The sequence below is a fragment of the Ursus americanus genome, chromosome 28 (assembly GCF_024610735.1).
Source record: "Ursus americanus isolate L20-20 chromosome 28, mUrsAme1.1.p, whole genome shotgun sequence".
Classification (NCBI taxonomy): Eukaryota; Metazoa; Chordata; class Mammalia; order Carnivora; family Ursidae; genus Ursus; species Ursus americanus.
The window spans coordinates 21,663,370-21,735,458 of record NC_142154.1 but is presented as its reverse complement, the minus strand read 5'-3'; the positions used below and the strand labels follow the sequence as shown (position 1 = coordinate 21,735,458).

The window sequence follows — 72,089 nt, the reverse complement described above, 5'->3', positions numbered from 1 at the left end:
ATGAATCCTCAACAGGACCTGAAGGCGCTGACCCAGAAGGAGGAAAAGTAAAACCTGTTCCCCCTCCTCCTCCTCTCATAGAAGTGGACGGCTTTCCACCACCACCTTTGCTTACAAAGAGGGATATTGGTTTCCTCACAAAAACAGGCAACGGCTCCATCATATAAGGAGAAATATCAGTCATCACTTTTGGCGGTTCAAAAAGGCTTGCTCTTGGCCAAACAGCAAGGGGATTTAGATGCTTTACAATTTGTGTTCCCAGTAACTTTAAGGGAACATGTTCCTCCCAGGGTAGATCCTAACTACCTGGAAGGAATATATGAAGTCACGCACAAACCATTTCCTTTTAAAGTTCTCAAAGAATTAAAACAGGCAGTTCAAAACTATGGTACTAATTTGCCCTTTATTGTGGGCCTTATTCAGGGAGTGGTGGAAGGCAACCGATTAATTCCCACAGACTGGTCTTTGTTAGAGAAGACTGTCCTGTCCCCTGGGGAATTCTTACAATTCCGTACCTGGTGGCAAGAGCATGAGGAAACTGCTGCAAATTATGATCGAGCTCATAACATCCCTATCTCTCTAAAACAATTGATGGGGATGGGACCTTGGAGTCAAGTGCAGGAACAAGTGCAGATGACCAATCAGGCTATAGAACAGCTTTGCCGATGTTGCCTGTGTGCTTGGGAAAAAAATTGAGTCTAAATCTACTGCTAATGCCTCTTTTCAAGAGATTATTCAAGGTGCTAGGGAGCCTTATACTGAATTCGTAGGAAGATTACAGGAAGCTATTAAAAGACAGATCAATAATGTAGAAGCTGCTGATACTTTATTACAATTATTGGCCTATGAAAATGCAAACACGGATTGTAAGAAAGTTATCGCTCCTTTTAAAGGAAAAGGCACTCTCACTGATTACATCAAATTGTGCCAAGGTGTAGGCACTGAGACCTACAAAGCTGACTTGCTAGCTCAGGCCATGGCAGACTTAACAAAAATACTTTCAAGGGATAATGATTCAATTGTGGAAGAAACAGGGATACTTGCACCCAAAGCTGTTTTAAGAATAGAAATATGATGGGAGGAGTTAAGATGGCGGAGGAGTAGGGGACCCCTTTTCCAGCCGGTGCTCTGAGTTGAGTTAACACCTTACACCAGTTAGGATGACAAAAATTGACAAGGCAACATACAACAATTGCTGGGGAGGATGTGGAGAAAGGGGATCCCTCCTACATTGTTGGTGAGAATGCAGGTTGGTGCAGCCACTCTGGAAAACAGTGTGGAGGTCCCTTAAAAAGTTAAAAATTGAGCTACCCTATGACCCAGCCTTTGCACTACTGGGTATTTACCCCAAAGATACAGATGTAGTGAAGAGAAGGGCCATATGCACCCCAATGTTCATAGCAGCATTGTCCACAATAGCTAAATCGTGGCAGAAACCGAGATGCCCTTCAACAGATGACTGGATTAAGAAGCTGTGGTCCATATATACAATGGAATATTACTCAGCTATCAGAAAGAACAATTTCTCGACATTTGCTGCAATATGGACGGCACTGGAGGAGATAATGCTAAGTGAAATAAGTCAAGCAGAGAAAGACAATTATCATATGATTTCTCTCATCTATGGAACATAAGAACTAGGAAGATCAGTAGGGGAAGAAAGGGATAAAGAAAGGGGGGGGTAATCAGAAGGGGGAATGAAGCCTGAGAGACTATGGACTCTGAGAAACAAACTGAGGGCTTCGGAGGGGAGGGGGGTGGAGGAATGGGATAGGCTGGTGATGGGTAGTAAGGAGGGCACGTATTGCATGGTGCACTGGGTGCTATAAGCAACTAATGAATCATCGAACTTTGCATCAAAAACCAGGGATGTACTGTATGGTGACTAACTTAATATAATAAAAAAACATTAAAAAAAGAATAGAAATATGATGGGAAAAAACAATCAAAATAATTTCCCAAGTCTTTGTCCCTGATGCAAAAAGGGGAATCATTGGGCAAGTTAGTGCCACTCTAAAGTTCACAAAGATGGTACTGCTCTACAGGGAAACAGGTTACGGGGCATGCCCTTAGCCCCAAACCAAAAGGGGGCACCCCCCAACCTCAATTTGGACAATTTTAGATTTGTTACATGCAACACCAGGGAGCACTGGATTTGCTCTCCCGTGTAGAGAAAAGTTTTTATTGCTCCCAAATGAGACTCCTCAGAAGGTTCCTACAGGCTGTTTTGGCCCTTTGCCAATTGATACCATTGTTTAGGATGATCTAGTTTGACTAAAGAAGGTGTTTTAGTTCTTACAGGAGTCATTGACTCAGATTATACTGGAGAAATCATGGTCTTAACGTCTTCAAATACCCCATATAAATTTTTAAAGGGAGACTGAATAGCGCGGTTACTATTGCTGCCATATATTAAGGGAAAATTTAAAAATCAAACACGTGGTGATGCAGGCTTTGGAAGTACCGGTCAGTTGGGAGGGTATTTGAATGAAAAAGTTTTCAAAGAAAAAGGGGAAAGTCCTTTCAGGGACTTATTGATACTGGAGCAGATGTGTCCATTATTGGAACTGATAATTGGCCTAAGAAATGGTCTCAGGCAGCATTGTCCACAATAGCTAAATCGTGGAAGGAGTCGAGATGCCCTTTTGGCGCCGTCGTTAAGGATCTGCCTTCAGCTCAGGGCATGATCCTGGTGTTCTGGGATCTAGTCCCACATCAGGCTTCTCACCTAGGAGCCTGCTTCTTCCTCTCCCATGCCCCCTGCTTGCGTTCCTTCTCTCACTGGCTGTCTCTCTCTGTCAAATAAATAAAATCTTAAAAAAAATGCAAAAAAAAAAAAAAGAAGATGTGGTCCATATATACAATGGAATATTACTCAGGCATCAAAAAGAACGATTTCTCAACATTTGCTGCAACATGGACGGGACTGGAGGAGATAATGCTAAGCGAAATAAGTCAAGCAGAGAAAGACAATTATCATATGGTTTCACTCATTTATGGAACATAAGAAGTAGGAAGATTGATAGGAGAAGAAATGGAAGAAGAAAGGGGGCATTAAACAGAGGGGGGAATGAACCATGAGAGACTATGGACTCTGGGAAAGAAACTGAGGGCTTCAGAGGGGAGGGGGGTGGGGGAATGGGATAGGCTGGTGATGGGTATTAAGGAGGGCACGTATTGCATGATGCACTGGGTGTTATATGCAAGTAATGAATCATGGAACTTTACATAAAAAAACTAGGGATGTACTGTATGGTGACTATCATAATATAATAAAAATATTATTTAAAAAATAAAATAAATAAATAAAAATAAATAAATAAAATTTAAAAAATAAATAAAATAAAGCAATGAAAAAAAAAAAGAAATGGCCTCAGGCAATAACTGTTTCAGGTTTAGGACAAGCAGAACATGGAAACCAAAGTCTTCATATTCTCCCATGCGAGGATCCTGAGGGACAAAAAGGATATATTCAGCCATATATAACAGACATTCCCATCAATCTAAGGGGTCGAGATTTACTACAGCAGTGGGAAATATATATAATGATACCACCTCCTACAAAAGAGACGGACGCCAATCCACCTTTTTCGTAGGGGCCACTGCTCGACCTCAGATGGGGCCTCCAGAGCCAATCCCACTGATGTGGAAGGACGAACGCCCCATTTGGATCGAGCAGTGGCCATTAAACAAAGAATAATTAGAGGCTCTGCAACGTTTGGTTCAAGAGCAGCTTCAAAAAGGACATACAGAGGAATTCTTTAATCCTTGAAATTCGCCAGTTTTCATAATCAAAAAGAAATCTGGAAAATGGTGTTTACTTACTGATTTAAGAGCAGTTACTGCAGCAATTCAACCTACGGGTCCGCTCCAACCAGGACTCCCTTCCCCCAGTATGGTACCTCTTAATTGGCCTCTTACTATTATTTATTTACAGGACTGCTTCTGTATAATTCCACTTGCACAACAAGATTGTCCCCACTTTGCTTTCACGATCCCTAGTGTTAATTTCTCAGAACGTTCCAGGCGCTTTCAGTGGAAGGTGCTCCCACAGGGAATGCTTAGTAGTCCTACCATATGTCAAAGTTATGTGGTCTGAATTCTTTTTTTTTTTAAGATTTTATTTATTTATTTGATAGAGATAGAGACAGTCAGCGAGAGAGGGAACACAAGCAGGGGGAGTGGGAGAGGAAGAAGCAGGCTCATAGCGGAGGAGCCTGATGTGGGGCTTGATCCCATAACGCTGGGATCATGCCCTGAGCCGAAGGCAGACGATTAACCACTGTGCTACCCAGGCGCCCCTGTGGCCCAAATTCTTGAACCAATCCGGGTCCAATATCTGCAAGCTTATTCAATCCATTATATGGATGACATTTTACGTGCAGCAAAAACGGAAGAAGAATTAGCTACTGTTTTCAGTACTCTCAAATATTAGTTTGATCCTCGCAAACTTGTTGTTGCTCCTGAAAAAATCCAGACCTCAACCCTTTGTTCTTACTTAGGTTATACAATGGATCGTACCACAATACATACCCAAAAGGTACAAATTTGGCAAGATGCCATTAAAACTTTAAATGATATGCAAAAATTATTAGGAGACATTAACTGGATTAGACCCAAGATAGGAGTTACTACCTATGTGTTACAAAATCTCTTTGTTTTTTTTATAATATTTTTATTATATTATGTTAGTCACCATACAGTATCTCTTTGAATTATTAAAAGGTGATCCGGACTTAAACAGTCCCCAGACCCAAACAGTTCCCAGACCCTCAATGAAGCAGCCATTTCAGAGTTGCAATTATAGAAGAACAAATTCATAAGAAGCAAACTCAAAGAGTTGTACCAAATATGCCTTTAACATTACTTACTTTTCATACACCCCATTCACCTACTGGTCTCTTAATTCAACATGAAGCCCTTGTGGAATGGCTATTTTTACCAAACCATACCACAAGAACACTAATGGTTTACTTGGATCTTTTTGGAACTCTCTTGCAGGTGGGATGGAAACACGCTCAACAATTAACTGGCTTGGATCCTTCGACAATCGTTCTTCCTCTCATTAAGGCACAGATCGAAACTGCTCTGCAAAATAATCTGTCTTGGCAAATTGCGCTTAGTCAATTTGTGGGAAATTTATCCTCCCACTACCCCTCTATGCCTTTATTGTCTTTTCTAAAGGGAACTTCCTTTATATTACCCAAAGTCGCAGCTTCTTCACCTATACCTAATGCTTTGACCTTTTTCACAGATGGATCCGCAAGAGGAAAAGCCTGTTACTATGGGCCTCGAACTAAAATAATTGAGACCCCTCATCTATCTGCTCAGAGGTCTGAATTAATGGCTGTCATTACTCTTTTTCAGGATGTCTCCAATCCCTTTAATTTACTTTCTGATTCCTTATACAGAGTCTACGTCGTTAGGCACATCGAGACAGCCTCCATTTCAACATCGGATACCCAGCTTATGACCTTTTCTCAACAGTTGCAGCCTTATACGTTTTGCCATTTTATATTACTCACATTCACAGTCATAATAATCTTCCAGGTCCCCTCTCTGAAGGAAATGCCACTGCTGATGCTCTTTTATATCTGGCATTTCAAGACGCCTCCCACTTCCATGCACTGACTCATTAATACTCGAGGGTTATGACATCGTTTCCCACTTATGTGGGAACAAGCTAAAACCGTTATAGGATCTTGTCCAGCCTGTGCCACATTGAATGCACAATCTCAAAAAACTGGGGTTAATCCCCCATGGTTTACAAGCCAACGAAATCTGGCAGATGGATGTCACCCATTATTCCCCATTTGGAAAATCATCTTTCATTCATATGATCATCGATACATTCTCCCGATTTATTTGGGTTACTGCTCAAACTGGAGAATCAGCCTCTCATGTCATACAACATTTATTTTTTTTTTATATAATGATTTTTTATTATATTATGTTAGTCACCATACAGTCCATCCCCGGTTTCTGATGTAAGGCTCGATGATTCATTAGTTGTGTATAACACCCAGTGCACCATGCAATACGTGCCCTCCTTGCTACCCATCACCAGCCTATTCCATTCCCCCACCCCCCTCCCCTCTGTGGCCCTCAGTTTCATGTCATACAACATTTAACCAGTGCTTTTGCTGTTATGGGACTTCCTAAAAGTATCAAAACAGATGATGCTCCTGCTTATACCTCTGCCAAACTACAACACCTTTTTGATGCCTGGAATATATCACACTCCACGGGTATCCCGTATAATCCCCAAGGACAAGGTATTGTGGAAAGAGCCAACCAACTCCTTAAATTACAATTACAAAAACAAAAAGGGGGAGTACATGTAACCCCCACGGAAACATTGGCAAAAACCTTATTTACTTAAAATTTTTGAATCGAGATGAGAATGACTCTACTGCTGTTGACAGACATTCTCATAACTCTCACCTGGAAACACGTTCTCAGTCCCCTCCTGTCTGGTGGAAGGAAGTACAATCTAATCAATGGTTTCCTGGCACTTTAATTACTTGGGGAAAAGGTTATGCTTGTGTGATGCTGGACATGCATGCCTTGCTAACACTCCTACAGAAGTGGGTCTGACACTCAAAAAGGTTTATAGGACTCCTTATTATGACTATTCTTGGCATTATTGCCATTGCTGCCACAGCTGCGGTGGCAGGAACAGTATTGCACCAAACAGTACAAATGACAAGATTTGTGCAAGATTGGCATTACAATGCCAGCGGAGCTTGGAGTCAACAAACTATTATTGATCAAAAAATAAGTGAATGGCTCTCAGATCTAGAATATGCTATGACATATCTGAGAGATGAAATACAAAATATTAAATTACACACGTGTCTTCTTTGTGACTGGAATGTCACAACGTTTTGTGTTACTCCTTTTCCTTATAATGCAACCAAGATTCCTTGGGAGAAAGTTTGAAGACATCTATCTAATTATAATGGTAACAATTTAACTCTTGATATTAAACAGCTACAAGCTACCATTCAAGGCATCACTCATGCCGACTTATAAAATGTACCAGGCTTAAGCTTGGTGGAAAATATTGATGGGACATTGTCCCCCTTAAATATTTTCCAGTGGTTTAACAATAATGGTACTAGTCTTCTAGGAGCTCTACTATTACTTTCTATCTTTCTGTTTGTAATATGCTTAGTCCCCAGATGCAAAAGTAAAGCCTTCCGACAAGAGATGGAATGCAAAGTGGCCAAGTCCGCCTTCCTGCTTCTGCAAAAAGAAAAAGGGGGGAATGCAGCAGCCCCTGGCTGAAAGCTTATGCTAAGGATATAATAGGAAAACATGTTTGTGACCTTGCAGGCTTTAGCATAAACGTCAGAGCACAGGGCCGGGAATGCCCAGCTTACACAGCAGTTGGGAGTGCCCAGCTCGCTCAGGGTGGAACACTGCCCTCAGATTCTAATGAGCCACCAGGAACGCCTGGTCTGCTAAAGAGCAGAACGCTGCCCCAATCAAAACTTGATTGCTCTTGACAATAACTCACGGAGTCCATAGAAACATGTTTAAGAATAGGACTCACTTGCTGAACATTACATCATCTAATCCTGTGACCTTACCCGTGATGTACTACTATTCACTAGGATGTATTAAAGATCATCCCCTTGATTGTCTTTGATTGTATATTGCCAATAAATATGCGAGGTTGCAGCTGTTTGGAGCGATCGCACTCTTGGCGGTGGCATGCCTTGCAGTCGTCCCCTGCACCCATGCTCTCTTTCGCAAGCTAACCTGTCTGCGCCTGATCCTTCTCCTGAATCATGCCGCGGCTCCGCAGGCAGTGTTGCAGCAGTTTACTATGTTGGGATTGAAATAAAAAATGTAATAAAAATAAATGATGATTTAACAATCAAAAGCTTAATGACAAGAATTTATATTATAATTTTAAAAAACCCTAACTGTCAGGCACTTACGCTACAATCCATCCTGGGACGCCAGAACATCACCAGGACATAAACAGCCTGGGTAGTACATATGTTAAAAGTCAGGGGTAGGACCACAGTGTACCTAAGAGAGTACATATGTAATTAGGGTTGCCGTAACAAATCCTGTAATATATAGGCAATAGCCTGCAATCCAGTCTGTAGCCATTGTCCAAACTTGAGGAGTCCAGCCATGAAAATAAGTCAGTGTTCTCAGGGGCTCTGGGAATATGTTTAAATATTTGGGCAATACTGTGGAATATTTTAACATCTTAGGCCATTTGATACAAGTAGATTTGAACCTGCTCTGAGTTGTTGATGTATATACAGCAAGTGGTCCCGGAGAAGGCACAAACCTCTCCTTCCTTACCCAGGAGATAATCTATGGTGAGGTGATTGTATAAGCAAGAGACTCATGGGACTGTTGCACAAGTGATAGGGTTTTATGGTGTCATTATACATGTTGGGTTAGAGTGGCTAATAGTTGTTGGTTAGCTTCAGTTACTCCATTTTTGGTAGGCCATTGTACCCAGTCCAGTCAGTCTGAGTAGAACCGAAATGTCCAGGATTGAGTGAATGAAAATGGATCTTTTCTAGCCAGAGTAGGAAATTCAGGGGTTTGCTACCCTCAACATAAACTTCCAGTGGAGGCCGTATAGTATGTGGTTCAGTGTAGTATGTGGCCCTGAAGAAGCCAGACAGATGGCTGATGGAGAGAATTCACTTGGTGTGAGACTTCTGTTGTGACCCTGTAATCAATTCCAAAGGCAGAAAATCCTGGTATAAAGTATTCATTGGATCCTCTGATAAGAAACCGGGGGATTCATACCTGTTCATTGACTCTATCTCCTCTAAGAGTCCCAGCGGTATGGTTAAAGGGACCTGCAGGCCAAGAGCTTTTTGTGCCTGGGCACTGAATCACCATTGTGGCCTTGAATGCTACTCCAACAGGACTCCCTGAGGAGCAATTGAGACAGAAAATGGACGAGGCATTTAATTGAAGGGAAACTCAGGGCTACAATATGGTTGTTAATTGGAGTTGACTGAAATTGAATATAGCCGAGTGAGAATTTAAGGGAGGTTCAGGCAACTGGGGCCAAATGACAAGTCCAGCAATTTTTGACTTCCAATGTGTGGGTAGCCTTCCTAGCCCATTGTATAAAATTTTCATTGTTGTTTGTGAAGAGTCTTGCTGACATTGTGGAAGGTATATGAGAAATGATATGTTAGATATAATCATGACAGTGTTGGGGATAATCTTGGTGAGGACTTGCGGTAGCCTGGTTGAGAACTTCCAGTTAGGCAAAAGGAAGCAAAATGTCAAGGGGAGCAAGTAAGAGCAAACCGTCTTAATGGGTAGTATTTGTAGGCTGGGAAGCTGTTTGGTTCTGAATGCACATTTTGACCTGCCACATGGGGAAATTAGATACAATACTGCCCTGGGTCAGCATAAAACCTACTAATAGTCTGATGGTCTGATGATCTGACTATATCCTTTCATTATAGGATAGGGTCAGCAGACAAGCGCCAGAAAAATCTGGCAAAAATAATATTCCACTGGGACATTCCCTGATTCCAATAGAGCAGTTCGTTCAGTCCATTGTTTCAGGAAAGACTTAGTTCCCATCGTGCCATTTCTGTGAGTTCACTGTAAACTAAGTGGGGCCATCTGGGCAAGTGATAAGGTCTCCAATGTGGTGAAGTGTCCCTGAGGTGTCACTCTACTATAGGAGGCATGTGAATTCTAACAGTTAACTCTTTATCAGGAGCCCCATCATTTGAGATGGTATCCTCCCAGTGACAAGACCATCTCACTCAGGGGTAAGGTCTTCTGTAGTGGTAGCTACCCAGGAGGTGAGTGATCCATGTGTCTATCCAGTGGTGTACTGGTCATGGCCTCACGGTGGAGTGGCATGATATAACTTGGAGGCTTCCCTGAAGAATGAGCTACATCTCTAGTGCTTGCTGCTATTGGAAAAAATTGTTAAGAGCTCCCTGGGGTCATCAAGGGCATGTTTAGCAACAGAATCAGTGGATTCCCCTTCATTTCCCAAGGAGCTCATCCAGGGCATATAAAGATTCTGGGACATATTTATATCCCAGACTAAGAGAAATCTATGGATGCTATTTAGGAATTCCTGAATCAACCAGTGAGGGTGATGGACAAATCATGATAACATGGTCCCTATAACTGGATGGGTTTTTGTATGGAAAATCTAGAACCAGTTAGCTTGTAGCAATATTTGATGCATAGAAAGCAGGGACAAGTGTCATTTACACATTCCTGCCAGAAGGGCCATTGCCTGGAAAGGAATTCAAACCATCTGCCCCCATACTCAGTGGCACGCTGACCTGAGCCTTTCCAACAGGGCTCCCCAATATTCCCTACTTTACTACTCAGTGGTACAATTGTGAGCTGGAGTCATATTGTTCCAGCATTATATCTGTGTGATGACTAGGCCTGAGGGGTTTACCAGCAACCCTATCACCCAGGCCATACAAAGCAGTAAGAATAGTCATAGTCACAAAGAGCATTGGCATTAGATGAGTTTGGGCTGGGTTCATTCTGACCGAGCTATTTGTATTTGATTAAAGGTGACTGGTTGCTCTCAGGGAGAAAGAAATTGGTTACTTCATCCAGTGTGGGGTAAGGCCAGGACTGTAGCTTTCTTGCACTCTCATCTCCAAATATGGCTCATGTCCATCAAGTGGAGAGTTTCTTTCCCTCTTTAGACACCCAAACTGCCACTAGTTTTTCCCAGGGTGGTGGTTTTCTCTTACTGTAAACTTGTAGGGGAATTTAGTTTCATTACCCAGCACTTGCAGCCACTATATTTAAGGAGAGTTGACAGTCTGAAGGAGGCTCTTTCTGGAGAGTCCTCATCATTTTCAATGTTTCCAAAGAAATCTTGGTGGGCTTTTGGACTGGGGCCATCCAATAATGAGAAGAGCATATTGGACCATCCACTCTTATTAGGTTACCAGCATGAAGCAGAAGGTGAGATGCTTGGAACATCAGAGCAGAAAAGGAAAGTGGAGTCAGAGAATAACATAAAAAAGTATCATCTTGGAGGATAAAAGCTTGAGGCTTGCCAGAGATGACCAAAAATGGAATTTGGGGGGATGCACAATAGTTCTTATGTGAGGTTGAAGGCCCTGGGGGTGAGAGCTTAGCAAGATGAGGTCCGGACAGAATTTGATCCATTTCGGCGACCACATACCCAAAAGTAATTTAAAGATAGTCTCTTTAAGGATGTCATTATGACAATAAGGTCAGCTGCTTGGGGGCAGCAGCCTAGATGAAAATTCTAAAGAATGGGTGTTATACGCAAACAATGAATCATGGAACACTACATCAAAAACTAATGATGTACCGTATGGTGACTAATATAACATAATAAGCATTTTTTTTAAAAAAAGAATATTAAGTTGGAGAGCTCACTATTGGTCTCCTGAGAGGCAGAGTGGGTGTACCTGCTCAGAGCTGCTAATGTCTAGCAACCCAAAGGGAACAAGAATAAATTTAGTATGGAAAGAGATTACCTGTTTTGAATAGGAATCTTGGGTGGAGGTCACTAAAAGGAGTCCATTTTAAGTATCAATGATTGTGTCTACATATCTGGAAGCCCCAGAAGAAGAGTGTAGTAGGCCAGTGAATTCAATCTCCCAGCTGGAGTGTGGTTGGTCTCCCAGGGGCATATGTCCCCATCTGGATAGCTTCCATTGTTTGGGAACAATTTTGGCTGCTGCCAAGGAGTTGGGGAGTCTCTTCACCTTAGCCTAAGTATTCAGGCATGCATTCCTTGATGATCTGAAATTGCATGAACCCATTTTATGAGCTGGAGGGAAGGACTGGTACTCTGAGGGGTCCATACTGGGCAGAATGTAGAAGGCTCAGTGCGGGAGTCTGCAATACTGTTGAAAATGGCTTTCAGCATAGGGTTGTTAGTATGGATGGAAATGTGAGAAACCATGATAGGATCTGGGGACCCTGCTAATTCCTGCCATATCTGGGAACCTCAGATGGTCCTACCTTGTATGAGTGATTGCCCCTTAGCTATTAGCCAGACCAAACCACAAGGCCATTAGCAATAGCTCAGGAGTCTGTGAAAATGTGAATCTGCAAAAGACTCCTTTTTATAGCTTCCTTAAAGGCTAGATGAACAGCTACAAGTTCTGTCAATTGGGCTAAGCTGGGAATGCCTTCCTTGACTAGAGGTCCCTGAATCTGGGTGGAATGTCATGGCCCTCCAGCAGGCTGCATTGCATTCAATGATGGCACTGCCTTGGTAAAGAACATGGATTCCCATTTCATTTCAGACAGTCCTAAGGGGTTCTTCAAGTAGCCAAAAAAAGAGATAGGTGCACCACTATCATTTCCTCAGGTCTCTTTGTCAAAGGGCTAATCATGGGGCAAGCCACATCCTTCTGTAATTTGGAAAGGCTTTGACATCAAGTTTGCCCTGTCCTGAAGCCACCATTTCCGTTTTACTAAGGTATGAGTAGCTCTGCTGAGCTTCACTGGGAGGCATCTCTAACCCAAAGCATTATAGAAACTTGGGTACAGTGTAGTACAGGTGCAGCCAGTTAGGACCTCAGTTTCTAAAAGAGCCCAGTAGGATGACAAATGTTGAGATTGCACTGCTCCCAGGGGTAGGTGGTTAGTTTAAAAACCCACAGGAAGGCAGATAGACTCATGTTTGGTACAGAGACTCCAGGAGGCACAGTCAGATATGGTGAAGGACTTGATTCGGAATGTGAAGCCAGGTGGGACTAAAGGTAAGGCTTAGTGGACTGCCTGCTGGGCAGCTTCTAAACCACACTGTTGGGCTTCACCCCAGTGGAAGGTGATATACTTGCATGGGCTTATGTATATAGAGCAACGAATTAATGAGAGGTGAGAAATGAGAAATATGTTGCCTCCAAAGCATGAGGATACTAATTATATGTTTCCCCTATCCAAGTGTTGTAGATCCTGGAGTATGAGCAGCACGTTCATCGTAGATCATCAAACACTCAAAAATTCTTCATTTAAACTATCTAGATTTCATTCAACTCCCATCATCTGGATTTTATATAATCAACCCTGAAAATGAGGTGTTATTCCCATTTTCTCTCAGATGAGTAAACTGAGCTGTAGGACACTTAAGTAACTTGGCCAAGCTAGTAAGACAAATAGATGGTTTTAGCTTCCAATCTTTCATGTATCTGGTCCCCAAATGACTTTACTTCCTCTAAGCACAGTTTAGTGTCTTCTGCCTCTTACTGTGACAGTCTGGGTAAATGGTACCAATATATGTATAATATATATGGTGCCAGTATATATACTACGTATATACACATACATGTATATTATATGTAATATATGTATGTATACATATATGTTACATATATGTAAAATAAAATATGGCATCTGCAGTTATGAGGAATGTAGCATAGGAGAAAACCTGCAAACTGTCAAGGTCCAGCCTAAATGCCTCTTCTTTAGATCTGCCCTAACTGTCTTAGCCTACCACACTGCCCTTATTTTTTGGAATTCCTGGTTTTATTATTACAGAGTCTCAGAGAACATGATATTGGCCTCATTCTACAGTTGCTCAGCTAATCAAAGCCTTAAAAGGTAAACTCTATTAAGAATCTGAGTGTATTAAAGGCTGGGTCATGATTAAGATCTCATTATATGCTTGTCACCATGAATCACAGCACAGGTGAACACTTAAGCCTTCTGGATCATTTGACCAGTCATGAGAATGCAATTGAACCTCCAACTATAATGAGTTTAATTGACCAAGGGCCCTAACTACTGTTCTTTGAAATCCATTGTTGCATTTATATCAAAGTCATTCTTCACATGGGTTGGTCCCAGCTAATGACTGAATGTGGGTACATCTATTTCTGAAAGATATGGGACTCCAGTGATGATGAACTGTGGCTTAAGGACTTATGGATGTCTTTTTGAGCCTCTGATATACTTCATAGCAGTCTAGAATGCTTCCATCCTACCTTCCTTCTCTCTGTCCTTCATTTGTAATCAGACTTTGAAGTGTCTCCCAGTCTTCCTAGACCTCTCCCCATTTTTTTTTCTGATAGAAGTTTACCAAAGTAAAATCTTTGCATATTTAACTTGCCCTTGGTTTGTGCTTCCCAGATGACCCAAACTACCACTTTTTGTTAACCATTTGGGTAATACCATTTTGGAAGACACAATGTTGGAAGAAATAAGAAAAGCCACAGTTAAGGAAGCTGAGCCATTGCCCCAGAAAGCAAAGAAGCATGATGAGAAGAGTGCTGTTGTACAAATCTAATCAACTAGGCCGAATCCAGGCAGTGGAACAATTGGCCCCTTGTCCAGAGACAGAGAAGATGAAAAGATAACATCCAGAGTATCCCGCAGTCTTTTAGGGCCAACAGTTTAGAGAAGCTCAGTCCTTAACTTTGTGGCTGGCCCATCTACAATGAAGATATACATTTTTTCCATGTAGGTTTTTGTTTGTTTGTTTGTTTGTTTGTTTGTTTGTTTGTTTGTTTTTAAGACACCCATTCCTGTCCCACACATACAATTACTCCAGATCAAAAGGGTTGGAAGAACGGGAGGAGGCAGTCAACTCGAGAGTTCTGGAATCAGACAATCTGGGTTCAAATCCTGGCTCCACAAATTTCTGGATGTGGGTTTGTCTATGGGCAAAGTGCTTAACTTCTCCCTGCCTCATTATCTAATCTGAATAGTACACTACTGTGAGTATTGTAAGAATGAGACCATCCTTATAGACTTATTTGTACATTGTCTACCACATGGTTATCTTATTTGAAGGTATCTATTTTTATCAGAAAAACAAAGGCCTATGGGTTAGGGCTTCTGGCCCAGACAAATTCCTTTTTTATCTGTAAAATGAACAGTGAATTTTTTCCATTTGATGAGTGAAGATTCTAAATATGACAATTAATTCCATAATGTTCACTGTGTTACTCAAGTAGTGTTATTCAAATTGTCCATTCTTCCATTTTAATAAGTTACTGCACATGGTATTAAAAATATCTACTGCCAGGGCACCTGGGTGGCATAGTCGGTTAAGCACCAACTCTTGGTTTCTGCTCAGATCATAATCTCAGGGGTGTGAGGTTGAGCCCTCTTCTGCTCTGCGCTTAGCATGGAGTCTGGTTGGGTTTCTCTCTCCCTTTCCCTCTGCCGCCCCCTAAAATAAATAAATAAATCTTTAAAAAGAAATGTCTACTACCTGTGGATTCCCGGATTTCCCCTATTAGTTCTATCATTTTGTCTTTGTATTTTCTGAAGCTATATAATCACATGACCAGAAATTTAAAATGCGCTTAACTTCCTGGTGCATTGCAATTTTCTCTGCTAACATCTTTGCCTTAAAATTAACTTTGTCTGATATAAATACATTTAGAAAATCTTCCTTTTGGACCACTTGCATTTAATTTCCACTATTACTGGTTACTTTCTATTTTTCTTATTTGTGCTATGTCCACTTTTCTCTTCTTTCTTACATTCTTACAAATTATTTTTTATTCTCCTTTTACCACTTTTTAGTTCTACTATTCCAATAATTTTTCAAAAAAAAATCCTGCTTAGAGAGGATCAGGAGAATATAGAATATTCACTATAGAGATCTATGTATCTGAGTTACAGATTGAATTATTACATATCAATAGCAGACAGTACCAAGCCTTATCAGTAAACCTATGTCTACATCTGTGGGAGTGTTGAGAGTCAGCTCTGTTGCCCTGGTGATTACCAGCAATGAGTCATTGCTGGGTCCCTACAATGAGAATGTGCTGTGTTTGGCTGAAACCATTTGAAAATTTTTTCTCACTGGATTCTAATTAATCATATCTTCACATCTTTTCTTCACACAACCCACACTCATAAAGGAACTAAACATACTCACCCTTAATATTTAATTTTCAGGCCTGCCTTTATTTTATTTTACACACATATGTACATATATAAGTACATAGTTTCCCCCACTATCCAAAAGTGGAGTGTTCCTATGAAAATATCTTAACCAAAATGGCGTAAAAAAAGCAATTGCCATTCCTTTATATGGAAATATTTTTTAATATCCCCAGATCCAAAAAGTAACCTCTCTTAGGCTTTCTGATATTGCAGGACACATCTTGCTAATGGATGCACAAAATAAATACAGATCAAGTGCAGATGCTCACAGACACAGTTCAAAGCTATGGTGCCTTGAGGCTGACATGCTGAATGTAATTCCCTTAAAAGGAGCTTGGCGGGGCCACTCTTTCTGCTGTGGGAGTGCCCTGCCTCTGTAATGGCTCCCTGCAAAACAAAGGCTGAACACTGTTTTTGATTTTCACCATTTTTTGTTCTCTTTGGATTCTTTCAGTTAGTGAAAACAGGAATTAATGTAGATTTTTTGTGAAAGCAAGTGCTGTAACACAAACTTTCACAAAGCAGGTTATACCTGCACATTGTCTCCTGTGTGTATATTTACTTAATTACTTATATTCTTTACACACAAATATGTATAGGCATGTGTATGTATAGTTAACCCTTGAACAACATGGGTTTGAACTGCATGGGCCCAAGTATATGCAGATTTTTGTTAATAAATATACTGGAAATTTTTTTGGCAATTTCTGACAATTTAAAAAAGCTTACAGATGAATCAGGTAGCTTAGAAATATTGAAAAAATAAGAAAAGCTAGATATTATTATAAGAATACAGTATATAATGCACATAACATATGATATATGAGTTAATTGACTGTGTATGTTACAGTAAGGCTTCTAGGCAACAGTAGGCTATAAGGAGTTAAGTTTTTAGAGTATCAGAAGTTATACATGGATTTTTCTGCTGTGTGTGGGTTGGTGTCCTTAACCTCAGCACTGTTTAACTGTCAACTGTATACCTGTATAAATACATACGTTTGTATGTGCATACTTTAAAATATACATTATTTCACATACAAATGCTTTATCAGGAGACTTTTATTCACACATAAGCAAAACTGGAAAACATATATATATATATATATATATATAGCAAAGACAGTATGTGTATTATTACTGACTTTATAGGCAAGTGACATAATTTTATGAACTTCTGCACATTTAATTCCTATTTACCACTATGTTTCCAGGTTAGCCCATGCAGATTTCCTCATGCCTTTTTGTTTGCTTGTTTACTTTTTAAATGTAACTTCATAATATGCCTCTGTATGTCTACGCCATTTTTTAACCAGTTACTGTCGGATTTTTTTTTACTCATTTCCAATCTTTTACTGTATAACAAAAGCTGTAATTAACATCATCGTACTTGAATGATTTCATACATGTAGAATATACCTGTAAATCACATTTATTTATTTTTTTAAAGATTTTTATTTATTTGTCAGAGAGAGAGAGCACAAGTGGCGGGGGGGACAGGCAGAGCAAGCAGAGGGAGAAGGAGGCTCTTTGCAGAGCAAGGAGCCCGTTGCAGAACTCAATCCCAGAAGCTGGGGATCATGACCTAAACTGAAGGCAGTTGCTTAACCGACTGAGCCACCCATGCATCCCCTGTAAATCACATTTAAATAAATAAAATGATCAAGAAGTATGTATATGTGAATTTATGATTTGATTCATATCATCAAGTTTTCCTTTATGGAAATTGTACCAATTATGCTCCTACAAGCAGTAAATGAGAGTACCTACTTCCCAAACTCTCACTACAATGTGCTTTCCAATATTTGCGTCTTTGACAAACTGAAAGAAGGTTAAACTCCATGCAGTTTAAATATGCATTATGATTAGTGATGTTTAACAACTTTTCTTGTCTTTGAATCTATTCACATTTTGTTTCCTGTTCAAGGTCTACTCAATATGTTTTGTAATTTTTTATTAAGTTGTTGGTCTCTTACTTTTGCTTTACTGGATCACTTTATAAATTATGGAAATAAGGTCTTGTATTGTTTTATTAATTCCATTTGTTTTTTGTACTTTGATACTTGGTTCTGCTCTTGCTCATGTCAAACCTGTTAGGGTCACTTTGGTTGGTCACATTCAAAGGCAGTGCAGTGACTGAGAGAATGGGCCCTGGAGTCATATCTCACCAACCTCGTAACCATGGGCACATCTTTTAACCTCCCTGAGCTTCAGTTCTCTCAGCTGTTACAAGGGGTAAAAACAGTACTTACCTCTTAGGATGGTTGGAGGAATTATATGAGATAACATATCCTAGAATGGAACCTGGAGCATAGTAAGTTCTATGCAATTGCTACAGTTATTGTCAAAATTTCTTTAAGACTTCTGTCAATCATGTCATAGACAGACATTTTTGACTACAAGATTTGAAAAGAAAAAAAAACTTGTTTCTGTAGCTTTTGGTTTCACAATTATATTTATACTTTGACCTAGGTGGAATTTATACTGGTGTAAAGTATGATTTATGAATCCCATATATTAGTATTCAAGATTACTCCTAAGTTACTTAACAGTTTTTATTAAATAATCCAAATTATTGTTGTTATAATCTTTATCATAAACTCAATTCCCATGTGTAGCTGTGTCCATTTCTGAGACTTTTTAAAAGATTTTATTTAGTTATTTATTTTAGAAAGGGAGAGAGCAAGTGGGAGAGGGGCAGAGGGAGAGAGAGAGAATCTCAAGCAGACTCCACACTGACCGCAAAGCCTCACATAGGGCTTGGTCTCATGACCCATGAGATCATGACCTGAGCCAAAATCAAGAATCAGGTGCTTGGGGTGTCTGGGTGGCTCAGCTGGTTAAGCATATGCCTTCAGCTCAGGTCATGATCCCAGCGTCCTGGGATCAAATCCTCCAGAAACAGGAGCCTGTTTCTCCCTCTGCCTGCCACTCCCCCTGCTCATGCTCTCTCTCTCTCTCTCGCTCTCTCTCTTTCTCTCTCTGACAAATAAACTCCAAGTGGTTGAAACACCTTGATGTGAGACAGGAATCCATCAAATTCCTAGAGGAGAGCATAGGCAGCACCCTCTATGACATCAGCCAAAGCAACTTTTTTCATGACACATCTCCAAAGGCAAGAGAAACAAAAGGTAAAATGAACTTGTGGGACTTCATCAAGATAAAAAGCTTCTGCACAGCCGAGGAAAGAGTCAAAAAAACTAAGAGGCAGTCCACGGAATGGGAGAATATATTTGCAAATGACACTACAGATAAAAGACTGGTATCCAAGATCTACAAAGAACTTCTCAAACTCAATACACAAGAAACAAATAAACAAATCATAAAATGGGCAGAAGATATGAATAGACACTTTTCCAATGAAGACATACAAATGGCTAACAGACACATGAAAAAATGTTCAAAATCATTAGCCATCAGGGAAATTCGTATCAAAACCACACTGAGATACCACCTTACGCCAGTTAGAATGGCAAAAATTGACAAGGCAAGAAACAACAATTGCTGGAGAGGATGTGGAGAAAGGGGATCCCTCCTACATTGTTGGTGGGAATGCAAGTTGGTACAGCCACTCTGGAAAACAGTGTGGAGGTCCTTTAAAAAGTTAAAAATTGAGCTACACTATGATCCAGCCATTGCACTACTCGGGATTTAACGCAAAGATACAGATGTGAAGAGAAGGGCCATCGCACCCCAATGTTCATAGCAGCATTGTCCACAATAGCTAAATCGTGGAAGGAGCCGAGATGCCCTTCAACAGATGACTGGATTAAGAAGATGTGGTCCATATATACAATGGAATATTACTCAGCTATCAAAAAGAACAAGTTCTCATTTGCTGCAACATGGACAGCACTGGAGGAGGTAATGCTAAGTGAAATCAGTCAAGCAGAGAAAGACAATTATCATATGGTTTCTCTCATCTATGGAAGATAAGAAGTAGGAAGATCGGTAGGAGAAGAAAGGGATAAAGAAAGGGGGGTTATCAGAAGGGGAATGAAGCACGAGAGACTATGGACTCTGAGAAACAAACTGAGGGCTTCAGAGGGAAGGAGGTGGGGGAATGTGATAGGCTGGTGATGGGTAGTAAGGAGGGCACATATTGCATGGGGCACTGGGTGTTATACACAACTAATGAATCATGGAACTTTACATCAAAAACCAGGGATGTACTGTATGGTGACTAACATAATATAATAAAAAATATTATTATAAAAAATAAAATAAAATAAATAAAAAATACTTTTTAAAATTACATAAGTAAAAAAAAATAAAGAAAATCTTAAAAAAAAAAAAACAACGAATCAGGTGTTTATCCAACTGAGCCATCCAGGTGTCCCTGGACCTTTTTTATATACATTTTTGATCTCTCAATTTAAGTGCTAATACCTCACTCTTCATACTGCTGGCATAGGATACTGTTTAAAGATGTAGTAGGGTTCAAGACTGGTTGTTTTTCACTTCTAAAATGTTCAAGTTCTATTGGCATTTTTTTCATATAAGCTTTCACATTTTTCATATAAGCTTTTAATAAAAGCTTTTTTATGTATGTATTTATTTACTTCAGCTATACATGAACTATTTTTACTTGTTTTACTCTGGGATACTGTAACAGATTATCACAGATTGGGTGGGTTAAACAAAACAAACAAACAAACAAACAAACAAACAAAAAACCATTTGTTTTTAACTGTTTTGGAGGCTGGACATCTGAGACTGGCCATGCCAGCATGGTAGGGTTCTTTGTGAGGGCCCTCTTTCTGGTTTGCAGAGGGCCACCTTCTACCTGTGTTCTTATATTCTCACTTCCAAATTACCTCCCAGTGGTACCATGTGCAAACACCATCACAATGGGGATTAGGTTTTCAATATATGAATTTTGGGGGAATACAAACTTTCAGTATAGACCATTCTGCCTCCAGCCAAAATTCTCACACGCAAACTAAATTCATTCTACCCAAAGCCCCCAAAATATTAACTCATCCATCATCAACTCTAAGGTCTAAAGTCCAAAATTGCATCTTAATACCATCTAAATATGATATGGATGAAACTCAAGGTACTATTTATTCTGAGGCAAAATTACTCTCCAACTGTGAACTTATAAAATGAAGCAAGTTCTGGGCTTCCAAAATACAATGGTGGGGCAGTATAGGATAAACATTTCTATTTCAAAATGAAGAAATGGGAAAGAAGGAGAGGGTGACAGATCCCAAGCAGTCCAAAACCTAACAAGGCAAATTCTATTTTAGGGCTTGAGAATAATCCTCTTTGGCTCTACAGTCTGTTTATGTTATCAGTAAGGCTTCTGGTCAACAGTAGGCTTTTAGTAATAAAGTTTTTTGCGAGTCAAAAGTTACATGTTGATTTATCACATCACAGAGAGGGGGTCTGGCACCCCTAACCCTGTGTTCTTCAAGGATCAACTATAATGTTAACTGGCAGTGAAGAGAGGCAATCTATTTGTTTTTGCCTGATTAATGGACATGATTATATGACTACTTTCCTTTGTCTTATTAAAAGGATAAAAAATGCTGAAATATTTTATTCTGGTTTTTACTAATATTTATTTTTTGCACTTTTCATTTTTCATAATCTTGATCACTAGCGTGTGTGTGTGTGGGTGTACTACCTTGGTTATACTTTGGTATAAATTACATATCATACAATGGAATATTATTCTGGCATAAAACAGAAGTAAATCCTGCCATTTGAAACAATGTGGATGATCCCTGAGGCATTATGATAATTATGATATGTGAAATAAATTAGACAGAGAAAGACAAGCACTATATGATCTCATTCATACATGGAATCTAAAAAAAGAAGAAAAAAAAAGGAAAAAGAAAAGAAAGCAAAGAAAAGAAAAACAACCCAGCATGGTGACTATAGTTAATGATAGTGTATTGTATACTTGAAAGTTGTTAAGGGTAGATTTTAAAAGTTCTCACCACAGGAGAGAGGAGAAATGTTAACTTGTTGCAATCATTTTGCATTATATACTTACATCAAATAATTACATTTTACACCTTACACTTACACAATGTTATATGTCAATTATATCTCAGGAAAGCTGGAAAAGAAGAATAAAACAGAAAATAAAACTGTGTAAGGGGCCCTTTTCCTTTTGGTAATTTTTGAATTGTGTAAAATAGTTATTCTTTGAAGGTTTCATGAAATTCCTATTTTTTAGGTTGAACTGCAAACTATGAAATATTTTATGGATTATATGCTAAATGGCAGGTTACATTTTAATGTATTTTAAAGCCAATGCTTATTTATATATGCCTAGAAAATTATCAATTTCTCTCAGGTTTTGCAATTAATTGGCATCTGATTGAGTCATGTTTTTTTTTCTTGTATATCTTTATAAGAATCTCAAATTGTGGTAAATTCTTCCTACTGGATAAGTGTGTGTGTGTGTGTGTGTGTGTGTGTGTGTGTGTGTGTGTGTGATTGTGTATGTGTGTGACTGTGTATGTTTTTTGCTCCTATTTTTCCTCGTTTTCTTAATTCAGATAATGGTTTATTTTATAAATCATTTTCAAAAACTCAAATCAGCCTTAATATTTAATATTTTATTTTGTCTCTATTATTTAACTTCTTCATTCATCCCCTTTATTTACTTTCTTAGTTATGTGTTTTTATGACTGTGTGCATAAGAATAGACGTATACTACCCAAGGCCATCTATAGATGTAAGCAATCCCTATCAAAACACCAATAGCATTTTTCACAGAGCTAGAACAAACAATCCTAAAATTTGTATGGAACCACAAAAGACCCCAAAAAGCCAAAGAAATCTTGAAAAAAGAAAACCTAAGCTAGAGGCATCACAGTCCCAGACTTCAGGTCTGGGGCTTGAAGACTTCAAGATCAAAACTGTATGGTACAAAAACAGACACATAGATCAGTAGAACAGAATAGAAAACCCAGAAATGAACCCACAACTATATGGTCAATTAATCTTTGACAATTTAGGAAAGAATATCCAGTGGAAAAAAAGACAGTTTCTTCAACTGATGTTAGGAAAACTGTATAGCAGAAGAATGCAGAAGAATGAAACTGGATCACTTTCTCACACCATACAAAAAACAAATTCAAAATGGATTAAAGACCTAAATATGAGACCTGAAATCATAAAAATCCTAGAAAAGAACACAGGCAGTAACCTCTTTGACATCACCTGTAGCAACTTCTCTCTAGATGTGCCTCCTGAGGCAAGGGAAACAAAGGCAAAAATTAATGATTGGGACTTCATCAAAATAAAAGCTTCTGTACAGCAAAGAAAACAATTAAGAAAACTAAAAGGCAACCTACAGAATGGGAGATATTTGCAAATTACATATCTGATAAAGGATGAGTATCCAAAATATTTAAAGAACTTATAAAACTCAACACCTAAAAAATGAATAATTCAATTAAAAATGTACAGAAGATATGAACAGACATTTTTCCAAAGAAGACATACAGATGGTTAACAGACATATGAAAAGATACTCAACATCACTCATCATCAGGGAAATACAAAATTACAATGAGGTATCACCTCACTCCTGTCAGAATGGCTAAAATCAACAACACAAGAAACAATAGGTATTGATGAGGATGTGGAGAAATGGAACCCTCTTGTACCATTGGTGGGAATGCAAACCAGTGCAACCATTCTGGAAAACAGTATGGAGTTTCCTCAAAAAGTTAAAAATAGAACTACCCTAGGACCCAGCAATTACACTACTAGGTATTTACCCAAAGACTATAAAAATACTCATTCAAAAGGGTATGGGCATGCCTAGGTTTATAGCAGCATTATCTACAATAGCCAAATTATATAAACAGCCCAAGTGTCCATGGAGTGATGAATGGATAATGAAGATGTGGCATATGTAAAGAATGGAGTATTATTCAGCCATAAAAAAGAAAGAAATCTTGTCATTTGCAATGACTTGGACGGAGCTAAAGAGTAATGTGTTAAGTGAAATAAGTCAGAGAAAGACATACTATATGACTTCACTCATATGTGGAATTTAAGAAACAAAATAAGTGAGCAAAGGGAAAAAAGAGAGAGAGAGGAAAACCAAGAAACAGACTCTTAACTATAGAGAACAAACTGATGGTTACCAGAGGGGAGGGAGGAAGGGGGATGGGTGAAATAGGTGATGGGGATTAAGGAGTGCACTTGTGATGAGTACCAAGTGATGTATGGAAGTGCTGAATCGCTATATTGTGCACCTGAAACTCCTGTAACACTGTATGCTAACTGGAATTTGAATAAAAACTTAAAAAAAAACTTTATACTATATATGTATACATACACATATATAATATTTATACTTCATACAACTGTATTATGTTTTAAATAATCCTAATGATCATGAGTTTAGTTTCCTTTTCTTGGTTACATGAAGATGTTCATATGATTATTATTCTGATATATTAGGATAAATATAGTCTCATATCCTTCCATTCTTTTTCCTGGAATATAACCTACCCCTTTCTGATTTTTTATTCTTCTACTGTGCTGTTTTTTGTTTGTTAATATTTCATTTGAAATATTTTGGCATCAATATTCACAAATGATACTGAATTCTAATTATTGTATTGTGTTGGTAACATTTTGACACCGATGATATGTGTCATGCGTAAGTTATGTTCTGTCCCCTTTCTTCAGTTTTCTGGAATGGTTTATATAGCATTACAATATATTTAAAGGTTTTGGTAAATTTCTGGGGCAAATGTATTTTCCTAGTCTTCTCTCCTTTGGGGAGACAGGGCTAAGTACATTCCTGACAACCTTAACTTCTCCTTAGTAATTGGGTTTGTCTTCTAAATTAACATCTGAAAAATTATATTCATGTAGATTTTAAATTTCTTTCCCATTATCAAATGTGTTTGCCTCAGTATCAACAAGAATTTATCTCCCATTTCCTTATTGTCTTTTTATCTTTGATTTCTTCCTATTTATTGTTTCCTATTTTAATAACACTTTGTCCTTTTTAAGTTAATGGTTTATCTGTGTTTTTTTTCCCAAAGAAACAGCTTTTATATATTTATTTTTTAGAGAGAAAGAGAGCACATGCATGAGTAGGGGTAAAGGGGCAGAGGGAGCAGGGGAGAATCTTAAGCAGGCTCCAAACCCAACCCAGAGCACAACATGGGGCTCAAGCTCATGACCCTGAGGTCATGACCTGAGCAGAAATATAGAGTTGGTTGCTTAACTGAGCCACCCAGGTGCCCCAAGAAACAGCTTTTATATTTCTATTTTCTGATCCACTAATTTTTGCTTAATTCTTTCTTCTTACCTATATGTTGCAATTTCTTTAAAATCTACAGATTTGAATACCTATTTGTGATTTGTTTTTCTAGACAATGTATATTCATATTTAAAAATTATTTTTTAAATTCTGAGCAGAGATTCAGCACCATCTTATAAATTATAGTATAATTTTTACTATCTTATCTGTCCTAAATTATTTTGAATTCATTTTTTCATCAAATTATTTTAAACGAGATATTTAAAAGCAGCTTCACATGGTAGTGGGTAATTTTCTTGGATTGACATCAGAGAATATTGCCTGACTACCAATTTCTCATGTTTCATTATGATCTGATAGTTATTTTTGTTAGTGTCCATACAACACTGGAATATGTGATATACTACATATTTTTATGGCGAAAATCCTGACATGCATTAATTTACTTTTTTGTTCTAGTGCTGGGTTATTTCCCAAGACTCCCTTTACCCATCCCCACCCCAACTCCACCTCACACTGAGGTTGAGACTCAGCATCTACTGTGAAAACAAAAAACACACCCCCAAGATGTTTACAAAAGTGCAAAATAAAAGAGCATATGGGTGCCAACTATGGACTGGAAATGTTTTAAGTTCTTGAAATTCAGTAAATGCATTTAATGGCATGTGAGACAAAGTGATTTCCATGTATTAGAGGGGAAGGAATACTAAATAAAATGTTAGAATATTTGTAAGTCTGTACATCCACCAAATTTAGTCATGTGAAGCATAAGCAAACCAGACTTGTTTCACGCAGGCATGTGCATGTGTGTGCATGTGTGTGTTTGTCTGTGTGTGGTTAAAATACCTTCTGTACAGACTCCTGGGCTGAGTCCATGAAGCCTAGGGGAGGAGGGGCCAGCACACACTCTGAATCACTCACAAAGCTTTTGTGTGACAAGGGCTCCTTTGTTTCTGACTGCAACAGGAGTGGCCCAGCTGTCTTCATATGCAAGCCCTTGGAACACTTTTCCCAGACCTGGTGGCAGTGACATCCCTTTATTTGACCTCTGAATGAGCTGATGAGGGAACAGAAAATCCCATTTTTTAAACATTATTTTATTTATTTTCCTTATGTAGACATCCATCACAAATAATACATATTTTTGTTGTTGCCTACTGTATTTCAAGAATTAAGCAGCACATTTTTAGTTTTAACTGAATGACTTTTGTTGAAAAATTACTTGATCTTTTTGAAATTACGACTATAAAGCTAATGTGACCCCATGCTACAAAAAATCATAAAATAATAATGTTATTTTAACACAGGTTCCAAAGATTGCCAAAGAGAAAAACTTTGTGAAGTATTAATTCTTGTGCAAGCTCTTCTGAGGTCACAAACACACATAAATCCTACTTTTACACATACCACTTTAAAAATACCATCTATGTTTCAAGTTATTTGTCCAGATTACATCTGATCATTATAACAACCCTGCAAAATAGGTGGGGCTGTACCCACTTCTCATATAAAAAATTTGAGGTATAGAAAATTTAAGTAACTTGCTCCAGACTTCATGGCTGGTAAGAAGCAGAGTCAGGATTCTAATTATTCATTGTCACCAAAACCACTTTATCTTCTGCCAATCCTTGTTCCACTGTATCTCCTGAACTCTATTATGATTGTTGCAAGATGCTATTTGGATAAGAAAAAATGCTATTTCAGAACATTAGGTAGTGTATACTAGGACAAACTTTTCAAAGCTTTTCAAGCTCAGCTTAAAAACCCCTCCTTAATAGCAGCTTAGCCACTATTCAAAGCTCATGAGACTTTGGTGTCTGTACAGTCTTTTGAGAGTGACCCATCTGGTCCTTTTCTTTGGTTGTTTGGTCATCTGAGCCCTCTTTCCCCTGCATGACTGGGGTGGCCTCAGGGGTACCAGCATATTTGAATTTTGTTTGGAATCACTCACCCTGCATGAGAGTAATAGTGAGGCATCCACGGCCTCTTGATTGGTGAATTCTTTGGATAAGAGGAATCAGTATGTTAGAAATATGGCAAAGATGCCAGTGAAATGGGCTGAGATACTTACGATAAAATCAGGAATCATGTAAGAAGGGAGAGGCAGTGTAAATAATCTGGGAGGCTGAGGCATATTATGAGTAAGGGACTAAGATATACTGAGTCTATAAGCCAACAGACAAAGCCCCATAGCCCCCACATTCTCTTAGGAGCTTACTTATATCCATCTCTGTCCCACCTGGCTGAACCATACATACTTAAAGATTGCACACACTTTACCATTAGCAATATTCAGCTGGTCCAGGTGATCCTGGCATGTAGGTGAGGGAAGAGGAAGCATGGTGCCTGTGTTCTGGAAATATACCAATGAGTTCCATTTGTGGTTCCACTAATTTATACCTATGCGTCATAGGTATATGGGCAAGTAATTTAACTTCTCTACCTTATTTACCTCATTAGGATTACGAGAAAAATTATAGCAAGTACTTCGTAAGGTTGGTCTCAGAATTCAATTAGTGCTCTGGAGAGTGCTTAGTACATAGCACGAACTCTGTAAATGTACCCTGTATTTTCTGAATAGGAAGTCTGGCTCTCCTGGAACTCATGCATCTGGTGTATTTTCACCTCTTAGCCAAGAGAACATTCTGCAGTTGATGCATACAGCATTTCACACATTTTACATTAAATTATTAGAATTGTGCTGTTCAACTCACTTCATTTGCTTATTCAGTTACTGAAAAGATATAGGAAAACTGTCCACTTAAATTTTATATTTTTCTTATTACTTATTTGTAAATTTGATGCTGTGTTATTAAATGAATACAAAATTGGAACAGTTCTATATTCCAGGTAAATTATAATTTAATGTTTATATACTAACCTTATTTATCTCCAGCAATGTATTTATCATTAATATCAACTTCATCTATTGCAAAAATCACAGCATTGCTACTTAATTTTTTCATTCTATTACTTTTAATGTTTCTGTGTTCTTGTGTTGTAGCTGTGTATTTTAAACAGCATAGTTTCATTTTAATTTTAATCAGGTCTGATCATCTTGGAGTTTTAGTTTTTTAAGCCATATTCATTTAATCTGATAGTGTAACTGTGTTATAATATTCCCATATCATTACTGTATTTAGTTTTTGTCCCTTTATATATTTCACTTTTTTATCTTTCCATTCTTATATTATGACTGGTTTCAATACTTTTGTTATTCTATTTTATTTTATAATCTTGTCAGTTATATGTTGAAAGCTTTTGTCTTTAAAAATCACGTTTTTTTTGAATGTCTAGAGATAACACAAAATACTGAATACAAAGAACCATTTATCTGAGTTCAGGATTGACTCTGCTGTTATAAGGAATAATGAGATTGTGCTAAACTGGATGGGAACACACATTTATGTACAACAGCACAGTGAGCTATTAATGCCATCATAGAAATACCAATGTCCTATTTTGTAAATCCTTTATCTGTGTCTGCTACAATTGACTAGAGCCACTGGAATATCTGTTTTCATTAGATGCTAACCACTGAGCCTGCAAAAAGGACAGAAAGATTATTTACACACCTCACACTCAACACAACAGCAAATCCTATTAGCCTTTCACTTTCAGCTTCCAGCTCTTCCAGATATATTATATGATGGTGTACTTTTATATATATCTTCAATTATATAACTTTTATACACATTTATTTTATACACATATAATTACTAAATATATACTTTCAAATATAAATAATTTCACATCAAGCTTAACAGGATAAAAACATGTAAACACACACACCTGGTTCTGGTCAAGTAAAACACAAAACCACAAGGTAACCACATGTTCAAGAGTGCACTTGAAGGGGAATGAGGGAAGAAACAGACATGTAAACAACAATGATGAGCAGTTGTACCACAAAGGCCCTGCGAGGGTCCATTTCTTAAGGCTGTAGTAGCAAAAAGCTCCTTGTTCAGTTAAGACTTCTCCCTTCACCCTGTCACATTTATTCTTGAGGGACTTCAAAATGAGTGTGGAAATTCTGTAAACACTAGACTAGAACTGAGTCAATCCTGTTGAAAACAGAGATGACAAAATAAACCATAAACTACAGTAATATTCATTTCATCAAACAATAATTTTAGGACTTTTTGTTACAGTTCACCACAGTAAAGCACCATAACCTTGAAATGGGGATGGACAAGAAAACAGAGATGGATGCTTTATAAAAATGTCTTCAATAGCCTCTGTGAATGACAGATGTGTCTATAAACAGAAAACAAGCAACAGCGGACGCAGAGCCTTAGCACACCAGACCACATGCCACAGCATAATGCCACAGATTCAAACTGAAAAAATGTTCCAGCTCACAATGAAGCAAGTCCCACTGGTCCTCTGAGAAAGAAAGCTCATCATTTGCCAGTGAAAGAAAACACTTAAACAACAGATTGGCCAGCCGAAGCATGACAAGCTCTTTTTTACTGCTTTTAAAGGGCATCTCACCCTCTCCCACCTGAGTATCAGGCTCCAAAAGTTGACTGCAGTGAGCACCGGATTCCCCAGCGCCCTGCCTCTGAGGATCCTCTCCCCGGCCCTCAGGGTCTGCATGCTTGTAAAAACAGTTCTCTCCAAATGGGCAGAAACCCCTGCCTTCAGCAAAATACCTGCAAGTCTTGTTGCTCATTGCCTCCTTGTACTGCTGAATAAGTTTCTGCTTCTCTTCCTCTTCCTCCACCCAGAACTCACTGGGAATGACAAAGTTGGAGGTGACCCTGCACTGTGGACAGGACTTGACGATCCTGTTGCCAAACTGTTTGTCAGTCCTCCACCTGCGGATGCACTTAAGACAGTAGGTGTGGTTGCAGTTGGAGAGGATGCCAAAGCGGCAGTCACTGGGGTTGGCTTTCTCATAGACAACCTCCATGCAGATGCCACACACTTTGTCCATACTTCGCTGCACTGCAAACGAGAGTTCCATATCCTTCTCATGTGCTTCAATGCAAGCCTTTATATGGTCTGCCCTCTGCACAGCATCCACAGGGTGCAAGAAGGGAAGCCCACACATATCGCATATCTCTCCATGGAGATACATGCAGCTCTCCCCACGAAAGCACTGCCCCATGGCAGCATCCCGGCAAAGCTGCTGCCCCCTGCCCACTACAATCTGTTCCCTCTCAGTCACTGAGCTCTGCAGAGGAGCCCTGGGAACAAAAGGGACCATGCGGCCCCGGTAGGGTTGCCCAGGAACAAACTCAATGGCATTCTCCCAGCCTTCTGCACCTGCTCCTCCAGCAGCTCCAAGGCCTGCATTGTCTCTCCCAGCTTCAAAGAAACCCCTTTCAGCAGCCAAGCCAATCACAGGCAAGGAGTAAGAGGGCGCAGCAGGGGGGGCTTCCGCCACTTCCTGAGGCAGGGTCTCAGTATGCGCAGCCGTGCTAGGGCTTTGGACTGCGGAGGCCCAAGGCGGTGAACCATGGCCCCCTCTGGCCAACTGCCTGCCTGAGAGATCATGAGAGTAACGACAGTTCTCCCCCTCCTTGCAAAGCCCATGCAGATAATACCTGCAGGTGACTTGCTTCGTCCAGCTGCCGCCACTCCGTCCCTGCAGGCGACTGGGCCCCGCCCCTCCCCCTGCAGCCTGGGCAGGCCTCAGACGTGACGCACGGAGGGGGGCCGGACCTGCAGCTGCAAATTGCCGGAAGACCGGGCGCATGCGGAGGGAAGGCCCAGTTGCACCCTCCCCTGCTGCCTCGGCACCCACAGGTGCCCCAGGTGCCCCAGAGGCTTCAGTGGGAGCTGCAGGCTCTTCCATGGCAGCTTCTAACCCCCCAAATGGTTCCGGAACTTCTCCGGTGTCTCTTCCTTTCGGCTCGAGGCCCAGAGAGCCGTAGCTGGCACCGGGGTCTCTTGTCTATGAAGTGTGCATCATTTTTCCTTCTCCCCTGCTCTTCCTGTGACTATCGGTTCCTACTTCCTCTCTGGCAGGCGCGGCGGACACTTCCTGTGGGGGCAACGTCATTCCTTTACCCATTCCGTACGGTCTGTGCAGCGTGTACGGTGGTTCCGCATCCTCCTTTGTTCTCGTCAGTCGGGGCTGCCCCGCCTCTTCCCCGGCCTCTGCCTTGCTGCTCTGCACGCCAGCTGGCCGATCCCAAGGCCTCTCTCGCTCGCAGGCTTCTCCGGAGGACGTAATCGCAACTCTTTGAGGTTTTAATTTAATCTCTTCCAGTGTTCACTCAGACACATTGTATTTTATTGTTTTTTCATGTATGTCTATTTTAAAAATCATAAACCTCTCCTCGTTACTGTTTATGCTGGAATATATATATATATATATAATTTTTTTTTTTTTTTTTTTTTTTTTTTTTTTTTTTTTTCCCTGATCACCATTTTGTGTCTCCACGGGTCTTTGTGTGCATGTGTTTTTTTTTTTTTCCCCCAGCCTTATAGCTGTCACTGTGGAAAGCTTTTTGTTGACAAGACATTATTTCTTTTGGTTTTTATTATGGAAATTCTTACAAGCTTACTTTGGAAATGCTCTTTGCTGGCAAGGCATTAGCAGCGAATGCTTCTGAACTGAGGCCACTTTAGCGCTTTCAGATGTCTTAGTTTATAGTGATTTCCAATTCTCCCTTCCCACTGTGCAGAAGCTGCTGATTTCATACAATCCTGATGCGGCATAATAAGCCACTGTCCCCTGTGTGACCCTGGCTTTTATTTTCTCTTGCTCGCTTAACTCATGGTGGCCCTTTGTTCCCCTGTCTTTCACGGAGGTTTGTCCGGTATTGTGACAGGCCAGGCTTTCATAATGTATTCTCTATCGTTCTGCTCGCAAGTGGTGCTTTTTTATTTCCTCTGTGAGCTCTTTGTCGTTTTGCAAATATATTTCAGTAGATGAGTAAAAAAAATCATATGCCTGCTTTGCTAAGACTACTTAGGGATGTATACTGAATTTTGTCATGTGGTTTTCTGAATTGAGAAATGATCTTATGTTTTTTTTTTCCTTTATCCTCTTAATGTGATTACTTGCACTGATAGACTTTCAAATATTTAATTTACCATTTTTCCAGGAATAAATCTGTGTTATGATGTTTTATCATTTAAATGGTACTGACTTTTGTTTGCCAAAATGAGTTTCTTGTAATTTATGGCCTAAATTTTAAAATGGGAGAAAGTCTGAATAGTAGAACAGAAATCAGATTGAAGCAACTAATAAAAAAAAAAAAAAGAAAAGAAAAAGACCAACTGTGAAGTAAGGGTAATGAATCAAGGGTAATTCTTTTAAATTGATTTTTGAGACCTAAATTTCTGGTTAAATTTATTAAGAAAAAAAGAAGAAGCCTCAATATCAGAAATTTTAAAAGTGGTATCACTACATTAATAACAGACATGAAAAATCATGAGAGGATATCAGAAACAAGGTTTAGCCATTAAGTGTGAAATTTATACAAAATGGTCCTATTTCTAGAGCCACCTCTATTATTAAAAATAGCAGAAACAGAAAAAAAAATACTGACCTGTTATATAAAATAAATATGTAATTAAAAATAGTTCCCTAAATGAAATATTTTAAAGCTTACCTTCTGAAATAAATAGGCAAAAATTCTATATTGTTGTCAGTCCTATCCAGTACCATAAGGCAAGCAAAGAAATAAAAGATGTTTTAATTGTAAAAGAATTATTAATAGGAGACAGCAGAAATTTGAGGGAAAAAAAATTATTGATAAACCTAGTGCTTTAATAAGCATATTTAGCAGGGACATTGGGTAGAAGTACAATATACCAAACAGTTGTATTTCCATTTCAGTTAAATGACCCTTAAACATTTAAAATTCATAACATTTATAACAACATAAAAAGTTACCTACCCCAGAAATCAAACTAAATAAAGTTGTAGAAATTAAAATCATGTTTTATTTAGGAAGATTTAAAGAAATCAGGGAATACTCTGCTCATGCAGTAGAAGCTAAGTTCAAAAGGTAACTTTTTCTAATTTGGTAATTGTGAGAATATTGCTGTTTTCCACCATGAATGTAGGAAATCTTGGTGATTTTGAATTTTTTTTTTCTTTTGTGTAGTTACTGAGTTTTGTACTGGGGATGGCAGTTCTTCCAAAGTCTGACTTGCATTCTCTTTCCTCTCATAAATGCATTGGTTGGTGGGTATTTGACAGCCCCAAAGATTTTCAAAGGGAAAAAAAAAAAAACTTGAAACAGAGAGAGTGGGTTTATATATCAGGCTTTTTACAGATTCACAAACATAAGAATCTTGAATATAAAACTATTATTTGTTAAATGGTAATATGTTCCCAGCACTGTGTTTAATTTATATTTGATCCACATTTTATAGACCAGCACTGTCCAGTAGAATGCTCTGTGATGATTTTATGTACGTGTTGTCCAGTATTTCTGTTTGGTAGCTATTAGCCCCATGTGGCTCTTTTTTTTTTTTTTTTTTTTTTTGAGAGAGAGAGAGAGGGAGCACACCAGAGGTGGGGGAAGGGCAGAGAGGGGAAGAAAAAGAATCTTAAGCAGGCTTTGCCGCGGGGCTCAATCTCATGACCCTGAGATCATGACCTGAGCTAAATCAAGAGTCGGCTGCTCAACTGACAGAGCCACCGAGGCACCCCAAGCCCCATGTGGCTCTTGAGCACTTGAAATGTGGCTAGAATGACTGAGGGACTGAGTTTAATTTTAAATTTAATTTAAATAGCTGCATAGGGCTTAGTAGCTTCTATATTGGACAGTGAGGTTCTAAATAGCATTTGACCATGCCATCTCCACACATAGGAGGGAACAGAGATTTTCTAACCTGTCCAAACCTATGCAGCTGGCATGGGGCAGACTTTGTTTTCAGATCCCCACCTGTGTGGCTCCCAATTCTGTTCATGTCCTACCGTCTCATAGTGAACTATATCTTCTAGTTTTACAGTGCAAGCATTTCATTTGTGCTATTAGAAACTAAAATTGTACTGCATGATTTTAAATAGATGAGATTGAATACCTGGAAATGGGGCCATGCATGTAGAAAGAATAAGCAAATACTTCCCACTGTGGTCACATATCTATTCTCAGGGAATTTTCTCTGTCATGGTCTTGTTTTGTCCTGTTTTTTTTTTTTCTTTTAATTTTTAATTGTTTAAAAAAATTGTAGGCACTGCTGTTTTCACACAGTCCCTGAGAATACACATCTGATCATGTCTCTAGTTATTTGGCTCAGCTGAGTGCTCTTTTCTCAAAAACCCACTCAGGGCCTCAGGACTGGGACCTGAGACCAACTTGTGCACAGTCTTCAGGGCAGGGCAGGAGCTCCTCACAGGTCAGTATTTGGATGTCCAGCTGGAATGAATGAAAACAATGGCTCCACTTGAGCAGGCTGCACTAAGCACTTGGGTCACAGAATGACAAGGGGGGAGGTGGTTTATAGCACTGCAGGGCTGAGGCACAGTCTGGGCAGCATAACAAAAGCCCCAGACGCAGGAGACTTGTTCATAAGTGGACTGTGTAGGGATAGACAGGGAAAATTCAGGTGGCCCCACAGTTTTTTATTCCAAGCAGCTCAGTCCTGCTGGGCTCAGCCCCACTTACCTGTTATGTCCATGTTTAAAAGGCACATAATTGTCTGAAAGTAATTTCCTTCAGCAAACAACCTGTTTCAGGTCCAACGTTTAGGTACTGCTGTGGAGATGGGAATTAAAACAAGAGTCTAGAATCAGGCATCAAGGGTTCAAATCTGGAATACACAACTTTCTGAGGGATTTATCTTGGGCAATTAATTCAACCTTTTTTACCTCATTTGGCAAATAACAGAAATAATAACAGCAATAATAATATGAGTGATTAGTTCACAGGTTTGCTGTATTAAGTGAGATAATTCTTAGAAAATGATTGGAGCAATACCTGTTACAAGGTACAGTCTTTGAGATCTCTATAAATGTCTTTTGACTTGAAAAATCAAAGAAATCAGAGAGGGAAACAAACCATTAGAGACTCTAGGCAACAAACTGAGGGTTGCTGGCGGGGAAAAGGGTGGCGGGATGGGGTAACTGGGTGATGGGCATTAAGGAGGGCACTTGATGGAATGACCACTGGGTGTTATATGCAACTGATGAAACACTGGACTCTACCTCTGAAACTAATAACACACTATATGTTAATTAATTGATTTTAAATTAAAAAAAAAACAAAGAATCCTGCAATTAAAGTCACTAACCCTGTCAATATGTTTTCTGCTATAGATAGCAGACAGCATTATTATGTCTGTAGGGTCCTTGGAAGTTCCGGGCACATGAGAAGTAGTGAATGAATACTTAGTTTCTCATACTGATAGGCAAACTGACTTTTATTTTGAAATTCACAGAGGCTGTTTTTGCCAACTCTAGTTCAGAATTCAAACTCACCAAATTGTATACATTAATTATGTGCAGTATTTTATATATCAATTATACTTCAATAAACTTAAAATGTCAAGCTTTAAAGCTAGATGAAATTTAAGAAAAAAATATTTTTTAAAGTTTAGTTTTAGGTACCTTTGTGCAGTATTTTTGTCCCCTCATCACTTATAATTGTCATGGGATTCTGAGTGGAACAGGACTATGTTAGCTCATCCTGGGATTGGGTGGACTGTTTTGAGGAATCCATGTCTAGTCACCATGAAGGAATAAATAGATAACAAGAAAGTTAATAAAAAATGCCTTTCTAATTTCATATTTCAATACTGATATTAAAAAAGGTATAAATGCTCCTCAAGCTACTCAATTATGCTATTATAAAATTGCTCTGATAAAATCACACTGAATTATCTATATCATAATCAAACACTGAAAATTTCAAGAAATTTTTAGATGCTTTTTACAAGTACCAAGAATTCAGGTATGTGCATACTTTAGCATGGGTAACAGAATTTTGTTATTTTCATATCGATCTATTTTACAGATCTAAAACATACTTAAATTTCAGTTTCTAGCCAGATTAAGCAGCTTCTAAAAGGCTAACCTTTCCATTCACAACAATGATAGAAACGGGACAAATATATGAAGTAAGTTCTTGAAGTACTTAGGAAACAACTGATGTGGTAAGTGTTTGACGGACTAAACCCAAGACAGAACATCATGTAACCTAAATAACCCACGAATTATGAAAGAAATCACAAAGAAAATAAAATAATTTCACCTAAACAACAATGAAATTATGGCACATTAAAATATTTAGGATGGACCTAAAGCAATGTTTAGAGGCGAAACTTATAGCCTTAAATATATCGGTAAGGAGAGAAGAAGCTTTGGTTCCAGAAGTTTCAAATAATTTTAAAAAGGCAAAAAAAAAGAGGTGGGGGAAGAATATCACATAGTAATGTTGGAGCCCTATTGCCTCCATCCACTTTAGGAAGAGGACATAGTCACTGTGCCATGGTATACCCTCAGAGCTACAAACCGTGGCAACAGGAATAAAAGGAGAGAATTCATCTAACTTTTGGCTACTTGGAGGAGTGCTTCTTATTTTTTTAAATTTAAAAATAAAAATGCTCATTATTTTCCATGTTTCTTACCCTGTTCCTTTCATCCTCCAAAACATTTAAGCATCTTTAAAGAGAATTGTGAACAATCATACCTAACTGACCAGACAATGTCATTTGTCTCACACATGCCACATAAGAAAGCACATTAATATTTCTGGCCACTAGAGAGCAGGGATGAGATTGACTGAATAAATTGAAGGAGGAAAACCCAGCAAGGTTTTAGAGATTTTCATATACAGTTAATATATTGACCAAAAGATGTTTATAAAAACACTATATCCTATATCACTATATCCTATATCACTATATTAAATTTAACCTGTGAAAATTACACACCAGGCACTTATGACAATTAAAAACATATTGCCTCTAAAGGATGCCTCAATAATTTCAAAGGATTGAAATAATTCAGAATATATTTCCTGACTGCAGAATAAATTTGAGCCCAAAATCAATAGTAAAATATAACTAGAAAATCATTTCTATATTGAGAGATTAATAACTATATTTCCAAATAACCCAAAATTCAAAGAGGAAAGTCACAAAGTAAATCAGAACATACTATGATTTGATTAATAATGAAGGTGCCTATGTAAAAGTTTGTTTTTGCTTCATGGAAATCAATAATCCTTAGGGGAAATTCTATACCTTAAAAGGAATATATTAGAAAATGAGAAAGTCTGCTTATTTCTGATCCAATCCCTCTCTTTGGGTAATTGCAGTAAAATGACAACAAATCTAACAACAACAACAAAAAAATAGATGAAGAAAGTAACAAAAATGAGAACAGAAATTAATAAAAGAAAACAAACATATAACAAGAATAGCCAGAGGTTGATTATTTAATAGGATTAGTAATATGGGGTGCCTGGGTGGCTCAGTCTGTTAAGCATCTGCCTTTGGCTCAGGTCATCATCCCAGAGTCTTGGGATCGAGCCCCACATCAGGCTCCCTCCTCTACAGGAAGCCTGCTTCTCCCTCTCCCTCTGCCTGCCACTCCCTCTGCTTGTGCTCTCTCTGTCTGTCAAATAAATAAATAAAATCTTTTTTAAAAAGTGAAGTGGATTAACCTCTGGTATGCTTCACTGAAAATAAAAAAAAAAAAAGAAAAAAAAAGAGGAGGGATTACCCACCTAACCAATATCAAGAATGAAAAACAGTGATATTCCTACTGTTCATATATACTTTAAGGAGATTATAAAAAGATATTATGAACTTTAGTCCATTAAATATGAAAATGTAGTTGAAATGGTAAACTTCCTAGAAAATACAGCTTACAAAAGTAAAGTCATGTAATTGAGAGCTTGTTTGGAGATTCTAGCAGGGGAGGGCAGCTACTCGTATACCCTTGACCAAAGAACGGCCCTCCTCTGGGGAAGGCCGTCCTCTTCGACCGAGCGCGCAGCTTCGGGAGGGACAAACATGGAGCGGTGAGGGAGGAAGGGGACACCCGCCTAGCCAGCCAGATCAGCCGAATCAACCCTGGCGATCAGTGGGGTGACAGATGTCGCAGCCAGATCGCCCTCACATCCAAGGTCATGTAATTGAAAGCCCTCTTACAAAACTCCAGGCCCAGCTACATTCACAATAAATCCCATTAAATACATAACAAGAAACATTACAGACTCCTGTTGCTCATAAACTTTGATTCAAATTAATAGAAAATTAAAAATGCAGTCCAATGATCCATAAAAGGATAATATATAACAGCAAAGAAGGGTTAATTCTCATGATTCAAGATAATATCTATATTTGAAAGTAGATTTTCAGAAGTTCATAGATAAAGAGAAGAGGTTGGTGGTTGCTAGAGGCAGGGGGTGGGCAGTGGGCAAAGTGGGTAAAAGCGGTCGAAAGGTACAAGCTTCCATTTATAAAATAAATAAGTTCTGGGGATGTAATGTACAATGTGGTGACCATAGTTAATAATACTGCAATACTGTATTGCATATTTGAAAGTTGATCAGAGAGTAGATCTTAAAAGTTCTCATAACAAGAAAAAACATAGTGTAACTGTGTGTTGATGGATGTTAATAGGCTTATTGTGGTGATCATTTTGCAGCATAAACAAATATGGAAGCAGTATGTTATTTGCTGGAAACTAATATAATGGTTTATGTTAAGTGAATCTCAATAAAAAAAAGCTGATTGGCATACGCACAGATGTTTCTCAGAACACTAACGGCAAGTTGCATTTAAAATAGGGTTATATCAGTGAAAGCAATGTACAGCCATTCTGTAAAGCATGGAGAGAACTTTTCAAGAACACCTGCATTGAGAACAGTGTTATATTAGCGCATGGGACTTATGCTTGTTCTGTAATGCATGTAGATTAGTGTTAAGAGCTATTGTAATTAAGCCATTTCTAACAACACAATTAGCATGCTGCCTTTAGAACCCTGTTATATGAGTAAATGTAACTGACACCCAGTCTGAAATGCATGTAGAGAATTGAGAACACTTGCAGTAAAAATGTTTCTAAGATTGCAACCTGCAAGCTGCATTTAGAACAATATTATATCAGTGAATGAAAGTTATATCCATTCTGTAATGCACAAAAATATTTAAGAACACTTGTACTAAAGATGTTTCTGAGAATATTTTAAAAATCAATTAATGCAAATAACTGCATTAGTACATTAAAGGAGAAAAATAAAATAAGCTCCCCCAGTCCATATTTTTTTTGTTAAAACAATATATTTTTACGATAAAATTCTTAGGACACTAAGAATAGAAAGTAATTTCTTTGAAAAAGGGAATATCTTAAAAAAAACATAGATAAATGTCATATTTAGTGTTTAAATGTACAGATCTTTCCCTCTAAAACCAAGAACAAGACCATAATGCCATCAACCAGCATTTATATTTATTTATATTTATATTATTTATTTATATATTTCTCAAGTCCTAGCTAATATAATGAGGGAAGTACATAAATAAAATGTATTTTAATTGGAAATGAGTTATTAACATATCTAAAGACATGCACATAGAAATCATACTTCATTTCCCCTTCTGATTAACCCCCTTTCTTTATCCCTTTCTTCTCCTACTGATCTTCCTACGAGAGACTATGGACTCTGAGAAACAAACTGAGGGCTTCAGAGGGGAGGGGGGTGGGGGAATGGGATAGGGTGGTGACGGGTAGTAAGGAGGGCACGTATTGCATGGTGCACTGGGTGCTATATGCAACTAATGAATCATGGAACTTTACATCAAAAACCAGGGATGTACTGTATGGTGACTAACATAATATAATAAAAATATTAGTATAGTAAAAAATGATATCTGTCTCATAACATACACAAAATGTTACCACAAGATAAATTTAGACTGGAAATTTAAAACACTAAGGTTTTTAGAAGAGAACTAACATTTACCCAAGAAATAATAACAGAAATCTCACTTTCTGGCTTTAAACACAAGCACGTATGTTATATGAGATTTTCATATGTAGGGGTAGTATTATTGTAGTGTTGTTGGTGTGTCCGTACATACAAGGTGGAGATGTGCCATTATGTGTATTATGTGTGTCAGCCATAAACTGCCATAATAAAATACCATATACTGGATGGCTTAAATAACAGGGATTTATTTCTCGTAGTTTTGAAAGCTGAGTAGTCCAAGATCAAGGTACTGGCAGATTGAGTTTCTAGTAAGGCTCTTGTCCTGGTTTACAGGTAATTGTTTTCATGCTGTGTCTTTATATGACTGAAAGAGAGAAAGTGAGTTCTCTGGTGTCTCTTCCTATTGGATCAGGGCCCCACCTTATGGCCTCATTTAATCTTAATTGCCTCCTGATATGTCCTATCACCAAATGCAGTCACATTGGAAGTTAAGGCTTCAGCATATAAATCTTGGGGAGATACAATTCATTTTGTAGCATTCTACCCCTAGGCCCCCAAAGTCAGATTTTTATTGCATACAGAATACTTTGATCCCATCACAACAGCTCCAAAGGTCTCATTCTAGCATCAACAAAGTCCAGAGTCTCATATGAATATAATCTAAATCAGGTATGGGTGATACATTGAGGTAAATATCCACTCTATCTGTGAACCTATGAAACCAAAAACGTTATGTGCCTCAAAATAAAAGTCAGGACAGGCATAAAATAAATATTCTCATTTGAAAAGAGAGAAGTCAGAAGAAAGAAAGAGATTGTGGGTCCCAAGCAGGTCCAGAATCTAGTAATGAAAATTCCATTAGATCTTTATGTTTTTATGTTTTTATTTTATTTATTTTTTCCTTATAATAATTTTTTATTATTATTGTGTTAATCATCATACAGTACATCCCTAGTTTTTGATGTAAAGTTCCATGATTCATTACTTGTGTATAACACCCAGTGCACCATGCAATACGTGCCCTCCTTAATTAAATTCAAGTTAGTTAACATATAATGTAGCATTGGTTTCACCCAGGGCTCATCCCAGCAAGTGCCCTCTTTAATACCTATCACCTATTTAGCCCATCCCCCACCCACCTCCTCTCTAGCAATCCTTAGTTTTTTCTCTTAACTATAGAGTCTCTTATGTTTGCCTCCCTCTCGGTTTTTATCTTATCACATTTTTCCTTCCCTTCCCCTATGTTCATATGTTTCATTTCTTAAATTACACAACTGAGTAAAATCATATGATATTTGTCTTTCTCTGAGTGACTTATTTCACTTAGCATAATACACTCTAGTTCCATCTACGTCATCGCAAATGACAAGATTTTATTCCTTTTGATGGCTGAGTAATATTCTAGTGCATACACACACACACACACACACACACACACACACACACACACACACCACATCTTTATGCACTCACCAATGGACATTTAGGTTCCTTCCATAATTTGGCTATTATTGATAGTGTTGCTATAAGCATTAGGGTGCATGTGCCCCTTCAAATCAGCACTTTTGTGTCCTTTGGCTAAATTCCATTAGATCTTGAGGCTCCAAAATAATCTGCTTTGGTTTGATGCAGATCTCCACCAAGCAAAAAGGAATTTTTTTGGCAAACTGGTTTTGGGCTTGAACTCTTGAACTCTTCCTCTAGTCTCAATCCTGCCAGCCTATCCCTTCAGATTTTGGACTCACTCAATCTCCACAATTGCCCAAGTGCCACTCGGGTGGCACTGTCCTGTTCTGCTGAAGTCCCTCCCCTTCAGTTCTCTGCAAGGGTCCTATCCACAGGCTTCTGCAGGTTGGGGGTCCAACCCCTGGGGCTATGCTAGCCATTTGGCCTGACGAAACTGAGGCAGTATCCCTAATGATCTCTGAATTGCCTTAATGATCATTCCTCCCCTTGCTTTCTGGATAAAGCACATTCACAAGCAAATAGCTCTATGGTGCCGTCTTGTATAATCCAAGAAGTCTAACAGCCTTCCTTCATTCCATCCTGCTTTTTCTGTCTCCTTATGTTCATGCTGGTAGTGTCTCTACTTGTGTAATCCCATTTCTATTCTTGACTTCGGCTGAGATGTCAGATTATGTAAATGAGTTGCACTCATGGTATCTTTGTCAAATGGTTGTTCTGGTACACTCTTTATGTTCTCCTCAGAGCAAGCGTTCTCAATTTTTGCAATTTGAATAAGCTGAAAATTTTCCAAATCTTCAAGTTCTGGTTTCTTTCTGCTTAATAATTACCTCTTCAAATCATCTCTCCTTTTGCATTTTTTGGTAAACATTCAGGTTGAACCAAGCCACACTTTCAAAACTGTGCTTACAAATATCCTCAGTTAAAGAATCCAATTTTGTTGCTTGCAAGTCCTACATTCCATAAGACACTAGAACACAGTTAAGTCAAATCATTTACTGCTTTATTACAAGGGTTTCCTTTCTTTCAGTTTCAAATACCATGTTCTGCATTGGAAATCTCACCAGAATTGCCTTTAGTATCTATATTTCTAGCATGTACCTCAAAATGCTTCCAGCCCATTTATAAAGCCAATTCCACAATTTTAGTTGTTACAGCAGCATCCTCCCCCTCAAGACCAAAATATGTACGATTCTTCTCATGCTGCCCTAATAAGATACACGAGATTAGTTGCTTAACCAACAGACATTTATTTTCTCCCAGTTCTAGAGGCTGAGGAGTCCAGGATCAACGTGCATCTGACTCAGTTTCTGGTGAAGCACTTTTATAGACAGTGATATTTTTGCTGGGTCCCCACACAACAGAGAAAGAGAGCAAGATCTTCTGTTCTTTTTCATTGTTGTATAGCATTCCATTGCACAGATACATCAGATTTTAAAATAATTCAAGCTACAGTTGATGGATGTTTGGATTTTTTCAGTTTTCTTATGATGACAAAATTTTTTTATGAACACCTCTAATGACTTATTTTCATTTGATGTGTATGTACTTAATTTGGTTATATAATGTGTCTGGAATGCAGGGGTCATAACAAAGGTATACAGTAAACATTGACAGTTTTCTTTTCTCTTTTCAAGTTTTTGCTTAAATTCTAGTCAGTTAATATGGGTGGTAAAATTGGTTACAGGTGTAGAATTTAGTGATTCATCACTTACGTATAACACCCAGTGCTCATCACAAGTGTCCTCCTTAATACTCATCACCCATAGCCCATCCCCCACCAACCTCGCTCCGTCAACCCTGTTTGTTTTCTATCAAGAGTCTCTTATGGTTTGCTTGCCTACCTCTTTTTTATTCCTTCCCTTATTTTTATCTGTTTTGTTCCTTAAATTCCACATATGAGTGAAATCATATGGTATTTGTCTTTCTCTGACTCACTTATTCGGCTTGGCACAATACACTCTAGCTCCATCCCCATCATTGCAAATGGCAAGATTTCATATTTTGATGGCTGAGTAATATTCCATTGTAAAAAATTATATATAATATTTAATATATATATGGATATATATGGTATATATTTCACATCTTCTTTATCCATTCATCAGTCAATGGGCATTTGGGCTCTTTCCATAGTTTGGCAACTGTTGAAAAGGCTGCTATAAACATTGGGGTGTATATGCTACTTTGAATGTGTATTTTTGTATCCTTTGGGTAAATGCCTAGTAGTGCAATTGCTGGGTCATAGGGGAGTTCTATTTTTTAACTTTTTGAGGAAACTCCATATAGTTTTCCAGAGCGGCTGCACCAATTTGCATTCCCACCAACATTGTAAAGGGAGTCCCCTTTCTCCACATCCTGTGAACACCTCTTGTTTTCTGTATTGTAATTTTAGCCATTCTGACAGGTGTGAGGAGGTATCTCATTGTGGTTTTGATTTGTATTTCCCTGATGCTGAGTGATGCTGAGCATCTTTTCATGTGTCTTTTAGCCATCTGTACATATTCTTTGGAAAAATGTCTGTTTGTGTCTTCTGCCCATTTTAACTGGATTATTTATTTTTGGGGTGTTGAGTTTGATAAGCTCTTTATAGATTTTGGATACTGACCCTTTATCAGATATGTCATTTTCAAATCTCTTTTCCCATTCCATACATTGCCTTTTAGTTTTGTTGATTGTTTCCTTTGCTATGCAGAAGATTTTAATCTTGATAAAGTCCCAATAGCTCATATTTGCCTTTGTTTCCCTTGCCTGAGGAGATGTGTCTAGTAAGAAGTTGCTGTGGCCAAGGTCAAAGAGGTTGCTACCTGTGTTATCCTCTAGGAATTTGATGGGTTCCTGTCTCTCATTTAAGTCTTTCATCCATTTTGAATTTATTTTTGCATATGGTGTAAGAAAGCAGTCCAGTTTAATTCTTTTGCATGTGGCCATCGAGTTTTCCCAACACCATTTGCTGAAGAGGCTGTGTTTTTACCATTGGATATTCTGTCCTTCTTTGTTGAAGATTAGTGTGCTGTAGAATTGTAGATTCATTTCTGGGTTTTCTATTCTGTTCCATTGATCTATATGTCTGTTTTTGTGCCAGTACCATACTGTCTTGATGATTACAGATTTGTAATATAGCTTGAAGTCCAGAATTGTGATGCATCCAACGTTGCTTTTCTTTTTCAGGATTGCTTTGGCTATTTAGGGTCTTTTACGATTCCATACAAATTTTAGGATTCTTTCTTCTAGCACTGTGAAAAGTGCTGGTGGTATTTTGATAAGGATCGAATTAGATGTGTAGATTGTTTTGGGTAGCATAGACATTTTAACAATGTTTGTTCTTCCAATCCATGAGCATGGACTGTTTTTGTTGTTGTTGTTTTGTTTTTTTGCATTTCTTTATGTCCTCTTCAGTTCCTTTCATAAGTGTTCTATAGTTTTCAGATGACAGATCTTTTGCCTCTAAGGTTAGATTTATTCCTAGGTATCATACAGTTTTTGGCATAATTGTAAATGGGATCAATCCCTTGATATCCTTTTCTGCTGCTTCATTATTGGTGTACAGAAATGGAACAGATTTATGTATATTGATTTTATATCCTGTAACTTTGTCGAATTCATGTATTAGTTCTAGTGACTGTTTGGTGGAGTCTTTTGGGTTTTATACAAAGACTATCATGTTTTCTGCAAACGGTGAAAGTGTGACTTCTTCCTTGCCGATTTGGATGCCTTCTATTTCTTTTTGTTGTCTGATTACTGAGGCTGGGACTTCTAGTACTGTGTTAAATAACAATGGTGAAAGTGGACATCCCTGTTTTATTCCTGACCATAGAAGAAAAGTTCTCAGTTTTTTTTCCCCATTAAAGATGATATTAGCTGTGGGTCTTTCCTAAAAGGCCTTTATTATGTTAAGGTATGTTCCCTCTATCCCTGCTTTGTTGAGGGTTTTTATCAAGAATGGAATCTGTATTTTGTCAAATGCTTTCTGCATTTATTGAGAGGATCATATGGTTCTTATCCTTTCTTTTATTAATGTGCTGTGTCATGTTGATTCATTTGGAAATATTGAATCACCCTTACAGCCCAGGAATAAATCCCACTTGATCATGGTGAATAATTCCTTTATTTACTGTTGAATTCAAGTTGCGAGTATCTTGTTGAGAACTTTTGCATTCATATTCAGCTGGGATATTGTCCTGTAGTTCTTTTTAGTGGGGTCATTATCTGGTTTTGCACCAAGGTAATGATGGCCTCATAGAAGGAGTTTGGAAGTTTTCCTTCCCTTTCTATTTTTTGGAGTTGTTTGAGAAGAATAGGTACTAACTCTTCTTAAATGTCTAGTGAAATTCCCCTGGGAAGCCATATGGCCATGGACTTTTGTTGGAAGATTTTTGATTCCTGATTCAATTGCTTTGCTGGTTATGGTTCTGTCCAAACTTTCTATTTCTTCCTGCTCCAGTTTTGGTAGTTTCTATGTTTCTAGGAATTCATCCATTTCTTCCAGATTGTCCAATTTGTTGGCATATGTTTATTCATAATATTCTCTTATAATTGTATTTCTGTGGTGTTGGTTGTTATTTCTCCTCTCTTATTTATGATTTTATTTATCTGGGTCCTTTTTTTCTTTTCTTTTTGATAAATCTGGATAGGAGTTTACCAATTTTATTATTTTTTCCAAAGAAATAGCTCCTGGTTTCATTGATCTGTTCTATAATTTTCTTAGTTTCTATATCTTTTATTTCTGCTTGAATCTTTATTATTTCCCTTCTTCTGCTGGCTTTAGGCTTTATTTGCTGGTACTTCTCTAGCTGCTTTAGGTGTAAAGTTAGGTAGTGTATTTTAGATTTTTCTTGCTTCTTGATATAGGCCTGTATTGCAATATACTTCCCTCTTAGGACTGCCTTTGCTGCATCCCAAAGGTTTTGGACTGTTGGGTTTTCATTTTCATTTGTTTCCATGTATTTTTTTAAATTTATTCTTCAATATCCTGGTTGACCCATTCATTCTTTATTAGGAAGTTATTTAATCTTCATGTATTTGTGGTCTTTCAAATTTTTTTGTTGTGGTTGACTTCAAGTTTCATGGCGATCATAAAACACACATGGTATGATCTTAATTTTTTGTATTTGTTGAGGCTGGATTTATGACTTAGTATGTGATCTATTCTGGAGAATGTTCCATGTGCACTTGAAAAGAATGTGTATTCTGGTGCTTTAGGATGAAATGTTCTGAATGTATCTGTGAAGTCCATCTGGTCCAGTGTGGCATTCAAAGCCATTGTTTCCTTGTTGATTTTCTGTTTAGATTATCTGTCCATTGCTATAAGTGAGGTGTTAAGGTCCCCTACTATTATTGTAGTATTACCAATCAATTCCTTTATGTTTTTTATTCATTGTTTCATATATTTTGGTGCTCCCAATTTGAGGGCATAAATAATTATAACTGTTAGATCTTCTGTTGGAGTGTCCCCTTTATTATGATATAGTGCCTTTGTAATCTCTTGTTACAGTCTTTGGTTTCAATCTAGTTTTTCTGGGGTGCCTGTGTGCCTCAGTCATTCAAGGGTCCAACTCAGGGTTTGTTCTCAGGTCATGATCTCAGGGTCATGACATCAGGCCCCACATTGGGCTCTGCACTTAGAGTGAAGTCTGCTTGTCCCTCTCCCTCTGCTCTTCCCCCTGCTCTTTCTCTCTCTCAAAAAAAAATAAAATATTTAAGTAAAATAATGTCTATTTTTTCTGATATAAGTACTGCTACTCCAGCTTTCTTTTCATGTCCCTTTTCATGATAATTGTTTCTCCATTGATTGCCTCACTTTCAATCTGTAGGTGTCTTTAGGTCTTAAATGTGTCTTTCATAGGAAGAATATAGATACGCCTTGTTTTTTGTTGTTGTTCTTTGTCTTTTTGTTTGTTTGTTTGTTGTTGTTGTTTCCCATTCTCACCTCCTATAACTTTTTATTGCAGCATTTAGTCCATTTACATTCAGAGTAATTATTGATAGATATGCATGTAGTGCCATTTTATTACTTGTTTTTTGTTTGTTTGTTATTATTGTTGTTGTTGTTTCTGGAGATTTTCTCTGTTCCTTTCTAATCTTGTCACTTTTGGTCTTTCCTTCCCACTCAAAGAGTCCCCTCTAATATTTCTTGCAGGTCTGATTTGGTGGTCATGAACTTCTTTAGTTTTTGTTTGTCTGGGAAACTCTTTATCTCTCCTTCTATTCTGAATGACAGCCTTGCTGGATGAAGTACTCATGGCTGCAGATTTTCCCATTCATCATTTTAAATATATCATGCCATTCTCTTCTGGCTTGCCATGTTTTTGTGAAGAGATGTGCAGCTAGCCTTATGGGTCTTCCCTTGTAAGTTAGGGCCTTCTCTTGTCTTGCTGCTTTTAGGATTTTTTCTTTATCACTATATTTTGCAAATTTAACTACTGTATGTCTTTTTTAAATTATGTTCAGTTAGCCAGCATGTAGTATATCATAAGTTTTTGTTGTAGTGTTCAATGATTCATTAGTTGAGTATAACACCCAGTGTTCCATATGTCTTGGTGTTAGCCTGCTTTTGTTGATTTTGAATGACATTCTCTGTGCCTCCTGGACTGGCTGTCTATTTCCTTCCCCAGATTAGGAAAGTTTTCAGCTATAATTTCATCAAATAAATCTTCTGCCCTCTTTTCTCTTATTTTCCTTTCTGGGACTCCTATGATACAAATGTTATTATGTTTGATCGAGTCACTGTGTTTCCTAAGTCTACTCTAGTGAGCCATCATTCTTCTTTCTTTCTTTTGTTCAGCTTCATTTTTTTCCATTATTCTCTCTTCTATATCACTTATTCATTTCTCCACTTCTTCCATCTTTGCAGTCATTACATCCAGTCTGTTTTGAATCTCAGTTATTGTATTTTTCATTTCTGCCTGATTGTTATTTAACTCTTTTATCTCTGTGGTAAGGGTCTCCCTGATGTCTTCCATGTTTTTCTCAAGCCCAGTTAGTAGTCTTGTGATTGTTGCTTTGAATTAGATATCAGGCATATTACTTATATCTGGTTTGATTAGATCTCTGGCCATGACCATTCCTTGTTCTTTCGGGGATGAATTCCTCTGCCTTGGCATTTTGTCTAGGTCTCTGTCTTCTTCTCTGTGTTAGAAAAACTTTTATGTTTCCTGCTCCTGAGAGTAATGGCCTTATGAAGAAGAGTTTATACTCTGTCCAGGACCTGTTGCTTCAGAGTTTCTGTGGTGTGTGCTGTGTGCACTTTCCTGCTGTGTTTGGGCTGCCATATGCCTCAGGTCAGTCATCTGCAGAGGCTCTTCTTGCCTGCACTGGGCAGAGTTTGGACCTTGGCCATAATTTTGTGAATGAGTTTTAACTAGGTGTGCTCTGGTCTGCTTGTGTTTTATTATTATTTTTGGGGGGGGCACCATTTTTTATTTAACCGATTATCTATGGAAAATATTTAGATAATTTTTCATTTCATTAGTATAAGCAATACTTCACTTATCCTTGTACATATATTATTGCATACTTGTGCAATTACTTATTTTTTAAATTTATTTTTTATTATTATGTTCAATTAGCCAACATATAGTACATCATTAATTTTTGATGTAGCTCATGGGTGCACCCTCTTCCACAGCCCTCAGATCACACTGGTGTTGCCCCAGTGTCCCTTCGAGGGTCACAATGCCCTGACAGTTGTTGCCCAGTCATGGGCACAGGCTCTTTGTGTACCAAACTGCCAAATCCCATGGCTCCCGCCAGCTGCACTTCTCCTAGGGGAGGTAGGGGACCTGTGAGTGTCTCTGAGCCTTGTGACTCCACAACTGCCAGCGGCCATGGGCTTGCACGTGCACCCTCTTCCACAGCTCCTAGGTCACACTGGGTGCCACCCCAGTGTCCCTTCATGGCCCACACTGCCCTGAGAGCTGCCCCTGTTGGGGGCATAAGCTGTTCTATATTCCCCTAGGATGTTAGACAGCCTGAACCTTCTAGTCCTTTTCAGGGTGGTCAGGTAGAGGGTGGTCTCCCTACTGGCTCAGCTTGTGGTTGACTGGAGATGAAAGTCCCCTCTGGGATCGCTGTTTTTGATGCAGAAGGAGCTGAGATGCCCTCCAACAGATGAATGGAAAAAGAAGATGTGGTCCATATATACAATGGAATATTACTCAGCCATCAGAAAGGATGAATATCCACCGCTTGCATCAACATGGATAGTCTGCTTATTAAATGAGAATGATGCTATTTCCACTAGAAGTGAAGCCTTGCAGAACTCTATGGTCAGTTGATGTGCTGCGTGCAGGGGTTCTGCTGGTGTTCTAGGGAAGAAGTCCAGTGTGCCAGTAGTGAGTCACACTTGCCAGAGAAAAAATAGGGGGTGAGACTTGGTGTAAGAAGTGTTGTCACTATGCTGTTTACTGATGTTGGTTTATGCTGAAGGGTGGGGGAGGGAAATGTTGTCAGCCAGATCCTTTGTCCCTGGACAGGGGACTCCAAGGGCTTGCTACTCTCAGGGAAGCACTCCTGGAAGAGTGAATAATTTTCCCTTGTGCCTCCCAGTCATTTTTCAGATTGTTATTTCCACTCTGCCTGCCTCTAGGTTTTTTGCCCACCTGGGGCAGCATAGTGCAATTTGGCCTCTATCCAGCCAAGCATGCTGACTTTAAAAACTTTAAACTTTAGGGACCTGGTGTAGCAGGGACCTGCACTGGTTTTCTGGGGGAGGGTCTCACCATGCTGGGAGGGTCTCACCAGCTCTTTTGTCCCCAGAGAGGTGACTCTGAGAATGCCACCTCTCATAGGTTCCCTCCAAGAAAAACAAATAGTCTCTCCCCATGTGCCTTAGGGGATCCTCAGATGGTACTGTCTGCCAGGTTGCTTGCCTGCCTTCTTTCTAGGAATAGGACGTCACTCTCAGATCTCTATCCCAGCCAAGCCTGCCAACCTCTAAAATTTCAGTCTTTGAGCCGCATTGGTTGCAAAAACTCACAAAAATCAGCACCTCTCATTTTCCCAGCCAATAGCTTTGGAGAAGTGTTCTCCTTGTGCATATTCCTGTGCATTCCGCGCTCTCTTGCCTTTATGCTTCACCAGAGCTCCCTCCCTTCTGCGTCACCAGTGATCCATCTTCCCCAAACACATCTTTGTACTTCCTAACCTCCTAGATACGGCCTCTTTTTTCCCTCTAGTTATGCAGTTTGTCCTGTCAGCCCTCAGGTCAATTACTTGGGTATTCAGAATGATTTGATAGCTATCTAGCTGTGCTTAAAGGGCAAAGCAAGCCTAAGATCCTACTATACCACCATTTTAGCTTCCCCATAATTCATTTAAAAAAATGTTGTGTGCCACTTGATGAACTGTCATCAGATGTGTAATCAGGGCCATTTTAATTGTTTTGTCATTCACAGACTTTTTTTTCCCACTCAGATGCTTTCCTGAAAGCTTTCACAATCAACTATAGTCCAAAAGTGCTTCTTCTTCAGTGAAATTGATGGAAAAGACTCTGACAAGTACTCTGGATTACAGTTTTCTAATAACTTAGAAACCATACCACTGAACTGGGTAAGAATTTCCAGAATCCTAATGGATAGATTCATAACACTGCCAACTCAAGATCAATCAGACCAAGAATTAATTGCATGAGATTAAATGAGCTGATGAGAATGATCATTAAGAGCTAAGATAATCTGCCTTGTGATATTGCTGCCTTGGCATTGGCTTGGTCTGACCACATGCCCGCAAGTGCCACAGACTGACACTGGCCTCTGACATGACTTTTCCAAAGGCTTTGTGATAAGAATTCTTCCCCACCTCTCAGGGTCTTCTCTTTGTGCGCCTCTTAGATGAAACCTCTATGAAGTTTGCCAAAACCCCACTATTTTTGAACTGACCAATATAGACAGCCTAGGAACCCCAAATTCCTTTACCCACGAACCCTAATAAAAACGTGAGCCCCAGGTTCTGCCTTTCTCGGTCTGCAGCCTGCCTCGATCTTCTAGTGTGGCCCCAGGAGGTATGCTGTGCACTTCTTCTAGGACTTGTAAGTAATACACTTCTGTTTCAGTCCCCTGTGGTCCTTTGTTGAACCACAGCTCACCATCAAATATGTGGGGGCTTTACTTAACAAATATTAATTTAACAAAGTCACAAATGATGTCAGGAACATGCTGGATTGAGTCACGCTTGTAGTCAACCATGGAAAATACCTTTTTAGCTACAAATGGATTATGGACTGGCTCTCACCGGTGGGTGATTGTGTCTGGGAGGGGTCCACTGCCTGCTGCCATTCAGTTACACTGCTTTGTGCTACTGCACACTGCTGATGCGTTTTGCTGCCACCGCTTTCCATCCCTAGGTGCAAGCTCTGAAAAAAGCAACCGGAGTCCTCCTGAACCCGAGCATTGTTCTTTGGGGCTGGTTTGAGGTTCTGCAGATATGTTTTCTAACTGTTGACACCCAAGGGAGGGTGAATTTTCCCAGTGGGTGTTACACTTCCAGTGTGTTCCCAACTCTAAGGATGGGCCCAGCTGTCAACTATGAGGTAAACTGGGTAAGATTTTCAGAGTCCCATGGTGTTAATTAAGAGCCTGGACAAGTGAGTGTCAACCCCTAAGTGGGGGTTCTACATAAAGGTGCAGGAAAGTTGACATGGAAGTTGGGGAAGGAGACTTCTTATCCCTGACTTTTTTTTTTCAGGAGGCACCAGGACTCTGAGTCCTGGCCAGTATGATTGGGCACCCTCACTTGAGTCATGGTTCCTGGGAAAGGCAAATGCAGTCAAGGCCTGTGGACTCCCTGTTGCTGAATATCATGCTGCTCTCACACTTGATTCCCGAATTTATGGTATATGGGTCCCACCCCTGGCATATGGTGGTACATGATCTAATAGCTGTACATAAGCAACCTGAGAACCTGGTGTCTTCACAGCTTAAGACACTGGAGAAAGTTAGTGAGCCCCTCACTAAATATAAATGTCCCACAGAAGCACCCAGTGCACTGCCCAGTGCCGCTGCACAGTCTATGCCAGCCCTAAAGATCCTGACACCACTGTGCTAGTGGAGGCTGACTCCAATCCCAGTGAGGTCTATGGAGATACCCTGGAAAAAGAAGAGACTGCCTATGAGTCTGGCCACAGGGGATGTCCACTGCAGAACTTTCCAGTAATGATTTGTAAGGTCAGATCACTGGGAGGGTAATAGAGAATAAGAAACTGAAACTCAGAATTTTATACCTCTCAAGATTCAAAATATTTTAAGAGCTTGTACAGCAGTGGGGAATAAAATGGGCTGACTGGCTAATAAGGGTGTTTAACACTAGCTCTGAACTATTACCACCACAGAAATAAGGCAACTAGCTGGTATTTACAGGGACCCCAAGAGGCACAACCTTTTAAAAGACCCCCAGAACCTAAATAAATAATAAATAAATAAATAAATAAATAAATAAATAAATAACCCCCCCCAGAAACTGAGGGCCAAATTCTTGAGGGTTATGAGTGACTTCAAACCATCACCCAGGCAGGGCTGCCAAGGATTAAGTCAACCAGAATTAAAGCAGAGGGTGCTGCCCCTGAAGGTCCCAGTGCCATTATGGAGAGAGTCTGAACTCAAAGGCACAAGCCCTAAAGACAGAAGAAGAATGTCTCATCCTGCTTACTTGGATTTTTATGACTTGGCATCAATCACACTCTTCTATCTTAAGTAATACTACAAAGACTTAAAGCCAGTGGAAAACATTAGATGAACCCTGACTCCTTTTTCATAAGATTGGTATATTCCAATAAGTCTATTACTTCTTTGAACATAGCAACCGACATGACCCGGATTTTATCTTCAAAAATTGGCCTCATCCAGAGAATTCTTACAGGGAACTCCCCTGAATTACAGGGCTCCAATTCTCCACTGTGGTGAGACTTTCCGTACTTTTTAGAAGTCTCTGGAGGGAATACACATAGACTCTCAGATTTCACAATACCAAGACAGCCCACAACCTCAATTCCAGTCCTCAGGTGGCAAGTCCACATTTCACCTGGCAGAGCTCCTGATTCCACAGCCCCCATGGAATCCTCATCAGGAAACAATGGTCAGGATGGTTCTAAATAGCAGAGCACTTTAGAACTGGCAGCTCTGTATTGCATGGTGCACTGGGTGTTATATGCAGCTAATGAATCATCGAACTTTACATCAAAAACCAGGGATGTACTGTATGGTGACTAACATAATAAAAAATATTATTATATAAAAAAAAGAACTGGCAGCCCTGCCAACTGGGAGCTACCCAGGAAGTTTATATCTGAGCCCTGATACAAGCTCTTCTCCTTAAAACAAATGATCACCTCACTAGAGTGTCTAGTTCCAGTGGCTGAGAGGCCTTCAGAGTGTCCTGAGGTTTCTTTTGCTTCAAACAACTTCCTCAAACTTTGGGCTTTGCAGTATCCCAGAGATTTACCCTAGGGACTCAGTGGCTGCTGGAGCTTGTCTCACCTCCTGGGGACAATCACTGAGTTACGAATTCTGGTGGTCCACTGAGACACAGACAACTGCCTGACATTTCTGCATCTATTAGACCCAGTAATTCCAGGTAACCCTTCTAAGTTCCCCCAAGAAAACCACCTGCAATGTACAAGACAGAAGATAAGACTATAAAGATAGAAGAAATTAAGCTGAGTGTGTCTGTCAGCATCATATATCTAAAATAAGTATCTGTCATGCTAGTCCCCATGACTATCTCTTTTCCTGTCACAGACATGGATGCTCTCATCCATGACACACCTAGTGGAATAAATCCCAATACCTGACCTTTCTTATAAGAGCTGCAAATAGGAGCCTATCCAACTGACTTCTTCAGTGAAAACAGTAAATACACCACAAAAACTGCCAAAATGGGTACAGAGAGCCATCAGTCCACGGTGAGAGACATGCATGGGACTGGGGTCATTAGCACCACCACCTCACCCTTTAATAGCCACATCTGACCAGTATTAAAACTGGCTGCCAGTTAATGGAGATGAACAATTGACTCTCAAAATTTAAATGCACAGGTTTCTGCCACCAAAGCTCCCATTCCCAGTGTTCTAAGGATGGTAGATGAAATTCAAAAAGCTCAAGGCCTCTACGTTGCTGTCCTCTATCTAGTCAACATGTTTTACTTACAACCTCAATTTGTTTTTAGTTTCAAGAGCACCCAGTATATCTTTAATTTGGCTGCCCGTGGATTTTCTAAAGAGCCCTGCCATTGCACATAACTTGTGCAGACAAGATCTAAATTTACTCAAATTAACTCACTGCTACATTTGATATTATATAGATGACATTCTACCATTGGGGGGGGGCTCTGAAGATGCCATTCAATGAAGAGTTACACCTAGTGACAAAATAATACCCCAAATAAGATACAAAGAGCAGCAACTGCTGTCAAGTTTTTTTGGCATAGTTTGGTCAGCTAAGGCTAAGAAATTACTCTTACCATAAGACATCAAGTCCCCACAAACAAGTTTCCTACTACAGTATAGAAGATACAGCACATAGTAGGTCTCTTTACCTTTTGGAGGGAACACATTCTAAACTTATTTATTCTACATGTCGGCTTCTTTCCTTTGGGGAGAACCTTGACAAATGGCTTTGTGGTCGGCCCCCGTGAACCACAGGCAGCCCCTGCCCTTAGTCCTCTGGGCTCAGATTTCTAAGTTGAATCAATAGATGCTTCTGATTATGCCTCATAGATTCTCTGAACTAAGCACTTCTCCACTTGGCTGCCCACGGAGTTCTAAACCAAATGTCTTCTCCGAAAAGCAGCCACTTGAATGCCAAATTTTGGCAAGCTGCTAGGCCTTTTCTAGGAAAAGAGATCCTAATGGGCTCACAGCCTGTGCTGCTTTGCACACAAGTCTGCATTGTGCCTTGGTTCAGGGATTCAACCCAGCAGAGGCCTGGGGCAGCCACTGAGGCTTCACTGCTGAAATGGGCATGATACCTTCAAGAAAGTGCTGAACCTGATGTCAAGGGCCTTTCAGATTATAGGAGGATGTGGCTTCTCCCATGCTCAGCCTCTGTCCACTGACCTGGAGGTGTAGCTCATGGCACCCCCACTGCTGACCCCTCAGCAGTTTCGGTGGGGGGATGGGCTTGGTACCAGCTGTCTGACATGGAAAGGGAGCTGTTCTTGGTGGATGGCAGTACCACCACCTTGCACAGTGCAGCCCTGCTGGGAGGCCACAGCATATCATCCTGCTAGGGGAACGTCACTACTGAGAAGGGCTCTCCTGGTGCTGTCCAACTAGGAGCGTTAGTGGCAATGTGACTATCTCTACAAAAGGCCATGAAGAGGAGACTCCTGAGGACATACATTTTCACTGACTTCTGGGCAGCAGCCAATGGCTCACAGTCTGGTTGGAACAATGACAAAAGAAAACCTGTCTGAGGTGCCTTTTGTTTGGAAAAAAGTATCCGACTCACACGTGCCAATTGTGGTCATCCGTGTCTCTGCATACATATGCCAACAAATACCAGAAGCACATGGTAACATTGCAAACTGCTTATTCAAATTACATGCCTGTTCCAAGGCCCCACCTCTGAGTACTAAACAAAACTACCCTCCAGAGACACCATACCCACTAGCAGAATGCGCCCATATCAGGCCAAAAGGGAACAGGACACACTGATAGGACATACAGGTGTACAGGTGTGAAACACCCCCCCCCGCCCCGCTCTAGCCAAAGTTGTTTTAGATAATCACTCCCTTTGTTCTCAAACAAAACTGGAAAGCTCCCAGTTCCGAGATTTCTGATTTCATCAGGACACTGCTGCCCTCTGCTGGAGTTAGTGGGTATGCAACCACTATCATCACTGTTCACTGGACTCCAGCTGGCTGCTCTCTGCAGAAAGGATTAAGGAAAAGTGTTCATATCTTCTGCCCATTTTATGATTTGTTTATTTGTTTCTCACGTATTGAGTTTGAGAAGTTCTTTGTAGATCTTGGATACCAGTCTTTTATCTGTAGTATCATTTGCAAATATATTCTCCCATTCCGTGGGCTGCCTCTTAGTTTTGAGGACTGTTTCCTTGGCCGTGCAGAAGGTTTTTTATCTTGTTGAAGTCGCACAAGTTCATTTTATCTTTCGATTCTCTTGCCTATGGAGATGTGTCATGAAAAAGGTTGCTGTGGCCGATGTTGTAGAGGTTGCTGCCTATGTTCTCCTCTAGGATTTTGATGGATTCCTGTCTCACATCGAGGTCTTTCGTCCATTTGGAGTTTATCTTTGTGTATGGTGTGAGAGAGTGGTCAAGTTTCATTCTTTTGCATGTAGTTGTCCAATTTTCCCAGCACCATTTATTGAAGAGACTGTCTTTTTTCCACTGCATGTTTTTCCTGCTTTATCAAAGATTAGTTGCCCAAAGAGCCGAAGGTCCGTTTCTGGGTTCTCTAATCTGTTCCATTGGTCTACCTGTCTGTTTTTGTGCCAGTACCATGCTGTCTTTGTGATCACAGCTTTGTAGTACAGCTCGAAATCCGGCATTGGGTTGCCCCCAGCTTTGTTTTTCCTTTTCAACTGTTCCTTGGCAATTCGGAGCCTTTTCTGGTTCCACACAAATTTAAGGACTATTTGTTCCAGTTTGTTGAAAAATGTCATCGGTATTTTGATCAGGATAGCATTGAAAGTGTAGATTGCTCTGGGTAGCATGGACATTTTAACTATGTTAATTCTTCTGATCCATGAGCATGGAATATTTTTCCATCTTTTTGTGTCTTCTTCAATGTCTTTCAAGAGAGATTTGTAGTTTCTAGAATATAGATGCTTTACATCTCTGGTTAAGTTAATTCCAAGGTAATGTATGGTTTTTGGTGCTATTGTAAACGGGATGGATTCCCTAATTTCTCTTTCTTCAGTGTCATTATTCACTTTTCCAATGAAGACATACAAATGGCTAACAGACACATGAAAAAGGTTCAAAATCATTAGCTATCAGGGAAATTCAAATCAAAACGAAACTAAGATACCACCTTACACCAGTTAGAATGGCAAAAATTGACAAGGCAAGAAACAACAATTGCTGGAGAGGATGTGGAGAAAGGGGATCCCTCTTACACTGTTGATGGGAATGCAAGTTGGTACAGCCACTCTGGAAAACAGTGTGGAGGTCCCTTAAAAAGTTAAAAATTGAGCTACCCTATGATCCAGCCATTGCACTACTGGGTATTTACCCCAAAAATACAGACGTAGTGAAGAGAAGGGCCATATGCACCCCAATGTTCATAGCAGCATTGCCCGCAATAGCTAAATTGTGGAAGGAGCCGAGCTGCCCTTCAACAGATGACTGGATTAAGAAGATATGGTCCATATATACAATGGAATATTACTCAGCTATCAAAAAGAACGAGTTCTCAACATTTGCTGCAACATGGATGGCACTGGAGGAAATAATGCTAAGTGAAATAAGTCAAGCAGAGAAAGACAATTATCATATAATTTCTCTCATCTATGGAACATAAGAACTAGGAAGATCGGTAGGAGAAGAAAGGGATAAAGAAAGGGGGGTAATCAGAAGGGGGAATGAAGCATGAGAGACTATGGACTCTGAGAAACAAACTGAGGGCTTCAGAGGGGAGGGGGTGGGGGAATGGGATAGGCTGGTGATGGGTAGTAAGGAGGGCACATATTGCATGGTGCACTGGGTGTTATATGCAATTAATGAATCATTGAACTTTACACCAAAAACCAGGGATGTACTGTATGGTGACTAACATAATATAATAAAAAAAACCTTAAAATAAAAAAAAATATTTTTTCAAGCATAAAAAAAGATGTTCTGTTTAATTTTAAAGCTACTTTAACTCAAGATAAAGTCGAAAGGCAGAAACCTGTGGATTTAAAAAACAGAATTAAAAAAAGCCCGGGCTATAATTGTTTTAAATGATGTGTTGATGTGTTGAGTTTAAAAATATTTTGATATGTTCCAACTCATGGAAAACAGGATGCTGTGAATCATTGACTGTCCTGAATAAACTATCCAATATGATTAAAAAAAAAAGGATAAATGAGGGCACGTATTGCATGGTGCACTGGGTGTTATACGCAAGTAATGAATCATGGAACTTTACATCAAAAACTAAGGGTGTACTGTGTGGTGACTAACATAATATAATAAAAAAATATCAATTAAAAAAAAGAGAGTAACCCTGTTTCTCATCATGCAATCTTCTTAACTAGACATGTGCTGATCTCCATTGGCCCACCAGGTGTTATAGTTTCAGATCAAGGTACCCATTTCACTTCCCAAGCTGTTTGAGCATGAGCTCTAGACCATGGAAACTTGTGGAGTTTCCACCTAACTTATCAGCCCCAAGTGGCCTTACTTACAGAGAGGCACAATGGCCTACTCAAAGATGTGTTCCTCAAGCTTTTAAACAATAAGTGGTCCTCAAATGGACAGAAATCCTAAGCTCTAATACTGCTTAACTCCTGGCCCTCAGGTCTCCAAACCCCCACGCAAACTACCAGTTTTCTCTGAATACTTCTCCGCTGCTACTTACAGTGAAACCCCACTCTTTTACCTTGAGGAGGATGCAATTCACATCTGCTCACGAAGTGGATTTTTCCCTTACCATTTTGATTTTTAAAATCTTTTATTTAAATTTAATTTAATTAATGTATACTGTATTATTAGTTTCAGAGGTAGAATTTAGTGATTCTTCAGTTGCATGTAACACCCAGCACTCATTACATCAAGTGCCCTCCTTAATGCCCATCACCCAATTACCCCATCCCCCCACCCACCTCTCCTCCAGTGACCCGGTTTGTTTCCTAGAGTTCAGCATCTCCTATGGTTTGCCTCCCTCTTTTTTTCCTCTTATTTTATTTTTCCTTCCTTTCCCTTTTGTTCGTCTGTTTTGTTTCTTAAATTCCACATATGAGTGAAATTATATGGTATTTGTCTTCCTCTGACTGACTTATTTCACTTAGCATAATATCCTCTAGTTTCATCCATGCTGTTGCCAATGGTAAGATTTCATTCATTTTGATGGTTGAGTAATATTCCCGTGTGTGTGTGTGTGTGTGTGTGTGTGTGTGTGTGTGTTACATCTTCTTTATCCATTCATCTGTCAATGGACATCTGGGCTCTTTCCATATTTTGGCAATTGTGGACATTACTGCTATAAACATTGGGGTGCATATGCCCCTTTGATTCATTGTTTGTATCCTTTGGGTAAATACCTAGTAGTGCAATTGCTGGGTTGTAGGGTAGCTCTATTTTTAACTTTTTGAGGAACCTCCATACTGCAGCCACCCTGGAAAACAGTACAGATTTTTTTTTTATCATCTCAGTATCTTCTATATGTTGGGGATCAAGGGCAGATTGTGCAATATGATCCTCTTATAATAGAGAGCCCAAGAAACAAATCCCTACAAAATTGCTTAGAGATCATGATTATACAGATTTCCTCAACCTATATATGATGGCTCAGTACCAGTAGTGAAGCTAAGGCCACCAACTCTGCCTCTTATCTTATTTATCTGGGTCATAAATCCTGGTTAATTAAACCAAATTCATCAAAAGTTTTACAAGAGATTGAAGTTATAGCCTCAGGACCTGCTAATGGAACTGTGTGGATCTCACAGAGGAATAATACTTTCCACTTAGTGGGTGCCAGTCACATTAGGAAAGGAAATCCACAAAGGAATGCTGGAATCCAGTGTCCACAATCAGAGGGGGAGGGCCAGGTCTCTAACCACCTTAGAGAGGGAGGTGAAGGATCTTTTGATCCAAAGCAACCAGAATCTTCCTTTGTTCAGCATCCAGATTGTTTGCCCCAAAAAGAACTCCACAAGGTAGTCAATTCACGTGCCCTATTTTGTTGTGGCAGCTACTCTTACAGTGGAGAGCTTGGATAATAGGGTTGCTAGTAGACCTCTTGGACCTAACCCTATCCTGGGACATGCGCTGGAATAAAATCAGTTAGGTGCACTTCTGCACCACAGGCTGGCTAAGCACCAGGTGCTGGCAGGCCCTGTTAGGAGCTCACCTCCCTCTACATTAAATGGTTCCAATGGAAGCAATGCTTAAATGAGTCACTCCCTCCTCATTCTACACCTGAAATTATATTCTGAGAGAATAATGTTAGCAAATCAATCCCATATGGCTGGCAGGCTTGTGCTGTCATGATTGTACTTTTACTTTAATGGGGTAGTCTCTGATTGTAAAACTGCCATCCGTAAAATGTCTCTACAGTTAGCCATCAATGTGCTCACAGTCTATATGCATTATGGATGGAGTCCCCAAAAAACTCGGTCACAAGCAACTGCTCCTTTGCAAGGTGCACACCTAATGATCTGATGGAGCTCACTGAGATCTGCTCAACTGGCTATAGACCCCATACTTGTAGTTCCATTCTGAGCCAGGCTTCTAGCAAATATATTCAGAATCTGACACCAGTCAGTCACTCCTACCCTTCATACATCTCCACTGGGAAGTTCACCTTCTGTCAGGCTCGCCTCTCTCACCCCCAAGCACAGTAACTCAGACCATATTGCCCCCACTCAAATGAGTGACAAAAGGCAATACATCCTAACCTCACTGGAAATTGGAATCCCCCCCTTCATATTCTTCTGCACCAGGAAGGAAATGACTGTCAACCTCAAGACCAAGTTACAAAAATGCCTCCATTTGATCAACTCTGGCAACCCTACAGAGCCCTATTTTTTTCCCCCAAAATTGCTATCTGCTTGTTGCATGAACTCTACCTCTATCAAAATTATTGCTAAACGGTGAGTAATTTCTCTGCTGACCGCTGGAGAGTACTAGGTACTTCACCTTATGGCAAGATGAACAATGTATTCTAACCTACACTAGCCATGGTAAAATACTTCCTTGTAATGTCCTTAGCTGGACCTTCCTACACCTTATGGTCAGGGACCTCTTGCTACTGTGCTTGCTGTTCAGAGTACTAGATTGCTGTTTTCACGTTTTGCCCCATGCATCCTTGACAGACTCTCTTCCTCATTATTTCCACCACTGTCAGTACCCCATCATCATATCCAAAAGTGCCACCTCCACGCCTCTCCATATCTTATCCATAAGTCTTTCCCTGCTGTACACCATGACCCTACCCCAAACCAGTTAAGTATGCCAGATTGGATATAGAAAATATATTCATACAAACCTGTGAGATAACAGCCTAGGCCTTGCAAGTAAAACTATGTCGGATCTGTCCCCATGCAGGGCTGACCTACAGCCTCATGTCACTGTCTGTCCCACTGCTCTTCTTAGTGAACAGCCTTTGTGTTAATTCCCTCCAAAACACCCGAAGCCTCCTTTAGACTAGACCAAATCCCTAAGCCATACTTCAAATAGGGCAACCTGTGGGTAAGCACAAAATTAACCCCCCATGGAGTATCTTTCTACCACCTATACTTGAATACAAAGATTGGACCTCACCCTGTACACTCACTGACTCTTAACGGTAAATAATGCCTCATTTGGATTCTATTGGAGACTTGACTCAAGGGGGCAGGAGCCACATGACCCTCCCCCATTCACAAGCTATCCAGAGATAGCAATGTTTTACTTTTACTGTTCCTGCCTCCTCACCCTGGAGACATCTCATTCCTATTCAAAAAGAGATTTTTTCATATCCTCAATGCTATTGGCACTGACCATCATCACTGGACTGGCAGGTATAGGAACAAGTGCTAATAACCTTGTCCAACAAGATCAAATATTAAAAGCTATTCAGAAATTATCAGCCACTCTAACCAACCACACGCAGACACTGCACTATATTCTGAGTCTGACACAGCAACAGCATGGCTCACTAGCACAACTGATGATGGATAATCACCTGGTGTTTGATTTCCTATTGAATGAAATGGAATCTGCTCTATACAGGACCTTTCTTGTTTCATCTACATTAACAATTCAAGACAGGTACAGGCCAACCTCTCCAGAAGATATCTCAGGATATACAGGTCATGCATAATATACTTAAAATATTTCAACAAATTCCCACACTCTCCAAGGTCGCCAGTTCTTGTGGCTCTTGCCATCTACCTGGGGGCAATGCCAAGAATGAGATTTCAAACAGTAGTGAGTCTATTCCTCAGAGTCTTCATTATTATTACCTTGGTTAAATATGCTTTACAATGACTTCAGAAAACAATGTATTATATCCTTTAACTCATCTGCCACAAGTGGTTGTTATGCTGATGGTAAGGCATTACAGGGTACACTGTTGAGAGTTTAGCTCAGCTACTCCATGTCATTGCTGCCTTGACATACATTTTTTGTGGCCTGGAGCATTGTGAGCTGACTCTATCCCCTGTCATGCAAGCATGTGCCCTACTTACCAGCCTGCAGAGTCACAAGTAAATGGAAGGTTCTTATATGATTCTCCCAACAGCCCTTGTAATCAATAGTCCCCTTTGCTTCCCAGGGCCTTCCCCTTTTGTAGCCTTTTGATAAGACCTCTGGGAAGCTTACTAAAACCCTGCTCTTTTTAGTTTGAATTGACTGATCCAGCCTTAGCCCAAAAACCCAAAGCCTTCCCTCCATAGACCCTAATAAAGGCATGAATCCCAAATCTTGTGATTTTTCTCTCTCTGCCTGCAACCTGCTTTGACCTCCCCACAGAGGCCCTTGAGGTATGCTGTGTGTTAACTCCTCCAGGACCCATGAGTAATAAACTTTTCTATTTTTCTTTCTTTCACGGTCTTTTGTTAAACCATGGCTCACCATCCAATACTTCAGAGCTCTACGTGACCAATGCTATTTTAATAAAGTCACAGCAATGACTATAATTTTTATGAGTTTTTTCTTGAAATATTGCTAGTTCTTTAATATTTTGTTTTTCAGATTTAAAAAAAAACTTTTTTAAAAATTTTAAGCTATCTATATCTTACAGCGATGTTATAGATTACACCTTTATAAGCAAATATTGAATCATTTATCTTTTTCTTCCTGACTCCTTCAGAACTCAGAAACTTTTTTTTGAGGTGTATGGTAATTTATTTTTTTCTTTTTTTTTGAATTCCACTAGCCAACATATAGTACATCATTAGTTTTGATGTAATGTTCACTGGTTCATTGGTTACATATAACACCCAGAACTCAGAATCTCTTATTAAATATCCTTATTTCTGTTGTAATACAGCTATTGTATAAGTGCAGTAAGAATTTTTCTCCCTTGTAGTAGGCACAATTGGAAATATTTGTTATATTCCCAAGACTCTGACTAGCATGTCATATTTGAGAATGGTGTGCATGAAATCAGATATGACCAGACAGCTTTCAGGAATGAAGGCTGACTTTATGGAGACAATGTTTACAAAGCCTCTTGGAAAACCTTGCCCGGTACATGGCTTACAGAGTTCCTAGCTGTATGGGGGAGTAAGGAAGGTCATTTCCAGGCAGGCCCAGGAAACAATTAGGGAATTCCAGAAGAAAGAAATTCACCCATATCTATAGGAACCAAAGGTGAAATCTGTCGGTGAGTTCTTTCCTTGGCTCCCTGGCTGCTCAGGCTTTTAAACGTCTAATCTGAGATTCCTCATGAAAAATTCAATGATAGTGCAATTGCTGGATCATAAGGTAGCTCAATTTTTAACTTTTTAAGGGACCTCCACACTGTTTTCCAGAGTGGCTGTACCAATTTGCATTCCCACCAGCAGTGTAAGAGGTATCCCCTTTCTCCACATCCTCTCCAACAATTGTTTCCTGCCTTGTCAATTTTTGCCATTTTTTTTTCACTCTGTCTTCTTCCTCTATCTACACTGTCTTCTGGCAATAATAAAGTTGGGGAACTCTAACTGGTGTAAGGGGCAATTGCACTACTGGGTATTTACCCCAAAGATACAGATGTAGTGAAGAGAAGGGCCAGATGCACCCCAATGTTCATAGCAGCATTGTCCGCAATAGCTAAATCGTGGAAGGAGCCAAGATGCCCTTCAACAGATGACTGGATTAAGAAGATGTGGTCCATATATACAATGGAATATTACTCAGCCATCAAAAAGAACGATTTCTCAGCATTTGCTGCACATGGACGGGACTGGAGGAGATAATGCTAAGCGAAATAAGTCAAGCAGAGAAGGACACTTATCATATGGTTTCACTCATTTATGGAACATAAGAAGTAGGAAGATCGGTAGGAGAAGAAAGGGAAGAAGAAAGAGGGAATAAACAGAAGGGGGAATGAAGCATGAGAGACTATGGACTCTGAGAAACAAACTGAGGGCCTCAGAGGGGAGGGGGTGGGGGAATGGGATAGGTTGGTGATGGTTATTAAGGAGGGCATGTATTGCACGGTGCACTGGGTGTTATATGCAAGTAATGAATCATGGAACTTTACATCAAGAACTAGGGATGTACTGTATGGTGACTAACATAACATAATAAAAAAAAGAAAAAAAAAGAAAAATTCCAGGATAGCAAACTCATAAAGGCCTATGTGTTTAATTTCCATTCTTGTTGAATTTATATAAATAACCAGGCCACATCTAATGAAACTGAACTTATTTTGCAAACAAGAATCAAAAGAAGAGTGACTGTAGAGAGAAATTCCGGTTTAAGTGGAGAACTGTAGTGTACTCTTCTCTGTCCTCAATTCTTAGTTTCCCCAAATATTCTATTACAACTACCCAAGTTAACATTTCCAGTTTTTCTCCCACCCTCCTGATATGCCACCACTGAGGATTACAGCTTCCCTTCTCTCCAGGACCTGCAAGCCTGAGCTGCATGACTTGATATAATCTTCAAATAAATCACCTCAACAGATTATATATGGGAAACCTTCATGCCCACAGCTGTGTGGACCCCTCAGAAAGTTCACTGGAACACCTGATGCCATCACCACAGACATTCAAGCTGCAAACCAGGGAATTCATCAGACTGACATTGTTGTTCTCAATCCACCATGTAAAGATTCTTCAAGCCCAATGCATATAAATATTTCCATGGGCTCCCTCTGGACTCATAAACTGAGTTTTCAACCATTAATCTCTGTTTTCTTTTTATCACTTGTTAAATGCCTGACTATGTGCACCATCCAGCAAATATCCTTTATATATCCTGTAATGAGGGCAAGATAAAAAAAAAAATATATATATATATATATATATATATATATATATATATATATGGGCCTAATGCATAATAAGTCTTTGTATACATGGAGGGGAGATATATCTTTGGAGAGGAGAAAGTTTTAAAAAGCTATTGTAAGGAGTGAGTTCAGCCAAGGAGCCTTGAGAAATTAAGATCTGGGGTAAGATAGAGCCCCATATATGGGTCCATTTGCTGTATTAGAATGTGAAAAAAACCAAAAAGTTATTTGATGAGAACATTGTGCCTTTAAACTGGCTATCTTGAACTTATCAGAGACATAACATTTCTATTGAATATTTTCCCAAGGGCCTAGGATTGTGTATTCTGAGAAATAAAATGTGTGCCTTTGGTTACTGTTATGGACTGAATGTTTGTGTTTCCCCCAAATTCATATGTTGAAACACTAACTCCCCAGTGTGATGGCACTTGGAACTGATAGTATCGGGATGGTATACTGGCATTTGGTAGGTAATTAGGTTTAGTTAAAGTCATGAGAGTGGGAACCTCAGGATGAGCTTAGTGCCTTTATAAACGAAGAGACACGAGAACACTTTTCCTTTCCATGTGCAAGCACTGAGGAAAAGCCATGTGAGCACAAAATGAGAAGGCGGTCTGCAAGCCAGAAAGCAGATTCTCACCAGACACTAAATCAGGCAGTGCCTTGGTCTTGGACTCTCCAGCCTACAGAACTGTGAGAAATAAATGTCTGTTGTTTAACTTACCCAATCTGTGGTGTTTTGATACAACAGTCTGAACTGACTAAGAACTGACTAAGTAACTACTATCACTCCAAAGGTAGTAAGATGTGTCCCAGGGAGACCTTGTATCATGGCCTTAGTACATGTAGAAATATGCATTACCTTGATTTTATATTTTGCATATCTGTGAGGCAAAAGATTCCCAGAGTTGTTTTTTTGTTTGGTTGGTTGTTTGTTTTTAACCTTGAAGGGAACAACTCTTATGCAATGACCCACCAATTTATAATAAATAGGAAGATGGGGTCATTTGCTGGCCAGGGAATCCAATGCTGAGCTAACAGCCTAAAATCTAGCCCAGTGTGTTGACCCTTGATTCTCAACTAGGATGTCAGGGACATTCTAGCTAAGGGACAGAAAGCAGCACATTTTACTGAATTCTATCATTTTTATGATGGTCTGCAGTACCATGTGTATCATCTATGAACTCCTATTGCTGTTCACTCAGTTAATCCCAGATGGCTCCCACTGTAGCCAAGGCACCTATGGGGGAGAAATTCCTCCGGAACCGTGATATCTAGCAAGGAGTTGAGGACAAGAGTGATCACTCACTCCTGCGGGTGTAATACTCCAGAAGGCCCAGATTGGCTCTATGATGGAGGCTTTGATAGCTATGCTGAGCTGTGGGGTACTCTTTCCATGACCCAAACATGAGACAGAGCAGGCACTGGACTCCAGTCCCCTGAAAACAAAACCTAGCATTCCTTGATACCTGAACCCCTGTGCCTCTTGAGCACCTTACCTTGCAGGAATGCAGAATCAGGATGTTTACTAAAGGAGGTATTCAACTACAAAGACTGTCAAGTACTGGACTGAACCAGTGTGCATCACAGTGGACCCCAGTTCTGACACTTCACTGACTTTCTCCTTCATTATAATACTAAATATCACACCCAGGGGTGGAGATTTAATGTGCTAATGAGACATGTGATGCATGACAAAGCATATTCTTGGTGCAGGACAGCCCAACATGCAGCTAGCAATTTTTGTTTTAATGGTGTATAGCATGAGGCCAAGAGGAGCATTAAAGCCCTTAGGCAATTTATGGCATCATAGGTAGCTTAGGGATTCCAGGAGCCATGAGTAAGGTTTCTAAAGCTTCTGTAGTGAAGGAGCTTCTGAGGATACTGAAGGGAATGCTTATTGATTTTAATTTAGAACCTTTTGTTGGAGGTGGCCCCATTAAATGTGGGCTGATTTGTAAGTGGTAGCATCAGTGAGATTAAGCAAAATTTATAAATAAGGAATATATTGCCACCAGAACCCAGAAAGTACTAAAATATGTTTGACTTGTATATCTGTAATGAGTGTATCAAATGAATCTTCCCAGAAGAGTATGCCATGAATGTAATGTCATACCTGTGCTCCTGAAGAAAGATGGATGCAATTAAGACCTTGTCTGTAAAGTCTGGGTGCAATGGTAAAGCTGTTGAGGTGCCCCATGAGTAGTCAGGTGAAGGTGGATTGTATCCATTTGGAAAAGGAAGGTAAAACATGGCTGACAGGTTATTGAAATAAGCACTTATAGTGTAAGTGCCTGACAATAAGTATTTTTTTAAGATTTTGCTTATTTGAAGAGAGAGAGGGGGGGGGATTGGTGGTGGGAGGGGCAGAGGGAAAGAAAGAAGCAGATTCCCTGCTGAGCAGGGAGCCAGATGTGGCCCTTTGACCCCAGGACCCTGAATCATGACCTGAGCCACCCAGGTGCTCCAACAATAAGCTTTTTGATTATAATATTAATACCTAACATTAAGATTTGATTGCTAAAACATCCATTTCAAAGACATCCATCTCAAACATATTGCCAGCTATGTGACAGAGTTATCAGCTACACAACTACATAAGAAGCCAGGCTACCCCAACCATAAAGGCTTCCTTTGAAAAAACCCTGGGTGCCCAAATAAAAGCAGAACCCCAGGCACAAGTTCTCTCTCTGTAATTCTCTCCACTCCCCATGGCCTTGATGTGTGGCCTGTAGAGTACAATTTTGGGCAATCAACCCGAACAATGGAAACTTGAGTAAAGCAGAAGGGCCCACAGTGACCTCCACCACTTGATACAAACAAGTACATTAGGGACCCACCTCAAAATACCAATAAACCCAAGCTGACCAATGGGTTACTTACACCAAGACACAGATAAAAAGGAAAATTCCATTTGTTCCCATGCCTCTCCACCTTCCCCCTTAACTATAGGCCCCCACACTGCCTCCTGGCAAACATTCTCTGCTTTCTTGTCTGGCCTGTCACTTCCTTGCAGTCTATTAGATAAATTTCTATCTCTTTTGTTCTGCCTTGAGTGAAATATTTCACCCACCAGGTTGCTGGCCTCCACCCGATGGGGTTGCCCCACATTTGGTGGCCTGTATGAGGAGACTTTGCCAGCCTGGGGCTATCCCCAGATTCTCTGGAATTTCTTGGGACTTTTCCTTGATGGAACAACTCTTAGTATTGCCTGGGGGAACTGACAACCTCCAGCAGACGTTACCCCTCTCTGAGGATCAGGAGCCCCGGGGGAGACCCTCTTGACCTCCAATGCCCGAAAGGGTAAGGGATTTCCCCTTTTGCCCTTCAGAGGGACCCTTCTGTCCCTATCCTTTCTCTTTTTGACCCTTCAGCAGCCTAACCCTAGTACCCTCGGACAGGGTAACTCTGGTCAGGGTAACTCTCTGATGTGGTCTGAAGGTCTGAGAGCAAAAACAGGTTGTGATGTAGGTGGTTGGTTTTTTGTTGTTGTTGTTGTTGTTGTTGTTGTTGTTTTGTTTTGTTTTGTTTTGTTTTTAATATTAGTGTGGTGGTGAGTTTGGTGAAGTCTGGAGCTGACAGCCAAGAAAGAATTCTTGAGATGTCTTTGGTGCAAAATGGTGGTTTTATTAAAGCACAGGGACAGGACCCATGGGCAGAAAGTTCTGTAACCGCTGCTTCTTGCTGCTTGTCGCTGCCCTGGGATTGTGAGGAGCAAGTGATTATACACCTTGGGTTTGGGAGAAATAAAGATAAGGAAAGGACTCTCATATGCTAAAGAAGATTTAGGGTCCTGGAGGAATGTTATAATCTGCCTATCTCAGTCAATAGGCTGCAGGTTATAAGGCCATTTAATTTTATCTACATTTCCTTCTGCCTTTGTTTCCCACATCAGTTGGACTGTCTGGGCCTGTAAGGGTGAAGGACCCATTTCCTTTACTTTCTTGCTCCATCCCCTGAGGTCTGTTCCCAACTTGTGGCACAGCTGGCAGTGGCAAATCCGCACACATTTCAGATTTGGTTGGGACCCTTTCCTGACACTGGCTGACTCAGTCATCTTATTTCTTTCGGCTCCCTTCACTTTTCCTTTGATCCAATGGATCCAGCCACTACCTTTGTTGCAGGATTTTTTCTCTATCAGTGCCCGTGGTTCTTGGTCTCACCACTTCAAAGAATGAAGCCGTAGACCAGATGAGTGGTGAGCAGCAAAGCAAGGTTTATTGAGTGATAGCAAAGTGATAGTACAAAGCTCCCAAGGAGGGAGGGGACCTGAAGGAGTTGCCACCGGAGTTTCTAAGTCTATGGGTTTTTATTGGCTTGTTGGCAGGCTGTTTTAATCTGATTAATCCTCCCTGTGCCTGCCATCCAATCAGATTTTTGTCATCTATTTATCATATGGGAAAGGGTGGAGAGCTCCTTCCAGGGCTGTGTAATATCCTTTTAAGGTGGTTTCCTATTATGGGGGGGGGGGCTTGTCCATGCCCACCTGCCTTCCAATGATCCTTCATCACCTTAATCTACAATCCCCATGTGTCTGAGTGGTGAGTCCCCCCACCTCTTTCTGATCCAGTCCTGCTACCCAGTGTCCCCCTCTCCCTGTTGCAGGGGACGCCCCAATAGGAAGTGCCACCACTCTTTGCCATGACTCTCTCCTTGGTGGGTCACCCCAGAAGAGTTAGTCACCCTGTAAAATGTCCCATTAATTTTTAGATCTGAGGGATGTCCTGACTGAATTCATGACCACCAGTTGGAGTTCCATTCTCCTCGGCAGGATGTCCCTTTTGGGAATAAGCACCTGGCCTTTCCCACTAATGGACAAACTCCCTCTATTTCTTGGGATAAATCCCTCTATTCCTTCACACTCACCCTGAGGCTATATTCTTTCTTTCTCTCTCTCTTTCTTTTCTTTCTTCCTTTCTTCTTTCTTTCTTTCTTTTTCTTTTTCGAGAGAGAGAGAGAGAGAGCACATGTGCGGTGACGTGGGGGTGGCAAAGGAAGAGAAAGAATATTAAGCAGGCTCCACAACCAGTGTGGAGCCCCAGGCGGGGCTCATCTCACAACCTTGAGATCACGAGCTGAGCCAAAACCCTGCAGAACCCCTTGCCCACACTTCTGGATGCAGTCTTCAAGGTCTTTAATAATTGAGAGGTAGCCTTGAAGGATGAAAGGGAACAGAGAAACAAGCAGTAAGCCAATATATGGCTGCAGCTATGGCTAGCTCCCTGCCCTTCTCTGGGCCCACACAAGGGCAAAAGTCATTAAAGGTACAAGCTGCTAAAGGCTTCCCATGCTCCAGGAGCTCCTCAAGGCTGCTTCTGTTGTTAGCAATTAAAGCATCTGGCCCAGGAGTGCCAAATGCCCCCTCTGTCAGGGCCTTGTCTGGCCTGCAAACAACCAGGGCATTAGGGATGAGACTGCCCCTCCTTCCCATGCATGGGAGGGTAATCCAAGGCCCAAAAACCTTAAGCCCAGGCCATCCAGGGAATCGACAACCTCAGGCCAAGGTGAATTCAGGAAACCGGCAGCTGCCCTTACTCTGTACATTGATTAGAGGAACCAATGGAGCAGGGGAGGATGATCTCTTCTCCTTTGGCCAATGGGGCCCAGAGGCTGGGCAGGCCCCCATCTCCTCTATCTCAAAGGCAGAGCCTTGGATAACCCTGGATGTGGCAGGAGACAAAATTGAATTTCTAATGATGAAGGATAGTTGGAAGAAAGGCAGGCAGGGACAAGGAGCCTTCATCCTAAGAGGAGACCATGCTTAAAAGGATTTTACACCACCTTGGAACGAGCCCCTCACCCTTTCCCATGTGATATGTAGATGACAAAAAGCTGATTGGATGACAGGCACATGAAGGGTTAATCAGATTTAAACAGCCTGCCAGCAAGCCCATAAAAAAACCCTAGACTTAGAAACTCCAGTGGCAACTCCTTCGGGTCCCCTCCTTCTTCAGGAGCTTTGTACTATCACTCAATAAACTTTACTATTGCTCAGTAAACTTTGCTTTGCTGCCCACCACTCTTTATCTGGTCTACCTCTTCATTCTTTGAAGCAGCACGACCAATAACCGTGGGCACTGATGGAGAAGAAATCCTGTAACACTAGTAGATATGGGAGCTACTTATTCCACCCTTATAAAATACTCAGGTGTCATCTTTCAGTCCGCAATTCTCATCACCAGCATACATAGGCACCCAAAGAGGGGACATTTCACTTACGCTTTAATTTGTTCTTTGGCTGACAATACCTTACCCACTCCTTTCTTGTTTTACCCAATTGCCCCATTCCATTACTTAGAGGGGACATAATGACAAAGGTACAAACTAATCTTTGCCTCTCTGAGACTGACCACCCCCTGCTAACACTTTTGTCCTCTGAGCCCTTGGCCCCTTCAAACATCAAGGTCTCCATTTTTCAACAAATGCCCCCTCAAGGTATGAGACATCTGTTCTCTATCACCACCCCCACAGGATACAACTGAAAGATTCTCATTTCTTCTCCAGAAAATCCCAGGACCCCTCATGTCCAGAGGGCAGGCAGGGATTACAGCCACTCATACAAAAAT

At 39.9% G+C, this 72,089-nt stretch overlaps 1 protein-coding gene and 1 long non-coding RNA gene across 2 annotated transcripts; one reads left to right on the top strand and one right to left on the bottom strand.

Moving 5' to 3' along the window:
- Nucleotides 1-28,968: 28,968 nt before the first annotated feature.
- On the bottom strand, nucleotides 28,969-30,929 carry MKRN3 (makorin ring finger protein 3). The gene is given in 2 exon segments (XM_045795429.2): nucleotides 28,969-29,477; nucleotides 29,480-30,929. Coding segments are annotated over 2 exon segments (1,587 nt in total). The 3' UTR covers nucleotides 28,969-29,340.
- A 275-nt stretch (nucleotides 30,930-31,204) lies between these two features.
- On the top strand, nucleotides 31,205-65,497 carry LOC148107575 (uncharacterized). The gene is made up of 3 exons (XR_015722050.1): nucleotides 31,205-31,324; nucleotides 50,857-50,991; nucleotides 65,137-65,497. It is a non-coding gene; the product is annotated as an uncharacterized LOC148107575 (long non-coding RNA).
- The last annotated feature ends 6,592 nt before the right edge of the window (nucleotides 65,498-72,089 follow it).